This window comes from Callospermophilus lateralis, chromosome 2 (genome assembly GCF_048772815.1).
Source record: "Callospermophilus lateralis isolate mCalLat2 chromosome 2, mCalLat2.hap1, whole genome shotgun sequence".
Lineage (NCBI taxonomy): Eukaryota > Metazoa > Chordata > Mammalia > Rodentia > Sciuridae > Callospermophilus > Callospermophilus lateralis.
The window spans coordinates 208,842,969-208,911,517 of record NC_135306.1 but is presented as its reverse complement, the minus strand read 5'-3'; the positions used below and the strand labels follow the sequence as shown (position 1 = coordinate 208,911,517).

At 59.9% G+C, this 68,549-nt stretch overlaps 2 protein-coding genes across 4 annotated transcripts; one reads left to right on the top strand and one right to left on the bottom strand.

The window, feature by feature from the left end:
* Positions 1–13,299: 13,299 nt before the first annotated feature.
* On the bottom strand, positions 13,300–42,319 carry Nadsyn1 (NAD synthetase 1). 2 transcript variants are annotated; one of them, XM_076847760.2, is made up of 21 exons: positions 42,123–42,319; positions 40,977–41,037; positions 38,275–38,391; positions 37,101–37,154; positions 36,638–36,727; positions 33,809–33,860; positions 32,865–32,953; positions 32,604–32,721; positions 31,866–31,997; positions 29,251–29,325; positions 27,969–28,093; positions 27,457–27,505; positions 26,936–27,038; positions 26,399–26,567; positions 25,486–25,621; positions 23,797–23,903; positions 20,819–20,950; positions 20,076–20,145; positions 16,684–16,812; positions 15,964–16,140; positions 13,300–14,404 (listed from the first exon to the last, which is right to left on the bottom strand). In XM_076847760.2, exons 1-21 carry the CDS (start codon positions 42,205–42,207, stop codon positions 14,354–14,356), a joined length of 2,121 nt encoding a protein of 706 aa, XP_076703875.2. In that variant the 5' UTR covers positions 42,208–42,319; the 3' UTR covers positions 13,300–14,353. The 2 variants fall into 2 exon arrangements, with proteins under 2 accessions (XP_076703875.2, XP_076703876.2); XM_076847761.2 differs by lacking the exons at positions 40,977–41,037; positions 42,123–42,319 and adding an exon at positions 39,724–39,743.
* Positions 42,320–46,491: 4,172 nt separating this feature from the next.
* On the top strand, positions 46,492–60,648 carry Dhcr7 (7-dehydrocholesterol reductase). Of its 2 annotated transcripts, XM_076844862.2 has the most exons (9): positions 46,492–46,544; positions 49,926–50,041; positions 52,793–52,896; positions 53,483–53,705; positions 54,506–54,596; positions 55,317–55,530; positions 57,900–58,104; positions 58,382–58,513; positions 59,296–60,648. In XM_076844862.2, the coding sequence occupies exons 3-9, from the start codon at positions 52,799–52,801 to the stop codon at positions 59,758–59,760; spliced, it is 1,428 nt and encodes a 475-aa protein (XP_076700977.1). In that variant the 5' UTR covers positions 46,492–46,544; positions 49,926–50,041; positions 52,793–52,798; the 3' UTR covers positions 59,761–60,648. The 2 variants fall into 2 exon arrangements, with proteins under 2 accessions (XP_076700977.1, XP_076700978.1); XM_076844863.2 differs by lacking the exons at positions 46,492–46,544; positions 49,926–50,041 and adding an exon at positions 50,311–50,505.
* The last annotated feature ends 7,901 nt before the right edge of the window (positions 60,649–68,549 follow it).

Sequence of the window (68,549 nt, the reverse complement as noted above, 5' to 3'; positions counted from 1 at the left end):
CCCCCGAGCCAGCGCGCCTCCCCAGTGGTGCCCCATGAGCTCACGCTGCCATCTCTGTCCCCGGGGACTGTGTGGCTGGCAGCCTCTCCCAGGGGATGCCCCTGCCCTTCACCAAGGACAGGACTGTTCCTCCTCTGAGGCACCTGCTCCCTTTCCCCTGCAGGCTCCCCTTCAGGATGGATAAGCAGTCACCTCCCTCACCACCTGTGGTCTCTGGCCTCCCCTGGTCCTGCGGGTTAAGTCACTCCATCTGGATTGGCATCTCTCCTGCTCCGTCCCAACACAGGGGGGATGTCCAACCCAACCCGGTGCACATCTGGGCAGCTCCTCCGGGCCCTCCAACACCCCCTGCGGGGTCCAGAGCAGGTCCTCAGGTTCCTCAGGGAACACCTGTGACTGACACGAGCCACTCTGTCACCTGGACATCTTGCCTCTGAGTGTGCACAGGAAGCCACAGAGGCAGGGTCTTCATCTCATCGTCCATGATGACTTCTCCCACGACTGCGAGGCTCCGAGGACGCACCCAGGCAGCGCCTGTCCCCTCCCCGTGCCAGCACCCTCGCATCTTTCCATTATGTGGACGTCACAAATAAAAGGATGAACCAAGGGTCTCACCCATGTCCTGCGGGCGATGGAATTTGGGGCTCCACGACGTGGAGTGAGCTGGCTGCAAGATGAAGCCGAGAAAGAAAAGGCGGCCACAAAACCACGCGGCACAGAAAGCGGCTTTGGAAAGGGTCTGGGCCAGCCCTCCGCCCCTCGGGTCGAGCGTCCCTCTGGAGAGGGACGGAGCCGCATTCGCTTTATTATACGGGGACGCAGCAAAGCTCTCCCATGGAAGTTCTTGTGCCAAATAAGGTAGGAAGTGGGCTGTCCAGTGTCCAACAGGTTTCTACAAGATGGGTCTCCCCAGCCCAGAGAAGACGGAGGTCAGGGCATTGTGCAATCCTTCAAGTGGGAGGAGCCATGGACAGATTGCAAGGCCGACCTAAGTCTCCTTGACTCAAGGTCAAGTGGAGACGCTCAGATCGCCGGGTGGCTTCCCTCACAAGTGTCTTATCAGAGAGCAGGGAGAGAGGCCAACTCCAGGGCAGCAGCTGACCACCAGAGGTCACAGATCTAGTAAGTGGGAAGGCTGGTGACCCTTAGGAAGACCACCAAATCAATAAAGGACACACAGGTGACACTGGACAGGGGAAAACGTAATGATTAAACTGCCTCAGAGCACACAGCAGGCTCCTCCCACATGACAAGCTCAAGGGGAGGAAGCCCAGGCCAGGGTACAAGTGCCACAGGAAGGGGACAGCACCTCCTGCCTAGCCACACACCGGGCTGGCCTACAGAAGAGCCAGAGCCCAGGGCTGCAGGGCAGTGAAGAAGCTCCTGCCGACCTCGGGCGAGGGTCACGGACCCCTGGAGAGCATCCCAAGGCCACCAACGGTGCTTGGCAAATGCCCACAGCTGAGCCCGGGGCGGGTAGGCACACAGGGGTCTTCCCTGGGCCGTAGCCCCCTTGTGTTTGGGGAAGGGCCCTGGTGAGACGTGGAGGAGACGGGGCTCCTCCCTCGTCCCTGCACCCAGAGAACCACAGGCCTGGGTGTGCCCCTCTGCTGGGGCCGTCTCCTCGTCTGCCAGGTGGGCCCTTGTGGCTCTGAGGTGCCAGGCCTCCGTGCACAGCCTCAGTGCCCAGCACAGTGTCCAACACCTGCTCAACGCCATCGATTCCCCAGGAATTCAACGAGGCCACCACGCCTCTGACTGTTCGGAAATGGAGAATCTCAGCAAGGTTTCCACATGGCCATGTCCCCCCGCCAAGCCTGCAGAGGTGCTGGGTGCCCCCTGCCAATCAGGGCAGGGCGGGCTCCCGTGATGGTCAGAGGGGCCCACGAGGAGTCTCACGGCCCACCTTGGTGTGGGGATTGCTGTGTGTGGCACTGCCCAGCGTTTCTGTGCGGGCTCTGCTGGTGCCCAAGGCGGGGTGTGGCTCTGAGCCCTGTATTCCTCCTCCAGGCTGGAGAGCCAGGGCATCCATGGGCAGCTGGGCTGAGGTCCCAGGAGCAGAGCTGTCCCCTCTCCAGGCCACCTCTTCTGACAGTGTCCTCAGGAGGGCAGGGGGCAGTAACGAGCTGGGGACAGCTGGGGGCTGGGCTGCCATGCAGACGCCTGAGCTGCCTGGGCCGGGCTGCAGGTCCTCAGCCCCAGACCCTCGAGGAGAGCCCAGGCCCAAACCCAGATGTTCTGTCCCCAAGTTCCTCTGTCCCCTCACACACTGAGCAACTGGAGACTGGGGGCCTGGGTCAGGGGCACTGGGACAGGGGGAAGGAGGCGGGAGGGTCCAGTGTCCCAGCCCCGCATTGTGACTCACCAGCCTAGAGCTGATCCCGCGTCACCACAACGGCCAGCATCACTGTTATGGGCCGATCTGAAAGTCAGGTCAGGTGAGCCCGCCCTGCCCCGACAGCTCCCGCTGCGCGAACTGGCCCCTCCCGTGAGAGCCGCCTCACCTAGAAGCTGACCCCCACCCACCTGCACCCTGACCACAGTGTCTTTAAACTACGGAGCTGGGGCAGCTTCCTTCCTGAGTGGGCACAGGAGGTGCCAGTTCCGAGGACGTGGTGACATTTTGTGAAATGGTCTTAGGACTGTCCTTGCCCCTCCGGCCCCCGCTTTGTGGTTCTTCTGTTTAAATGGCCCCCCACCTGCGCTCAGCGCCTGGGTGGGAGGACTCTGCTTTCTGCTCCCTCGGGCCTGGCCAGAGTTCCTTTGTCTCTTCTTCAAAAACACCCCGAGTTTTATTGGGGATTTCAGAATCGCACCTTGACAACTCCGCTGGGCTGGGCTGGGCTGGGCGCAGGAGCGCTGCGCATCCTCCGTTCAGAACTAGCCACCTGCACTCAGCCGTCAGGCTGTGCTGTGTTAGGACCACCACTGTCACGCACAAGGACTGGCACCCCGAAGGTGACACCACCATCAGCTTTATTAGTGAGAAGGACTTATTACTAGGGCTATAGAGGCAGGGCAGAGCCAGCTGGGCACCCCCAAGGGCAAAGGAGAGAACAGCTCGGGGTACTGAGTCCTGGCTGGGCCCAGGGGCACATCCCGTGCCGTCAGTGTGCGGTGGGAGTCACAGAGTGCAGGGGACCGGCCAGAAGGCTGGGCTGAGGCCTCTGCTTATGGCCCTCGTCAGGGCAGGCCGTGGCATCCGGGGCACCCTGCCAAGCACCCAGGAGAATCCCCACCATCCTGGGACTCAAGGCACCACAGCCCCCAGGTTCTGTCCCCAAACCCAGGTCACTAAGGGATTTGGGGGTGCTGTGGGTGACTGGGGAATCTGAAGAAGGGGAAGTTTGTGACTTCAGGGTCAGACCCCGTTCCTGGGCCTTCCCAGCAGTGGCAGAGGCAGCATGCCCTCCGTGCCCGTGCCAGGCCCAGTGAGGACCCCGTGCTGCTCCCACCAAGCAGCCTCTGGGTGCCCCAGGAGGAGACACTGGAGCCTCCCCCCAGCCAGGACCCAGGGGAAGGCGGCTGAGGGGCAGAGCCAAGGAGCTTGGGTAAGCGCACCGGGCAGGGGCGCAGGCTGACAGCTGACCATCTGCCTCTGACCTGTGGCTGCGTGAAGAAAGGGAGCTGTGGTGGCAGGAACCGCGGGAGGAGGCCGCAGCCCGGGGTCGGGAGGACCCTGCCGGCTGAGCACTGTCGTCCCTTCAGCCTCATGCTTGCCTGGTGACACTGCTGTTAGGACACGTGAGAAATTGCTGCATGGACGTTGTGTGACATGAGCGCTCAGGCAGAATCAGCCTGAGTGATCCGTCTCCTGGTCCCTCTTTGGGGAGACCATGTCTTGAGACACCACATGTCATCGTTGGAGGGACGCAGCCCTGCACCGCCCACTGTCTCGAGGGTGCTCTGGGCACAGAGGGAGGGGAGCAGGCCTGGGCAGCAGGAACACGGCCCTCCCTGGGCACTCAGGGCCTGCGGCACAGAGCCGGGGTGGGGGACACTTCTGCTCCATGGTACCTCATCCAGGACAGCATGGGGCATGGCTGGGTACCCCGCTCTCTGTGGCAGCTTCCCTGGGAATCGCCAGGGCCGGTCCTCAAGGACTCACCCTGGGTCTGTGTCGGGGGATCGTGGGGGCACACTGCCACAGACGTGGTGGCTTAAGACTAGGAGAAGGCCAGCCTCCCAGTCCTGGAGCCAGAGTCGAGGTGCAGGCACGGTAGGGCTGGCTCTCTTCAGATCCTGGGGCCCTGTGCAGATCTCGGTGCCCTGGGGTGGCTCTGTGAGGGTCAGCTCCTGCACTTCTCTTATCACCACCCCAGTGGTGGGCTTCAGGGCCCACTTGGTGTCAGGGTCACCTCAGCACATCCTGACCACATCTGCAAAGACCCTATTTCCAAATAAGGACACACCCAGTGCCAGGTTTGGGCACAACACGTCTGCCCCGCAGGCCGTCCAGATCCTCTGCAGCACGCGGTTGTGAGCACGGGCCTCCCTGTGCCTGCACCCCCTTCACCCGTCACTTCAGCCTTGCGGTCTCCAGCTTGGCCATCTCGGGATACTCATTGTAAGTGCCACGTGTATGAGTGGGTGGCGGTGGGCAGGCGGGTCTCGGGTGGGGAGGCCATCCAGCCCACTCGCCAGTTACCTGCCAGCGTCCCCTCACTTGGACAGCAAAGCTGCAGGGGAGTGCCTTGTTCTGAGGGTCCCCTGCCAGGAGTGGGAGCAAGCTGGGCGGGGGAAGGGGCTCTGCGGTGGGCAGCGGTGGGCAGCGGTGACTCGCTGGCTCCAAGAGCAGCTGTTCTGAAAATCATCTGAGGCTGATCCTGGGTCCTGGCCCAGGGGGTTCCTCTGTAGAGTGACCCCATACTTCACAGCCCCAGTGGGGCCCTTTTATTGAAATGAACGGGTGCTTTCACTCATAATGATGCCGTGACGAGAGAAATGCCTAGGATGTCCCTGGCACACGGGGACGCAGGATCGCCTGCTCCTTCGCACACTGGGAGAAGCACGGGGGTGGGGACAGGAGGGAGGTAGGAACAGGAGGGCCCCGAGCTGGCGGGGTGGGCAGGCGGTCTCTGGGGTCTGCTCTGGGGGCCTTGTGGCCAGCAGGGACCTGAAGGTACAGAGAGCGCTGAGGGCTTCTGTCTGCAGCTCCCAGTCTCCTGGCACCTCAGGCCCTCCAGAGAGTTCTGCCCCAGACACAGCCTGCAATCTGGAGGCCTTGGTCAGCTCAGGCCACCGCGACAGCCTCACGGCCACTTCTCAGTTCTGGAGTCCTAGGCCAAGGCACCGACCCAGTATCCGGGGTCTTAACCCAGGACCTTCAGTCAGAACAGCCCCCAGCGATGGGGAGAGACAGTGGAAATGCAGAGCTTACTGTGGGCAGGGCCTGATGGCCACAGGGCTCACCAGAGGCCCCACACAGTCGTGGAAGTCGGGGAACGTGGGTGACGGGTCCGTGGGCACGTGGTTACTGGGCCCAGGGTGTTACCCAAGCCGGCTTCCCTCGGGGTGTCTGATAGGTGGGCTTAAAACAGGAGGTTGGGCTGTAGTCGTGGGGCTGACACTGTGGCACTGCACTGTCCATGTGGGGCATGAGGTCAGACGGGCCAGCGGAGGTGGCTGCACGTTGCTATCCCAGAGGGAGGTGGGCACCAGGGAGCTGGCGGAGAGGGCAGAGGCATCTGGCTCCCCCTGCTGAGGAACCGGGGGGAGGAGGAGGCACAGCTGGACAGTTCAGGGGTGACCGAGCCCTGCTTCCAGTGGGAAAGTCCAGCGGCCTTTAAACGTGGACACAGAGGCTGTGTGGAATGGCGAGAGTCTGCCTCCCCACAGAGGGCACCCTGAGTCCTCAAGGGGTGGAAGGGCAGGGGTCGCTCTGGGGCCCCCCTTGGCAGGACTCCCCTCTGGTGACCGATCACTTCCCAGAGGCCCCACCATCACCTGGGGTGACCCCGACACCAGCCTTCAGACCACACAGGGGCTCCAGGAGGGCCTCCGTCTTCCTGCCCACACCCGGAGCCCTCCTCCGCCTCCGCCCTCCTTGCCCTCTGGGCGGCTTGGGCACCCCGCTGCTGCCCTCTGCAGTTCTCTGTCTGGCCATCGTGTGTAGGACCACGGGGAAAGCCCCGGAAACACCATCTCTCCACGCGCTACGTGGTTTTCCTGCATCACAGCTACTTCAAATGACCCCACTTCCCCAAATCCATTGTTTTCCCTGAGATAACCCAGAATCAACTATTTGTCAACGACCTTTTCATCACAATGTCCCGTCTCCCCGTGTCCCTTCTGTTCTTAATTCTCGTCCTGGTGGAGCCCAAGTCAATAAGACTTTAAGGCTTCTTCTGAGCAAACGGCGTCTCCACGATTCGGTCAGCTCCACACGGGCGCGTGGCCCGCTGTGGCCCCCTGGCCTGTCTGTGGAGAGTCCCCGCGTGTGGAGTGACAGCCTGCTGGGGACCTCTGCCTGGGAGTGTAAGTTCTGCTCTTCTTTAACGCAGGCATTTGCAGGGAATGGCCCGGCCACCTGTCACTCACCTTTGCAGGTCAGCAAGGTCCTGGTCACTTCCGGGCCACAGTGGCCTCCCTGCCAGGACCCCGGGCCTGGTCTGCATTTTAACTCCTCAGAGCCCAGAGCTTGAAGCCACGTCTGCCCTCTCCACGCCTCTCCATGGACCAGACCCGTGTCCTCGCCGTCCTCTCCCCTGGGAAACACCCCCTGGTCCCTGCCGAGTGCTGGGCCCGTGGCCCCTTGGCCCTGGAGAGACTTCCCTGAGGTGCCTGGGCCCTCGCGGAGCTTAGGGGCTTCATCCTGTGTGCGCCTGCCTGCCCCACGCGGAGCTGCAAGCCCTGAGTGACGGGGTGGCCCATCCTCCAACGCGCTCCTGCCGCCAGCCTGTGGGGTGCTCCTTGTTGGTGTATGAGGACATGGCGGTTAGTGGCAGGCACATTGGCTGGTCCCTTTCCTCTTTTCTGAGCAGTTTATCATCTCTGGATCACTCTCATCTTGGGGAAGCAGCCGAGCAGCCACCTGGTGAGTACAGGTGCCAAGGCCTCTCACCCAGAGTGACGCAGAGGTCCCCGCCCAGGTGCATCTCCCCACCTTCAGGGAAGGGACAGACGCCAGAGGGCCAAGGGTGCCCTGGCTCAGTGGTGATGCTGGAAGCCCAGAGTCCTCAGCCACGACCCATAGGGACACCCCACTTGCCGTGACCAGACCGCCAGGGTCCCCGTCTTTGGTGCCCACGGGGGACTGGGACACTATTTGCTGAACAGCAGGGATTTCAGGAGATGGCGGTTCCTGTGCTCTCGTGTGAGTAGGATGGGGCGGGGTGGGGGTTGTTTGGTGACAGGCCCTTCTGACCCACAGGTCTGCGAGTCACCTCCAGCCTGCGCTTGGCAGGCCTGTGTCAGGGCAGAGGGGACGTGTTGGAGGGGCTGGTGGCCTAGGTTTGAGGTTCTCCTGGTCCTGACCCTGCTGCCAGGCCTTGGGCAAGGTGCCCAGGACACGTAGCCGGGGCCAGGGTGCAGAGCCTCGAGCTGCCCTGCGGCCGGCCTCCCAGCTGGAGGAGGAGCCCCAGGTTGAAGCTGGGCCCCCTGCCCAGGGTCTGCTCAGGGCTCTGGAGGAGGGAGCCTCTTCAGGGCACCAAGGGCCTGGGAAAGCCAGGGGGACACAGGGGTAGCTGAGACTTAACACGCGCCATGAGCATCTCCATATTTCAACTACGGCACAGCCCATCCGGACAGTTCTGTGCGTGCCTCCACCTGTCCTCCCTCCACCTGTCCTCCCTCCACCTGTCCTCCCTCCACCTGTCCTCCCTCCACCTGTCCTCCCTCCACCTGTCCTTCCTCCACCTGTCCTCCGTCCCAGCCGAGTCCTGGTGGAGGAGATACTGGGGCAACATCCACCAATGTCCACCCAGAGGCCTGTGCTTGGTTCACACATGCAGGCACTCAACAGGGTGCAGGGTTGCTTGGGTGGGGTGACCCTGCACGCCTCCTGTCCTGCAGAGCCCCATGTGTGGGAACACTCGGGAGGCTGGCTGGCATGAGGCTACGTGTGGCTCAGGGGTGCAGACCCTGACGCCTCCTCCCTGGAGGCCTGGGACAACCTGGTCACCAACCTCCTGAGTCTCATGGCTGCTACCTTGGGCTTGACCCTCCTTGGTGTCACCCTGGCTGGGACGGTCCCTGCAGCCAGCCCGTGTGAGCTGGACCACTTAAGGGACGAGAGGAGTAACTGCCTTGTGGCCCACTCGGGTTTGCGGGTGAGTGTCTTGGAATGTTCCAGACCGGTGATGTCCTGGAGAGTCTCAGCCTCGTCTGTGCCTTCTCCCGGGGTGGACTCTTAGCCCAGGGCAGGGGAGGAATAGCGGGCATCAGCAGATCTGCAGCAAAAGTGCTGCTTCTAGAACAGTCAGTGAGACATGGCCTCAGCTGGACAGAAAGCATTACCTCCAAAGCTGGGGTCAAGTTCCAAAAGGTTCAGCCGTCGTCTCAGGGGTGCACTTTCCCCAACGAGACCCCAGTGTTGGGAGCGAAGAATTGCTCAAGAAAGGCCAGAGCCCAGGGGGCCCTTAGGACCCTGGAGAGGTGGCCCTGGGTGGCATCTCCAGCACAGCAGGGCAAGGGCAGAAGGTGAGGCACAAAGGGGCATCCCGGCTCCTCCAGGGGCACGAGGGGCAGGGTGACAGTCAAAGTGAGGAACTCAGGAGGATGGCCCACAAAATTGGGACACACAGGAAGGGGAGGGGCCTGCTCCTGCAGCCAGAGGGAGGGCCAGGGGCAGGGGCAGCAGGGAGGGGCCAGCTCACGAGGACTGACTCTGGCTCCCTTGGGCCAGCTCCAGGCTACCTCCGCATGCACACGAGGCCTCTGCAGATGCTGGAGGAGGAGCCAGGTTCAGCCTGGCCCCTGCCCAGGGTCTTCTCAGGGCACCCCCTTCCCACCAGATCTTGTGTTCATTTCCTGTGTCTGCGGTAACAAGGGACCACAAACTGGGGGGCACAGAGTAACAGAAATCAACCTTCCTGACTCTGGAGGCTGGAAGTCCCAAGATCTAACTGCCGCCAGGATGTGCTCCCTCTGAGGCCCCAGGAGGCTCCGCCCTGCTCTCCCAGCTCCTGGGGCTGCGGGGGCTCCTTGGTGTGTGGCCACAGCACTCCAGCCTTCTCCGTTGTCCTACAACCGTCCCCGGTGCCTGTGTCCTCTTGTCTCCCAAGGACACCAGCTGTTGCTTTAGGGCTCTCCTTAAACCCACGAGGACCGCACCTTGAGATTCTTGATGAACTGCATCTGCAAAGACCCCATTTCCAGACGCGGTCACATTCAGAGACATGACTTGCCAGGTGGAGGGGACGCTGTTCAGCCCACCATGGTCATGGTCAGCTTAGACACCGTTCTCACACCTGTGGCCTCCCGCTCTACCTGGAGGCCATGGATCCAAGGAAGGTGACCCAGGAGTGAACTTTTCGGTTCCCCTCAGAGGTGCCTCCTGCAGTCAGCATGAGCATTAGCATCTCACTTGGACTGGTCACTGTGTCCCTTGCTGCCCCCAACAAAGCCAGGCAGGCCCCCAGGGCAGAGCAAGGTGGCTGTCCAGGGCTGCTGTCCTCACACACCACCACCAGAGCATGCGTGTCGGTGGAAACGAAGCCTCAACAGCAGAGACCCCTGGGAGGTGGGCACTGCTCGGCCTGGGGTGCCACCTGCCATCCACATCACTGTCCCCAGAGTGGCCCAGGACACTGGACTTGATGAGGACCAGGTGGGGCCAGGTGTGCAAGGGGAGGGGAGTGGTTGATATCCACCCTAGCCAAGAGCAAGTGGTCATCTTGGGCCTTCAGCCCTCTGGCCATTCCAAGTAGACAGGGGCTGGTGTGTCCAGCAGGGGCCCTGGGCATCTTGCGTTTCAGGGCATCCTGACCATGATGCTGCTCTTCACTGGGCTGGAGCTGGGTGTCTCTGTTCCCTCTGCGGTGCTGTGCTGGAACCAGGCCCACTCGGACACACCTGGGGGTGAGTCTGCAGCTGCCCAGACCTGGCCCTGTTACAGGACCCGTGGGGTGGATGATCTTGTGTGACCACCACAGCCACTGTCAGGATGGAGGAAGAATACGGCCCTGGGGCCCATGCAGACAGCGCTGACCACAGACCAGCTAGGCCACTCGGCTGGACGGGCACTGGGGCGGGGGCAGCACAGTCGGGGCGGAAGGACCAGGAGAGCAGCAGATGAGGTCCAGAGGTCCTGGGCCACCTGCGCCCAAGCTGGACGGCTGGGTTTGCCCCCCACCCACCTCCTTGGACAAAGCTGGGTGGGCCACCTTCCCGGCCCAGTGGCACTTGCTCTAAATACCTTGAGATTGCTGCCTCTCCTTTGCAAATCAGTGAAATACGCTCAACCCAGACTCTGTCTCAGAAAGAGATGGATCTGTTCGTCGGGGACATCTGAGATCTTGTTAAGGACAGGGGCTGTCACCTGCGCCTGCCAGGGCTTCGTGACCAAGCAGTGGCACAGTCAGCCGTCTGAGGGTTGCCTGTCACAGGAGGAACTAGGATTGAGAAAGAGACGCGGGGGACCGGGGCTCAGTGCTCACCACCCTGCCCTCCGGGTCCTCTCCAGGGTGCGCGGGTCCTCTCCAGGGTGCGGGCTTCCTGACTCAGAGGGACAACGTCTTCGCAGTCTGTCCCCATCTGCAGGGCAGGCTCCCAGCTGTGCTCCTGGGGAAACTCTTGGGGAAGACAGAGAGGAACAAAGGGAAAAGGGGAGGGAGGGAGGAAGGAGAGCCAGGGGTCCCGTGGCCTGAGGGTGGGCATTTAGGCCCACTGAAGACGCTCCCCAGAGGTGACCAAGGAGCTCTGGAGCACTCCCTCTTCCTCCAAGGAGCCTGTGGGTTCAGCGTGGTCCCCTGGTGTGTGTCGCCATGGTCCACAGCAAGTGCAGAGGTGACCACCCTCTCAGGCCTCTGCCTGGACCCCAGAGAGCCAAGCAGTCACCGTGATGACCACGAAGTGCCCCTGGGCCCCTCCTTCAAGGCCAGGTGGACCGCAGGACTCGGTGGGATGACCACGCAGACCCAGACGGTGGAGTCTTAGCACCGTGACCCCATCCTGGGCCTCGGGCAGAGCTCTCAGGGGACCTTAGGAACTGTCAGAGAAGCTTGCTTTGAAGTAAAAACATCTCTGACCGCGTATCTGCCTTCGGTCTCACCTTGCCGCTTTCCTTTTAAAGTCAACAGACACCAACGGAGAGAAAAGAATCTAGAGAAGTTGGAAAAGTTTTAAATGAGTACCAGAGAGGAAAACAGGGGTCACAGCAGGAAGCCCTGCAGAGCCTCCCTCCACACCTATCGGACAGGGCCACCCAGGCACTGGCCAATCGGCCTCTCCCTTTGTTCTTTTGCTGGCCACAGTCATGTCCCCCCAGGGCACGACCTCAGGCCTCCGCTGGGGATCTGAGAGCCATGAAATCAGTGCAGGGGATCAAGCACTGAGGACAGCGGGGCCTTCAGAGCCGTCCTTGCCCCCAGGCTCAACCTCTCCCTGGGGGAGCAGGGCTGGGCAGGGTCTGGTCAGGACCCACTGCACACCTGCCCCAGTGGGGCCGCGCTGTGAGGGCACCCCTGGGCCACGTGGGAACTGTCTGTCCTCCCTCCCTTCTTCCCTCTCCCCGTCTCCCAAGGCTGGGAAACACCATGGGCGGGGCCACCACAGCCCAAGCTGGGGGAGGAAGCCCCAGGAAAGCCCGGTGTGAGCTGGGATAGGGCAGGAAGGCTGGTGCAGACCCAGGTCAGAGTGGCCGCCATCCACCCCGCAGGTCTCCAGGGCCAAAATCAGCCCTGGTTGGGACAGAAGGGGACCCTGGCATGGGTGAGTTGATTTACCCTAAAATCTCAAATTCTTAGCTCTCCCTGTACCCCCTGGGCATGCAGACCAAGAGACTGGGGCCCCAGTATCCCCTTCAGGGCATGCCCCAATGGCCTGAAGACCCCCACCAGGCCCCACCCACTAAAGCTTTCTCTACCTCCCAGTAGTGCTGGGGCTGGGGCCGTGGACACATGGACCTGGGAGACACTCCAGCCACAGCACCACCCACCAGCGTCCTGGAAGATGGTGCCAACAGGCTCCTGGAGGAGTGCAAAAGTGAGGCTTCCCAGAAAAGGCACAGTGGGGGGGGGGAAGCTGGGGAGCACGTGCTGTAGGGGGGCCCCTGGGAGCCAGGCCAGTCCCTAGGGCACAGCGCTCAGGGGTGGGGCCCCTGGGTGCCAGTCCCGGTCCCCAGGGCACAGCGCTCAGGGGTGGGGCCCCTGGGAGCCAGGCCAGGCCCAGGGCACAGCGCTCAGGGGTGGGGCCCCTGGGAGCCAGGCCAGGCCCAGGGCACAGCGCTCAGGGGTGGGGCCCCTGGGAGCCAGGCCCAGGAAGCTGCTTGGTTCATGACTTGATGCAATACTGGGGCTGAGGTAGTAACTGCAGGAAATGGGCCCCACTAGGTCCCGGGGGGCAGCCTGGGGACTGTCTGTCCTCCATCCCACCTTCCCTCTCCCGGTCTCTCCTTCTCTCGGCTCAAGGCAGCTTCGGCGGCTCCCTCCGTGCTGATCCCAGGCTCAGAAACACAGAGAGGTCATGCCCACCCCAGCTGAGCTGGTTCTGACTGACCAGCACCTTCCACCTCAACTCCTGCTCACCCTCCCCAGCACCAGGTGTGCGTCCCCAGGCTGCCCCAGGGCCCTGTGCCTTCAGGTGCACCCAGGCAGGGCGTGGCCCACCCTGCAGCTAGAGAGCCGTTCCTGGGCGAGGCCCTGCTGAGATCCCCTGCTCTGCTGGTGGGACCACCTCACGCTGCCTCAGCCAGGGGGACGAGACCAGAGGGTCCAGCCTGCCGACTGGGCGAGGGCCAGCCCCAGTGGCCACGATCAGGAGGGGCTTCCTGGTTTAGAGGACAGCAGGGAGAAGAGCCGCACACAAGGACAGCAAGGAGGGCCACCCTGCAGGAGACCACGGGCCAGTGGGCAGGGTCCAGGGCCCTGCTCAGGGCCCCCTCCATTCCTTCCTGGTCAGCTCTCCCCTGCCTCTGGCCCTGGCTCCAGCGAGGGCTCCGAGTGCGGCCTGGACACCCTGCTCTCTGGACCGTGGAGCTGGGCTGGGGGATGGTGCAGACCCAAATCAGCTCCACTCGTCCCCAAGGCCTGGTCTACAGAGGTGGCCCAGCTTCACGCTGCCCGGCTGGGAGGCCCAGGCTCCTGGGGCCCAGCCCTGCAGATGTTAGACCACGACGCAAGAAAAGACCACGGACTCCAATTAAAATCAAATTAAAGCAAGCTTATTATTTCGACCGGCCGGGCTGCCTTGCCCATCAAAATCGTGGGAGCCAAGGACAGCGGCAAGGCTTCTTGGTGGCCCAGTTTTATAGCCCAAAAAATTACAAAAAGGGGGGGTTACAGATAACAACACTCTGAGGAGCGTAACACAAGTTTACATTTTTGCTGGCCCCGGCATCAGAATTTATGGAGATCTTAGAGACTCAGAGAGGGTCGTTATCCGGCCAGGGAAGGCCAGAATTTATGAGGCGTCACTAAGGTTTAGGAAAGGGTTGTTAAATGGTCAGGGAAAACCGGCCATGGGTGAGTTCAGGGCACGGCAGGCATTCCAATTAGCTTTACAACATCAACTAATGGCCAGGCCATACAGACATCCTGATATTTTTACAGAAAACAGAAATGAATCCTCCATAACTTGTGACAAGCTGGCTTCTGATCTAATGAGAGAACTAGGCTAGGTATATCACAGAGGGTCCTGGAACATAGGGTGTGGGGAGGAGGGAGCGGCTGCTCCACTCCACGCGTGGACTCAGGCACCCAGAGGGAGGCAGCCTGCAGGACGGGGACCAGGTGTGGACCAGGCAGCTGCCACTCAGCTCCGGTCGGCAAAGGTCAGCACACAGGAGGAGGCAGCGGCCTGGAGGCTCCTGCCCAGCGGAGACAGGGGCCGCCGGACAGGCCTCATCCCTGGACCTGCAGGACACGGGTAGGGAAGGTCGGCTCCCAGGTGCCCAGCAGGAAGCTCTGCAGGGAGCCCAGGCCAGGAAGGAAGGTGAGGGAGGGAGGAGGTCTCTTCCTCTCTCCGCTCAGGACCCTGCTCTGCCCATGCCAGCCCCAGAGAGGCCCCTCCTAACTGGCTCCATGGCTTTATTTCAGCTTCTTTTAGAGGAATCAGATTGAAAGTTCCCTCTGCCTTTAACACCATCAAGGCTGATCCAAGTGGTTCCAGGTGGGGAGTGTCCCTGTCCTTGGTCACAGTGATGCCAGCGTCACAGTGAGCTGCGGGGAGGAAGGCCTCCGGCAGGCGCTGACCGTCAGTCCAGGCTGTCGAGGTCCTTCGGTGCTCTCTTCTCCAGCTGCAGGACCTGGAGGGAGAGCCGTGAGAACAGTGTCCAAGCACCAGCTGCCCCAACACACCCACCGGCACCGAGTCGGCCAGCCATGTCCTGGCACTGAGAACGCAGGTCACCAAGGAACCCGCACGACCCCAGCACAGGGAGCACAGTGTCCGGGGTGGCTGAGCAGGTGGGCATTGGCTCTTGCAGGATGCAGGGCATGGACACCACCCAGTGACAGCGCCTGGGTGTGGGCAGCAGAGCCCTGCCCAAGCCCCTGCTCCACAGCCAGCCACCCCTGTCTCCTGCTGACTTCCACCAAACCCCCAGGTCACTCTGCCAGGAAGCGCGTCTCCACTGCACCCAGCTGGACACGGCATCTCTACCTGGCTACTGTGAAGTCCAGGGGCTTGTCTGGCCCCAACATGAGTGTCCTTCAGCCTGGGCACCACGGATGCCAGGGCCCAGCAATTCTCTGCTGGGAGGGGAGGCGTCCTGGGCACTGTAGGCCGTAAGCAGCGTCCCTGCAGGTCACCCACTAGATGCCAAAGCGGGGACGCCCACCTCAGTGATGACAACCCAAAGCGTCTCCGGACACTGGGGCCAACCATCCCTGGTGGGGATGGCCTGGCAGATGGTGGGTGCGTCCGTCTGCACACCAGCTGCTCAGAGACCCTGCGCCTCCTGCCAGGCTCTGGGCACGAAGGCTCCTTCTGGCTCATCAGGCTCTAGCTCAGCAGGGCACTTACAACTGACCACACATCCCTGTGTGGACGAAGTGGCCACTTTCGCCTCTCATCAGAGACGGGGCTGGGCACGGCGAACTTGCTTTCTGGGGCTCCTGCCTGGGGCCTGGCAAAAGGGGAGGAGAGGGACCACCCTTGTTTTAAGTGACTATCAGTCCTTCCTTCATTCTGTTACTAACTGGAAAAAGAGAGGGTACGTGGCCACAGGAAAGAAGGCAGACGGTATGGTGACCACCGCGGCTGTCCCCTGCACATGGTGCGGCCCCAGCCTAAGCGTCCGCCCATGGACAGCTGGGCAAGGCGGTGTGGCACGTGGACCCATGGAATGTCACCCAGCCTCAGGAAGGAAGTCCTTCCGGTGGGACCCGGCCAGCCTGCAGGATCCTTGTCCAGTGAAAGCAGCCATGTCCAGCACCGGGGGACCACAGGCTCTCCCTCACACACGGAGGTGGAAAAGTCAAACTCACGATCAGGCGGGCAGAGCGGGTTCCTGGCTGTAGGAGGAGCAGGAGGTGCCGACCACAGGACGTGGCCAGGCAGGAGAAGGGGCTCTGAAGCTCTGTCCTGTGGCACGGTGGCTGCCGCTAAGGTGCCACGTCTCACACGTGGGCCAGGGGCAGATGCAAAATGTGTTCACCGCCCAGGGCAGGAGCCGTGAGGGCTGCAGGCGGAACAGCTTGCTCTGGCCAGTCCAAAACGGGCATGTGTCCAGAACACCACGCGGTACCCACCAACGCGTGTACGATTTTTGTCAAAATAGATCACAAGCAAAGCACCCCCTTCACATCCTGCCTCCGTGCAGGACGGGCTCCGCGAATCCTGGGGAGGGGCCGCCGCACGCACCTGGTCCTCTATGCACCGGAACTGCCAGGGCCAGCGCGTGTTGTACAGGAAGGGCCGCAGGTCGAACCTGTTGTCGTCAGGGCTGTAGTTCTCTGCGTGGTAAGCGGGTGTGAGCGTGGTCATCTTGTGCCTGTTCATGGAGTACCTCGAGAAAAACCGCTTCACCTTGTCGGCCACCTGTGGGCACGCGATATGCAGGCGTCAAGGTGCGAAGGGGAAGAGCACCAGGCAGTGGCGCTATGTGGGACGAGGTGCGCACACAAGGCGGGTGGGCCACAGCCCCTCTCGGGGCCTTCCCTCAGGGCAGCCGCGGACACCAGGCAGGGCTGGCACTGGCTGAGGTGAACACGGCAGAGCAGCCACATTCTGCCCCAGGAGACCGGGGCAGCCAGAGTCACCCCACAGGGTCCCAGGCAGCCCTGTGGGACAGCACGCTTGTGGGCTTTGGCCCCAACAACTCAAAACAGCGCTGTGGGCAGGATCCGACCTGGAGCCCTGGTGCTGCGCTCACAGGAGGCTGGGCCACCTCCTCGGTCACTGGGGAGGCTGAGCCTCTCTTGGTGACGAGGCAGACAAAGGTAAGGACTGGGCCAGGAGCCTAGAGCACACAGCACAGGTGGTATCTGGGGGCAGGGCGCTCGCCTGCCCCAGGGGGCCGGAGGTGCCTCTGTTCGGGTGCTCCTTGGGTGGCTCCGTCTGTGACACCATGCGTGGCCTCACCTGCCGAGGTGTGCAGGTGTCTCTCCACATGTTGAGCAGCTTGCAGAACATGCTGTAGGGGCCCATCTTGGCAATCTTCCTGAGCCGCCCGAACACGGAGAGCTCCGCGTACGTCATCCCCATGTCCTCCTGCAGAGAGCAAAGGTCACTCCAGGCGATGGCCAGAGAGGGCAGAGAGGCCCACGGTTGAGGGCAGAGGCCCAGGGAGGTGAGGCTGCCTCAAGAGCCAGGAGTGGACACTGGCTTCATTTCCAGCTTCCATTGGCCAATCTAGAGGTGCAATTGGCTTTTAGGACCGCAGGACAGTGCTGGGGCCACCAAGGATGTGCCTATGTCCTGAGCACTGGTTCCTGTGAAGGGGACCTTGTTTGCAAAAAGGGTCTTTGCAGGTGAAACGAGGTCAAGAACCTGAGATGAAATGACCCTGGTGTCTGGTGGGTCCTAATCCCAAGACAGAGTCCTTATAAAGGGTCAGAGGAGACAAAGGAAAGAGGAGAGGCCATTCTGAGACAGAGGCAGGGACAGAGTGACAAGAGATGTGGCCACAAGCCAAGGGCACCCGGAGGCCCCAGAACTAGAAGAGGCAGGAAGAGGTCCCCCCAGGGCCTTTGTGGGGTCTCGGCCCGGCCCCACCTTGATGCCAGATGTGGCCTCTGGAATGGAGAGGACCCGTTCCTTGGTTCTGGGCCACCTGATCTGTGGTCATCTACTACGGACCCACCAGAGGCCAATCCGGAGACCATGCCACCCGAGGCACGGCATACCATGCAGGTGGATCCTGTCTTCTGCCCCACTGAGCTGCTGCCCTTGGTGGCCTTGGAGAAAAGGGAGCAGGCTCACGGGAGTCAGGGCCACATGGGAGGACACGGGATGCCTCCTGGTGCCCGGGCAGGGGAGCCGCCAGCCAGCTCAGTCAGGCCGCCAAAGTTAATGTCTGCTCCGGCCCCCAGTGCTGCCCTCCCTAGAGCCACCACCAGACACGCAGTGAGGCCAGCATTCTGGGACACAGCAGCGGCCCTCACCTCTGACTGGGCCTTCGGGCCCTCTGTGATGTGGACATGGCCTCTTGTTCCCATGGCCCGTTCAGCTTCAGCTACCCTGGCCTTCCTCAGGCCCCAGCCCCAGAGTCCCCTCATGTCCCCTCGTGTCCCCTCAGGGGCCTCTGACCCCTGCCACCACCACCTCCATCTCTCTCCATCTCACCTCCCTGGATGACTGGCCTGCAGCACCACAACCCCTGGGGCTGTCATGGAGACGTCCTCAGGGACTCAGCATTTTAAGAGCAGTGGCCACCTCTGCCGGTTTTCCTGGGTCTCCACCTTGCAGATGGCCTGTCATGAGGCTTCCTGGCCCCAGAACCACATGGCCAGATCCCCGATCAGTCCCCTCCCGTCTCTATCTCCACATGTCCTGAGGGTTCCGCCTCCCGGTAGAGCCCTGAGCAACAGGGGTACCAAGCGGCTCAGGAGGAAATGTGAACAGACTTCTAACGAGATTTTTATCACTAATGAAGACATTTCTGACAAAGTAAAGCCCAGCTCAGATGGCTTCCCAGGAACTCTACCCAAAAAAAGAAATTTTTTAAAAATGTATTTTGTTAGATATAGGTGGACCAATACCTTTATTTTATTTTTACGTGGTGCTGAGGATCAAACCCAGAGCCTCATGTGTGCCAGGTGAGTGTTCTACCACTGAGCCCCAGCCCTAGCTCTCTACCAAAATTTTACATGAGAATTACGACCAATTCTCACACCCTCTTCCAAAGGACGAAAGAGGGCGGGATACCTCCTGACTCTTTCTAGGAGGCCAGCATTTTCCTGATACCAAACTAGGCAAAGGTATCACATGAAAAGACAACTGGTGAGAATCCCCTGTGAGTAGGCAAAAAATCCTCAACACCACACCAGCAGACCCAATCTAGCAGCAGAGAAAAAAGATGATCTGCAAAGGGACTTATCCCCGGAATGCAAGGTCGGTTTAACATCCAAAATTGTAGAAAGAGTATTTGGCAAGATCCTACAGTCTTGTAAGAGGAGGAGGAGGAGGAGAAGGAGGAGGAGGAAAAAACAAGTTGAAGTAGAAGGGAACTTCCTCAGTACACACAGGGCACAGTCAAAAAGCCACAGCAAACCTCCTCCTCACTGGGGAAAGACTGAAAGTCCCCAGATCAGGGCCAGGAAAAGGACGTCCGCTCTCATCACACTACACGTTCTAGCCAGGGGTACTGGGCAAAAAAATGGAAAAAGGCAGCCAGGCTGGAGAGAAAGAAGACATCTGCTGCTTGCAGACAGTGTATCTTATAAGTGGGAACTCCTGAGGCGAATCCAACATGGTGTGGGATGCAGTCTCGACACTGAAGTCACATGACTTTCTACACAACAATCCAAAATGAACTTAACGGAACAATCCTACTTACAATCAAGGAGAATAATACACTTTGAAATAAGTAAATTTAACAAAAGACATGTAAACTAATACTGTGAAAACTATAAAACAGAGTTAAGTGAAAATGAAGACATCTCATGTTCATGGATCAGAAAATGTAATACTAAGGTGGTGGCATCCCCAGACCTGGTCTACAGGTTTTACAAATCCTTATCAAAATCTACACTATTATCATTATTATTTTTTTTGCAGAAATTGCCAAATGTATCTCAAAATTCATGTGAAAATTTTAAGAACCCACAGTAGCCAAAATTATCTTGAAAAAACAACAAAGTTGGAGGACTCACACTTCCTTATTTCAAATCTTACCACAAAGCAACAGTAGTCAAGATGGTGAGGAACTGGTGTAGACAGATGCAGAGACTGACGGAAATGAACTCCAAGTCCAGAAATAAACCCACACACTCACAATCAACTCATTTCAACAAGGACGCCAAGACAATTCCCAGGGGAAAAGAACAGTCTAATCAACAAGTAGAGCCAGGACGTGGGGTGGGCACAGGTGAAGGCAGACCTTCCTCACCCCACCCACCGAAGCCGCAGCCCTGCACTAGGGCCTCAGCCTCCCCGAAGAAGACGTGGGCAGGTCTGGTGACCAAGAGGCTGCAGGGTCTGGTGATGTCCTTCAGCAAGGGCCCAACAGCCACCGGTCAGCATGAGGTTGCTCTAAACCAGAGGTCCCACCCTCTGTGAGGGATCTGTGTCCCTCAGCCTGCCATGGTGGTCCCCTCTCTACCTACCTCGACACCCCTCTCCTGGGCCCCCCTCACAGTGAGAAAGCCACCAAAGTGTCAAAGGCCAGGGGGGGACTGACGCTGGGTCCCTGAGCTTAGGCCGGGACGTGGCAAGGGTGCACGGGCTCCTGGGCAGAGAGAGGCTGTGAAGGAGCCCGCCCTGCCACACAGGCCACGGGGCGTGGGAGAAGCCTGCCACGAGAGAGCCATTACCTCATCCGTCTGGGACACCTGTCCGTTGGCCAAGGGCTCCAGCTCCGCTGTGGCCGGTGCACACAGGATGCTGTGGCCAAGAACACGGGTTGGTCACCACAGTGTGGATGGGCTCCTGAGCCTTGGGAGGAAGCCCCAGGCCCCTGACCCGGCAGGTGGGCAGCAGGCAGAGCCACGCCAGGGTTTCCTTGGCAGAGGCGAGTGGACGTTGTTGGGGCTTTGTGAGCTGACCGTGATGGGCAGCACAGTCTCACCTGGGGCCGGGCAGACCTGAGGGGTCCTGTGTGCTGCAGGGCATTTAGGAGCCCCCTGGCCTGCACCCAGGAGCTGCTAGTAACACAGCCTTGGGACAACTAAAAATGCCTCAGCCACTGCCCGATGCCCCTGGGGACAAGACTGCCCCAAGGAGAAGGCGGCCTGGGCCTGGGGAGGACGCAGTGAGCCGGACAGCCTGGATGCCAGTCATCAGACGCCATAAGGGGCAGGTGCCTGCTAGGTGCCCGCATCAGTCCCCTGCCTTAGGTGGTGGGGGAAGACTGGAGAGGACAGGAGGGCAGAGCCAGCCTGTGTAGGAAGCAGTGGCTTGGTCGTGGGACCCCAGTGCCCGGCTGAAGGGCAGGACTCTTTCCCCAGGTGATAGGGAGCTACAGGTGTCTGGGTGGTGGTGCGGATGGCCCTGGGCTGGGCTGGCAAGACCCCAGTGGCTCAGGAGCAGCCACTGTGGCATGGTGGCGCACACTCACCCCTGCAGGGCGGGAAGCCGGAAGTGCTCCATGCAGAACTGGACGAAGGCCCTCAGGTCGGTCTTGCTGACCCCCCCTATGGGGTTGATGTCTGCGCTGGAGCAGTCGTACTTGGTGAGGTAGCCGAGGAGGCTTCAGGAGAGAGGGGGCAGGGAGACAGGGACGGACTGGCTGGGAGAACCCAAGGTCCCAGGGCACGCTGTCAGGCTGCAGATGCTACCAACTCTAGACATCCGAGGACTCGCTTCTTCCAGGAGCCTGGCGGGTTCTAGGCTCCTGGAGAAGGTGGCACAGCTGGGACAGACGGCCAAGAGGGCAGGGACTGCAGAGGCCTAGGGAGGCACTGGGCGCCAGGACGTCCTGGGGGCTGGGAAGCAGGTTTGGAAGTCGCCAGCATTGGCCTCTGCAGGCTGAGCCGGAGGGACCTGGCCTCGGGGTTCCTCAGCCTTCTTTGTCAGCGTCTGTCACTGTCACAGCCTCTGACGTGCCACTCACCAGAACCCGGAGCTTGTAGGCCTCTGCCCATCTTGCCCGTGGCCGCCCCTTGCCGCCTCTCCTCCACTCTGCCACCCCTGCTTAGCAGCGCCACCACCCAGCCTGGAGCGGTCCCCGCGGCACAGACGGCCACAGAGGAGACATCCTGCCTCCAGGTCTCAGGGCCCCACCTGCCATCACCTGCCTCAAGGCAGCGTCTTGTCCCCTCCCCAGTGTCACCCCTTGTTCTCCCCACCCTAGTGTGGTTCCAGTTCCTCCTCCTTCATGGGGAAAAGCCTCTCAGAGTGGAACCTCACACCCCTCAGTGCCGCCTGCCCCTGGCCTGGTCTCTGCTCTCCCGCCTCACGGCCCTCCTCCTGTCCACTGGCCTTTCCCGTTGGCAACTTGAAACAAGGAAACGTCCTCTCCTGTCCCCAGGCTGCCCAGTCACTTCTGCAGCTGCCCTCTCCTTCAAGTGTGACCCCTGGAAAGGCCTGTCTGGGAGTCACTGCACCCCCACCTCACCGTCCCCCAACCTGCCCAGCAGGTCCTTCAGTCTCCCACGCTTGGCTTTCTAGGGGGTAACGACAGCCTCTAATCCTGACATGGCCTCACCCCAGGGCTCTGTATGGGCCCCTCCGGGAGCTGTGTCTGCCCCTCCAGCAGGCCTTTCCAGTCCCGGGGGCCCCCGGCAGAGGGCTTTGGGGAGCCTCCCACGCGCCCTCCCCTCGGGCTCTCTCTGCAGACACTGTGCCACGTGCCACGTGCTGTTGTCTGTCTGCCTCCACCAGGGTGACACGGGGCAGGGTGACAAGGGGCAGGGCGACACGGGAGCTGCTTCTGTGTTTTGTTCACAACACCAAGGCGACCCACGACAGGGAACCACAGTGCGCGGTGAGCACAGCCAGGCCGCAGAGCCAGGAGCACAGTCAGAGGCAGGAGGAACAATTAGAATTAAACGCCCTTCAAGCTCAGCACTACAGAAATGTCCACCCGCGTCTGCCCTGGAGCGTGCAGGAGAGAGGGCTGTCGGGAGCGAGAAGGAGTGGGGTACAGCAAGTAAAAACAGGCCCAGCACACTCAGGAGTCCAAGGGCAGGCGGCACCGTGGGACCCTGTCATGGGACCCGACAGAGGAAGGTCTGCTCAGCGGGGGGCCCATGTGCCCGGAGGAGGACGGAGCAGCGGGAGCTGGACGGGGACGGACGGCCCACAAACACCCCGAGTGCGCCACCTTGTCTTCCCGACATTCACCCAGGACCTGTGAGTCCAGAGTGCGCCCCGCCCTGGGACGACACTTGATTCTTGGTAAATTGTTTAGTAACAAAAGAAAAAAGGAGGGCAGACAGCGTGTGGGGGGATGTCCAGCAACACACTTCACAGACGGCCGCTCTCGTCCTCTCTGGGGCAGCACGGTGCTCCCAGGACACCCCAGCCGTCAGCCCCCAGGAAACAGTGCCCTCCACACAGCACTGGGGCGACAGAGAGGCACCAACAGAACAGCACGAGGAGGGCAGGGTTTACCAGATACAGGGGACATAAATTAGGATCCAAAAGCTTAAAAAGTAGGACTTAAAAGACCTCTGCAGACCTGCAAGGGTGTAGGAAGATGTGACAGACTGTAGGTGAAGGGTGGGTGGGGAGGGGCGGGTGGAAGGGTATGTATGGGGGTGGGACCGGGGGACGGGGGGTGGGTGGACAGGGGGGTGGGTGGGTGGGTTGGAGGATGAAGGATGTGCAGAAGGATGGGTGAGTGGGTATGTGAGTGGGCAGGTGCTCAGATGAATGGACAAATGGATGCATGGATGGATGGATGGACGGACGAGTGGTCAGATGTATGCATAGAATGGGAGACAGGTGGGTCCACTGATGGATGGACAGGTTGATGCAAGAACTGACAGATGGGTAGATGACAAAGTTCTTGAGATTCCTCAGGTGATAAGAGAAGAGCTGAGAGGCCTGGAGCTCACCTCAGGGAAGAGGGAACCGCGGCTGGGAAGACGGCTCAGCTCCCCCGCTAAGCCTGAGACCAGCCTGGTTTATCTGGAAATGAGAGGGCGCCTCTGGACAATGTGAGGAAGGGACTATTTTTCAGTCCACATAACAAATGAGCCATTGAGTTGGAGGTGAAAACTAGAGGCAAAGAAGTGACATCGGTCACCGCTGAATACCTAGGAGCAGCAGGCCCCAGATCAGGGTGGGGCCCAGCCCCCGTGAGCACCGTGGAGGGAGGACACGGGCTGGGGCAGGGCAGGGCGGGCATGGGCCAGAGGGACAGCAACGCCCAGCCAGTCTGCACCCTCCAGGGTCCTGACGTTCTGGGACACCACGTTGCTGTGGGCACCAGACGTCCCCGAGCCATGGGGTAACACGGCTCCTCCCTGGGTGTTTATGGATATTGCGAGAACCAGCCGGGTGCTGGGGGAGGCTGCCTCTGGAGGCGTGTCACCCTGAGATCAGGGATGCCCAGGAGCCCACCGCTGCATGCCTGCCACAGCACCATACCTCTCATCCACGTTGGCAGATCCGAGCACGAGAAGCCCCCCACGGGCGCCCCGGGACCAGAGGCTCAGCTGAGCGAACAGGTAGGCGAGGACCATCCTGATCCGAGCCTGGGCACAGGAGGGAAGGAAGAGTCACCCAGCGAAACAGGGGACAGGGTGCTGCACCCTGACCCCATCCCGGCCCAGGAGCAGGTCCCGGCAAGGCCCCCAGGGGGAAAGCTGGCTCGGGGTGTCCTCCTGCAGGCAAGGCCCCTGAGGCGTCCCGTCAGGCCAGCCTGCAGAGCTCGTAGGGGCCTGCTCTCCAAAGACGGGGGACCTGGGCCTCCTCGTTCTTCACCACTTGCACTTCTGGAGGGGACAGGCCATCCACGCACAGGAGAGGGGACGGGGACATGACAGCCTGGAGCAGTGGCGCCTGGGGCCTCTTCTCCCTCCACTGATAAGCAGCACCCAACTCAAGGGCAGCAGCCCAAGAGGCAGGAGCAGGGCTGCTCTGATTGCCCCGGCACAGCCCTGCGCACCCAGGGCCCTCGCGCCCCTGCTCGCCCTGCGCACCCCGGGCCCTTGCGCCTCCTGCTCGCCCTGCGAACCCTGAGCCCTGAACCCCCGTGCACTCCTGCTCACCCCTGAGCACCCCGAGCCCTCGCGCACCTGCTCGCCCTGCGCACCCCGAGCCCTCGAGCCTCCTGCTCACCCTGAACACCCTGAGCCCCCGTGCACTCCTGCTCACCCCAGAGCACCCCGAGCCCTCGCGCCTCCTGCTCGCCCTGCGCACCCCGGGCCCTCGCGCCTCCTGCTCGCCCTGCGAACCCCGAGCCCTGAACCCCCGTGCACTCCTGCTCACCCCAGAGCACCCCGAGCCCTCGCGCCTCCTGCTCGCCCTGAGCCCCGAGCCCCCGTGCACTCCTGCTCTCCCTGCTCACCCCTGAGCACCCTGAGCCCCCATGCACTCCTGCTCACCCTGCGCACCCCAAGCCCTGGCACCTCCTGCTCGCCCCTGCACACCCCAAGCCCCTCACGCTCCTGTACTCTCCTGCTCTCCCCGAGCCCTCGCGCACCCCTAAGCAACCTTGAACACTCTCACACACAAGCCCACGCTCACACACTCCTGCACATACTTTTGCATTCCCGTACACAATCATGCCATGCTTGTGCTCATACAGTGACACACACATGCCCATGTTCACTCCCGGCACACCCTTAATTATGAGCATGCTTCTGCTCACACTCCTGCACACTCACAAGCACCATGGAAAACTCTCAAGCATGCACATGCCACCTATGCACACGCTTGCTCACACATGCCCACACACACCCCTCCATGTGCTCACACATGCAGGAACAGAGACTCCTACTCCGGCACATACACTAACACACATGCACACACACTGCACACACATGTTCATGTGCTTGTGTGTACACTCCACGCACAGCTACACACACGCGCACACTCACACCCATGCACACACAACATATTCAGGCATATCCGTGCACACCTGTGCGTACACGCACACTCTTATAACCCTGTGCCCTCTTAGATGAGCACGTGCTCAGCCTGCAGCCGCGTCCTCGTGCCTGTGTGGTCAGTGTCTCCAGCGAGGCACAAGGCTACTGACCCCAGCACCAGCAGTCCCCAGGGCTCCCTGTGCCCCACTCCCCTCTGGGGACAACAGCCCAGATGTGGAGTCACCTGCACATTCTGCAGGGCCAGGTTTTCCCTGCTGCTTCCTCCATGAACTGCAAATAGAGGACTTTTCCCCGTCACCAGGTGGAAGATGCCCAAGATGGCCTTCACAGCTGGGTCCATGTTGAGGCTGATGTGGTGGCTGGAAGGAGAAAGGACCGGCATGGGTGGCAGTGCACATACGCACACCTGTGAAAGACACTTTCCACTGGCCCTGGCCACCGTGCGTGACCCAGGGTATCTGGTGCATTCACAGCATCACGCGACGTCACTGTCATGCAGGTGCAGGGCTCCGGCACCTGGCAGCCCGACCCCGCCAGGGTCACCCCCGCTCCTCTCTGACTCTGGGCTCTGCCTGATGAGCGCCTTCCACACGGGCCACACGGAGGGAGGCTTCGGCAGCTTGAATCTGGGCTCCTGGCTCGCAGTGACTGGAAGGCGCACACACACACGGCGCGGGTCGACGTGTGCCCTTCGTGTGGCTGAGGGACACTCCCTTTCCCACCGCCCTCTGCCTCTTCCCTGTCTGCAGGTGGGGCTGGGCTGTTTCTGCCTCTCGGCGGGCGACCGTGGGAGCTGAGCCGTGGTCATTCCTGTTCCAGCCCCTGCTCAGGCCCCTGTCCTGTCTCCTTCACTACACCAGGGGTAGGACTGCCGGGGGGCAGCCTTTAGCGGGGCTCAGCAAATGGGGCGTGGCGGCTCCTCCTTTCTCCCTAGGAGTCAGCGTAAGTGGGCCATTCTGAACGGCCACGCAGAAGGGACGCTGTTGAGGACCAGGGAGGGCAGAGGACTGGCTCAAACCCAGGGCAGCCAAACCCCGTCAGCTCCTAGGCACACACGGAGGGACAGCGCAGCCTCGGGTGTCCACAGCTGGCTCCTGGCCACCGCTGCCTGCCTGTGCTCGCGCCACCGAGTCTACCTTCCGATCTGCTGGGCCAGCTCTCTGGCCCTGCTGCAGGTCTCCTGGGAGGAGTTCTCGCTGGCCATGTAGCAGGTGGTCAGCAGGCGTCCACAGAGCTCCCGGGGGTCCTGGGGGATGTAGCTGTTCTGGTTCAAGATGGCCTGGACATCGGCCAGCACTTCCTGATCTGAAAACCACCAAGTCAGAAAGAGCAGAAGTCGCTGTGAACGTCCAGCCAATCCTGGGCTATCCCCGGGTACGTGGGCAGCCAATCCCAGGCTATGCCCAGGGAAGCTCGATGGAATCCCAAGACATCCCCGGGCACCTGCACAGTCCCCAAAACGTGTTCCCCTCAGGGCCTCACTGTCACGGACGGCAACGGGCTTAGTCACGATGACTCTGCAGTCAGAGCCTCAGCAGCAACAAGCCCCAGGAAAGGACCTGAGCGGTCTTACTGTCCCGGGCTCTGACTTCTGCACCCGGCCACAAAGCCTCCTTCACCCACTGTGCCACAACCGCCCACCCCGGAGCTCCCGGGTCCAGGACATCACCTACTTCCGTCCCTCACGGCCTCGCAGACCTGGTAGCACATGGAGTAGACGAGGCAGGCAGTGGCCGCACTGTCCACGCCACCGCTCAGGGGCAGTAGAAACCCGGCCTGAAACGGGCCAGCCGGGCACAGGGTAAGCCAGCTCCCGACACAGCAGCATGCCCGAAGCGCAGCCCAGCCCTGCCCACCGACAGGCCTGACCGGCCGCAGAGGGCTCCGCCCGGTAGGAAAATGTCCACCACGTGCGGAAGGAGAGAAGGCGTTCGCGGGCCTGAGGCTGACTCTCCACAGGGCATCACAAACCAGCATGGCCACAAACTAGCACAACGTGGGCCTCGGAGCTCCGAACGCCCAGACAGTCCCGCCAGGCTCCCGTGGCCAAGCCGGCCGGGCCCACCTGGCATCCAGCCAGTGCAGACGGCTGCCCAGGCAGCACCTTTAGCTGCGTGCACAGAAAAGAATCCAAGCCTGTCCCAGACTGACGCAGGGCACCCAGCAGAATAAGCAGTGGACACGGGGCACCTACCTGGTGGCTTCGCCTCAAGAAATCCCAGAGCCAGCAGGCGGGTCCGAGGCTGCAGGGCAGAAAGAGCGCTGAGTCTGGGGCACCCGAGCAGCCCACCTGCGCAGGTTCCCTGGGGGAGATCTGCCCAGTGGGGCTGGCTCTCGCCAGGCCCCGGCCTCCACTGCAAATACCCGATGGGAATCAGGGCTTCTCAGGCCTGAAACAAGCCTGGGAGGCACGCATCACTAGTGTCCCCTTCTGAAATGAGGACACCGAGACTCAGAGGACGGCACCTTTGTGCCCAAGGGTGCAGCTCAGGGACACTGCTGGCCCAGGAGATGAGCTCAGGCTGTCCGGCTCCAGCATTCAGACCCTCGGCCCCAATGAGGCACAGAGTCCTGGAGCCCAGCGCCAACCCAGGCTCTGAAGACCCCCTGGGCGCACGCGGTGCCACCCCACCCCAGTGCAAATGGCGGCAGCTGCTGGGCGACGCAGCCACACGAGTGAGGGGATCCCTGCCGGGGGCTGCCCACCTTATCTCCTCCTCCGGCCTGTGGTATTTCCACTCCAGGGGCTCAGAGACGGGCTGCAGCAGGTCCTCGTGGCCCGAGAGGGCAAAGTCCACCTTCACTCTGGGATAGGGGCTCACCCTGCTGGCCTGTTGATGGACGTTCAGGACAAAGTGAGGTCCCCCGTCAGGAAGCCGGGGAACAAAGACCAAGCCCTCGGGGAGACTGGGAGGGCCGGAACCCGAGCAGCAGGCGGTGGCCAGTACTGGCCAGGGCCCGAGACATGGCAGCCGACCCTGCCGGTGGGAACGGGTCACCACACGAGCCCCTGGGGTCACTCCTGAGTATGTGACCCAAGGGGACAGACATGAGTGTCCCAACACCTGCATGTGGACGTCAGGCAACACTGTTCCTAATGGACACAGGCTAGTGCCCCAAGTGCCCTCAGTAGTAGAGGGTGAGCACCAGGGTCCCTGCCAGGGTGGAGCCATACGCAGCCACGAAAAGGAGTGCGGCTCAAACATGTGCCCTGCCGTAGGCGAGTGGAGCTCTGCTGGTGACGGCAGCAGGTGTGAGGCTACGCCTGGTCTGACCCCACCCTGTGACGTGTGCAGGGTAGCAGGTCCTTGCAGACAGAGGCTGGGGACGGGGCAGGGTGAACACTCAGGGGACAGCTGCTGCCCGGGGTGCTGGAGATGCTCTGGCATCGACCCCACGTTACGCGACCCCAGGAATACAGGGAGACCCCACTGGGCTGGGCTGGGCGGGGGACAGGTGTGGGCACTGCGCCTCGTAAAGCAGGTTCTAAACAGTGGCTGTGCCCACGTTGAGCTGCACGCTTCTGGGCTGCCTGCAGAGTCGCCCAGTCACAGTGACCGCTGGTTGGTGGCCTGTGGGTGATGGCATCTTAGGAATGTGGGGTTGGGCCCTTGGCCATAGGACTGGGGGGGCAGGGCGAGGGACCGTGCTCACCTTCAGGAGTCCTGGACACGCTGGCTCACCCCGGACCTCACCCTGGCTGTGCTGCTGCCTGTGCTGCCTGCCCTGGCTGCTGCCCCGGGTGGGGCCTTCTGGCTTCCCAGGCTGCTCCCATGTCTGTCCCGTGTCACAGCCCCCAGGGGCCAACCCTCAGCCTCTGCTGCCCTGACCTCACCGTGCTGCCTGCGCCCAGGGCCCCTCCGCAGCCCGAGCTCCCGCTGCATTTCCACACCCTGCAGCTGCCCGCATAGCTGCAGTGAGCCCGGCCACCTCCGGGGCCCCTTCCAGGACTGGGCAGGCTCCCCGCAGGGGCTCGCTGGGCGCTCACCGCCAGGTTTCGGGAGGAGATCTCTGCCCTGTAGCTCCGGATGTCTTCCAGGTCCAGGGTGGCCGTCAGCACCTCTGGGGAGATTCCAGAGAACCACGTTTCCTTCCGTTTCTTTCCCCTGCATGTAACGTGCCTCGGCCACTGTGCTGTGTGGAGTCACATCTACAGAGAGCCTGGGACCTGTGACTCCTGGGGCCCAGGGACAGGGTGAAAAGCATCCTTGCTGACCTAGACCCTTCCTCTGTTTCCACCAGAGCCTCTGCTTTCAGGCCTTGGCTAGTGATCCACCAATCCCAGCAAGAGACACAACTCTGCCAGTAAGCACATGCAGGGACTTCCAGGAAAGCGCCTTTCTTATGCAAAAGACACTCTGAACACGGCCAGGTGGAGATGAGATGGCTGGAGCTGCTGCTGCCATCCTATGCCCATGAGCAGAGGCAGCCTGAGAATGAAACCAACATGGGAAGGTGCAGTGGGGCCTGGCAGAGGTGGAGCAGAGCCCTGGCCACCCATGCGTGGGCCCTGACCTGGTGAGCCTGTGTCCAGGAGGTCACCTGCTCTAGCTCATTGTGGGGTCTGCTACTTGTGACATGGAGCAGAAAAGAGGTTTTAACTCACAGAAATCATTCCTTTCTTTATGAACAGACATCACAGTCACATGACATTCCTAGAATCTGTCACTTCAAACACAAGTATGGGACAGCAAGAACAGCCTCTGTTCCCCATTGGGTGACGTGGGACACTGTGGTCACCTGGCTGGCCCCTGGCTCCCTCTACCTTAAACAGTGGGCCCTACTCAAGCTGGAAGACACTCAAGAAGAGAAAGCAAACCAGGGGTCCCCATGCCCCAGGACTCTCTGCTATCCCCTAAAAGGACGGGGGTGGGGCTGGGGCTGGCCCGAGGCCCAGGGTTCCATCCCCAGCACCACAGAGAAGACCCCGAAGCACAGGGAGGCACAAGCCACAGAGAACCAAGGGCCACATGGTGCCTTTTTCATGAAAGGTGGACCCTTCCCACCCGAGCTTCCAGGGAGCTGGACACCTGAGACCAGAACTGAGGGGTGAGGGCCTGGCAGGACGGACAGGTCAGCTGCCCGCAGCGAGGGCGCTGGGCGGCTCTGAGAAGCTGGCTCGTGGCCCGGAGTCATGGAGGGCAGCCTGGAGGCTCAGCCTCTGTGTTCAGCCTGAGGACGGCTCTGCCCCGCCCCCCCCCATCACCGTGCCACAGGCTGGTCACTCTCTCCTGCCTGTCCCTGAAGCTGTGGACAAGGTCAGAGGTGGGAACTGTAGTAGCCGGGGGATTCCACGTGCTGGGAATCACCTCCTTGCTCAAGGCAGATGCCGAGGATTCTCTGGGGGGCCGGGAACTGCAGGGCCTCCAAGGGGCCAGCCAGGAGTGGGCTGCAAAGAAGCCTGTGCTCGGACATGTGGACAGGGTCTTGGCCAGGCCACCTGACTGGCAGGTAGTGCCGGCATTCCTGCAGTAGGAGGGGCCTGAACCCCATCTTTCCACCTATGCTGCGGTTAATGCCAACTGACCAGGCCTCCAGGACGCTGCCACTTGGAAAGCAGAACTCGGAGGACATGCCCAGAAGACCCCAAGGGTAGAGGAAGGCCCCGGGCACCAAGCAGAGACTGCCAAAGCTGGCCCAAGTGCTCCGGGCAGGAAACCCGCCAAACAAGAGGGATTCTTCTCGGGGTGACCTTCACAGGTTGCTGTGAGGTGCGTCCCCCTGGGAGCCCGAGGCGGCTACAGGAGGAGCCCGCTTGCTGCCCGGAGCGCAGAGGAAGTATGGCGGCCTGCATTGCCCACACCTCACGCCCGCCTGGGCGGTCCCGGGAGACTCCGCACACCAGCTGCCCAAGGCAGCACCAAAGACGCGCGGCGAGCCTGGACCCTCCCCTGACCCTGCAGGAAAGGAGCTGACATCCAACGTGACTCAACCACTGTCGCGGCCCCGCGAGGCTGTGGGCCTTCTCTGAGCCGTGACCGGCTGCAGCGAGGTCCAGCTGCCGTCTCTGCATGCCCTCGGGGTGGTAAGGGCACTCATGAGCACCCTGGGCACCTGGCCCTCACCGCTGCCATCTGTGAGCCCAGAGAGCCCCTGCCCCACCAGAGGGATGGGCTCCACTGCTCCCTGGAGCGCAGGGCACTGTGGGTGAGACTCATGTTAACACGCACCGTCCTGGAAAACCGCGCAGGACCCCTCTGTCTGTTCTAGGGGACAATGTCCTCAGCCAGACACAGGGCCCTTAGTCCCCAATATGGCCCCGGGCTCGACGCCTGTCATCCCTAAGAAGAGGTTTCCATTCACCTGCTGAGAGTCACTCCAAGGAGCCCCTCGCATCCCGCATGGCATGGCATCGCCCAGCCCCACATCTCCACGGAGCCTGCCCAGCGCCTGAGGCTCACCATTGGGTGAGCATGGCCTAGTTCAACCCCTGTGGCCTGTGGCATGGCCCCCAGCCATGCATGTGACTGGCAAGCTGTGCCCAGCTCACTCTTGGGTGCACAGTCCTCCCTCACCACCCACAGGTGGGCCACTGGGACAGGTGCCCCTGAACCAGGCACCAACCCGGGGGTGTGAGACCACCCTCTGCACCACGCTCATTACCACGTCGTCCAGCGAGAACTGGGACCCCTGGGCGAAGATGCCCCCGTTCATGGCGATCAGGGCACAGCCGTCGTAGTACAGCCGGTCGCCATCGCAGCCCTTCTGGTTGGCCAACAGGTAGATCCCGCCATTCTGGAGAGGCAGAGGGGAATGGTCAGCGGTGGTCATCGCCCTCACCTCTGCAGGCCCCACAGCCTGTCCCACCCATGTCACCCAGAGCTCCTCCCCACACAGCGCCTGTGGCAGGATGGCCCAGCGGCCGTAGTCCTCGTGGACCCCCCAGCCGCGGGCTGCGGGCAGCATGCCTCCACTCCCCACAGTGAGGTGCACAGACCCCAGTGCTCAGCTGGCAGAGCCCAGGTTCAAGCCCACGGCAAGAAACCTGTCGCAGGAGTGACAAGTGCCTTTGTCCCTTGCTGTGCTCAAGTGCCCACTACAGTGGCCGACACGAGGACGCTCCCTTGTGTATTCCCTGAAACCAAGGACAGATGACATGTCCCGGCTCCCACCAACCAGAGGTGTCGACAGAGCCTGATTCCCAGGGGACCATGAGGGCTAGCAAGGCCACTCAAGGGAGCCCCAGGACAACGGCAGCCTGTGCTCCCTGAGTACAGGCCATAATCATGGCCCCAAATTCCCACTATGCCTGGCCGGGCCCTGCCCTAGGCGCCAAGGCTGCAGAAGGCTCTGGGCTAGGGCTGGCCTTGGCAGTCCACCAGCAGCCCCTCCCAAGCCTACCTTGGTGGTGGCCATGGTCACCAGGTCCACCCTGGCGTGGGCTTTGCGCAGGACATGGTGGCTGCCCGAGGCGTTGGTGATGATCTCCACGCCATCCAGGCCCATGTCCACGTGTGGGCTGTGGCGGAAGCACAGAAGACCAGCTGGGCTCCTTCAACTGCCCCGCACCCTGCAGCTGTGACCCCAGGACATCTGCAAACCCCAGGTCCTCCTGCTAGTCCACGTGAGGTCGTGGACTGGACAGCAGAGGGCCCAGCTGACCTGTGTGGTGTCCAGAGCTCCTCGCAGATCTCGCTCCCAATGCAGGTGTCCTGGGTGGCCAGCACCGCGTCTCCAAATGGCACCGTCTCCTGCAGGTAGAGAGGGCAGACTCAGTGGTCCTCCTGGCTGGGCTGCGTACTGTCCCCAGCACTAGACGTCCCAGGAGACCTCTGCGAGGGCCACCACGCTGAGCCAAGCCCACCCTGGGTCGTCCTCAGGCTGAGGTCTGCCGGCCCAGGGCTCCTCCTCTGCCAAGCCCTAAGGGTCCCGAGTCACCCCAGGCACAGCCACAGCCGTGCTCTGAGCCGCTGTGGCCCAGGGGCAGGGCACTGCTCTGACTCACAGCCCTGAGCTCCGCTTCCACCCTCTGGACACTGTCACCAGCCAGTCTTTTCATCCCCTTCTCAAGGGGACTGCCCTGACCCCTTGTCTCTGTCCTTGCTCCTCAGCCACCACCTCTCGCACAGGCCCAAAGCAACCAGGCCAAGCAACCAGCGCAGAACAGATCCCCCTTCATGCCGGTCGCCTCAGGTGGGTGTCCAGCGGGGAAGCTGGCCAAGGACTGCCTCTGCCCTGCGACCACGGCAGCTCACCCGCCCCCTCCTCATCCAAGAGATGCAGCAGCAAGGGGACACCAGAGCCCCTTCCCTGGGGCCGCAGTGGAGATCTGACACAGTCCTCCCAGGGGTGAGCGTGCAGAGGCCAGGTCCTGCCTCGTGGAGGGAAGGAGAGCAGTGGTGGGGGTGGGGGTGGGGGTGGGGGGGTGGGGAGAAGCGACTCCCAAGACCCCACCGCGCTTGGCACCCAAGTCCCTCCTTGGTTTGCCTCTAACGCCAGCCACGGAGCCTCCTGTGACTCTGTCCGTAGCTCTTGCCCCACGCAGCCCGCCGTTAGCTGGCAGAGGTGAGTGTGGCTAGAAGGTGAGTGTCTAGGGCAGGACTCACCTGCTGAGTCAGGTCCTGCAGCATCCGAGGGAGGAAGTACTCCTCTGTGTGCCTGGAAGGGAACACTGCAGCTCTGAGGCCAGAAGGGACACGGACGGAGCACGGACTCCAGCCTGGACAGATGCACATGGCCCCCAGCCTGGGCGGAGTACAGGCTCCCAGCCCAGGTGTCCCAGGTGTCCACAGAGCCCGGCAGCCCTCCACGGCACTGTGACTCCTGTCTAAGGTAAACAGGATAGCAAGGAGCAAAGTGGACGGCCGCCTAGGCGCTCCTCTGGGGCAGCGGCTGTGCCTGTGGGCCTGAGCTCGGCAGCTCCATCCTGGGCACGTGGCTCTCTAGAGCAGCATTCCCAGCCACAGCCCGTGACGGGAAGCTCCCGTGCCGTTAGCCCGCACGCTGACCACGCCGTCAGCTCCCGGGCTGTTAACCCGCATGCTGACCCATGCTTTGGTGACATGGTGAATGACGCCGCACCTCCACAGAATGGGCAGGGGCCAGGGCAGTGGGCCGGGAGGCCCAGAAGGGCACCAAGGGTGGTGGTGGACACACAGTTTACACCCTAGCTTCAGGTGGGCTCACGAGATGCAGCAGACAGACGTGCCATCCCATAACAAGCACTCCTGCCCCACCTGCAGGTCCCGTGATGGCCACGTGGCTGCACCAAAAGTCTCCTCCCTTCCTTCTTGGTCCAAGCAGACACCCAGTGAGAACCTGGTCAGGAAGTGGACCTGCTCAGGGACCTCCCCACCCCCGCCCAGGGCCAGCTCCGTGGCCCCCTTTGCACGTGGCTCCAGGCTTCTCGCCCTGCTTTAGGGGGCTGGGACATCACAATCAAAAGTCACTGGTGATGCTGCCTCGGCTGGCCCGACGGCTCTGCTGGGGACGCCCTCCCTGCTGGGTGTGCTGTGGCATCCCCTGCTTGTCCTCCCAGAGGACCTCCCTGCGGAAGCCTTGGAGGGCACCTGAGCCAAGAAACCACTCCGGCCATGCTACGGTGAGCGTCCACGGCCCCGGGAGCCACAGGGCTCCTACGGTGCTGCAGTCATGGGATGCTGAGGCTGGGAGTCCATCCCGGAGCATCAAGACAACGAGCCGCTGCTGAGCCCTCAGCAGGCGGAAGCAGGGCCTGGTGACTTCCCCGTGAGGCTCTGCGGTGGCACCTTGAACCTGACGCACTCGGGCTGAAGCAGGCTGTGATGACCTGGCCACTTCACTGCCACCATCTGGCTGTTCCCAGAAGGTAAACCTCCTGCCTTTTCTAACTGCACCCCTGCCACAGGCAGAGTGAGATGGGCACTACTCTGGAGGGTGCCATGGGACAGCAGGGCACTCATGTGACAGAAAAGGAAAGGGAATGAGTGTGCCTGCTCCCAGGACAGGTGGGTCCCAACGGCAGCCTCAGGACAGCGGGCAGAAGTCGGCCTGAGACGGAGCCGGGCCAAAGAGTAGGAGAGGTGCCAGGGAACCTGCCGCACAGGAGAGTGTTAGGGATAAACAGCAGGAAGACCAAGGGATGAAGAGACAGCAGGTCAGACAGGGGAGAGACGGGGAGGCAGGCGGGGTGTGATGTGCTCAGGACTGAGGTCCCCGAGGAAGAGGACAAAAGCAAAAGAACAAGACCCTTGAGAGCAGAAACCAAGCAGACCTCCCTGAAGTGACGGCATGGAGCCAGACACTCAGTCCCCATCGCAAAGGAGAGCTGTCCCTGGACCTCAAGGACTGTGACACCCAGGACTCCTAGCAAACAGCCGGCCCCCACGGTAGCAAATCAGCTGGCCGGAGCCTCCCTCTAGCATTCCTTACACAGAAGGGCCAGCGCGTGGGGGCCTGGAGGTGGGCCCTCAGAGCAGGCCAAGGCACACGCCCGGGGGAGCAGGTGCCCTTTCGGAGCCCAGGTGTGTGCCCTAGCCCTGACCCACGGGTCCACCGGGGCCCTGGCTTGTTCTGGAACTTGGCATTGGCAGAGCTGCCCCGCACACTCTGTGAGGGAGATCCTCCTGAGGCCACCCGGTACACTGAGTGCAAGGTGGATGGCCAGTGGCCACGGGAGCCCCTCACATGAGGTCAAGCAGCCAGTGACCACCCATGCGAGACCCCTCTCCAGCACCAGCAAGCCAAAGGGCAGTCCTGGAGCAAGTCACAATCATGAAGAGAAGTTCTTTATAACCTAGAGCTCTTTTCCAGGACCTGCCCAGCAGTGACCGGGACACTGTTCTAGAAATGTGGCCCCCGGATGTCGGTGGGAGTGTGGAAAGGAGGGGGATCGGGCAGCCCCTGACCAGAAGACCAGGGTGACGAACAGAGCCAGCCGAGACCCACAGAACCCAGTAGGGCATCGGCAGCAAGGCACACTCGAAAGCCACACGCCTCGTGCGCAGGAACACCAGCCACTGGCATCACCACGTCAGCGCCCCCGCCCACCGCGGAGCACAGGGACCCTGTAACGAGGAGAGGGACCGGGCTCCTCGAGGGGCACGCTCACCCTCGGGGTCTGCAGGTCTGGGGCGCTCTGGCTGCCTCAGAAGTGAGCCCCTACCCAAGGCCAGGGAGGTGGGCAGCCACCGTCAGAGCACCAGATGGCCCTCCCCGGGAGGGAGAAGGATCATTCAGGATGTCAGCGGGCTGACCGAAGACCTGACGCTGCCCACTCAAGGCGCAGTGTCACCTGATGTGACTGCTCACCACTGACCCCCCTGGCTGCGCTGTGATCAGCAGACTGAAAGGCCACGCTGAGGTGACGGGCAGCCAGCTCCCGTGTCCATGACCTGGACCAGGACCACGGAGGTGAAGACCTTTATTCACATCCAACCAGCGGCCACCAAACTCACCGGCTCCTGGACCACGGGGTGAACCAGCGCAGCTCCCGGTAGTTGGCCTCGTTGGCCAGGGCCATCTTGGGTCTGATGAGCAGGATCCGCCTAGAGATAGGAATGGGCTCACTCAGCGCTCCGAGCCACCGCCACAGAGAACTGGGCACCGCCACGCAGAGCCAGCCCGAGACTGCAGCCCAGACAAATCCTGTCCCTGCAAGGCAGGCCCTGACAGCCCCACCCACCCAACAGGCAGCCCTGGGGGGCTGGGGCTTGGCAGGTGCCCCCTGCTGGACATGGACCAGGGGTGTGAGGAGACACCCCCCAGCCCAGTGTCCAGGTAGCACACAGGCCCCAGGGCCCACCCTCTGGGGTGCATTGGCCCCACTGGGGACACCTCCAGGGGAGTCTCCGGCACGGGTCCACCAGCTCCAGCCCGAAGCAGGCAGCGGCCCAGGCCACCCTCCCCGGGGCTACCCACCTGTTGAGAAAGATGACTCTGCAGTTGTAGCGGACATTGCGGTGCATCACGGGCCTGCAGAGGAAGAGGCCATGTGTCTATCCTCTTAGGAAAGCCACATGTGGAGGGCGGGCCACACAGACCCCAAGCCACTCTAGCTTGGAAAGCTGCAGTTTGCCACGAGCTGCTCCACTGTGAGTGCCGGTGCCAGTCGGTGTGACTCTAGACCCTGTTTGCACAGGTACACACCCACCGCCCCCAGCACGACCTCAGGCACCATGACTTACTTGTGCTGATGGAAAGTGGCCACCCGTGGGCTCACGGAGTTCAACAGAAGCACATGAACTCAGGTGTATCAAGCTCCTACCGCAAAGCCAGGCCCAGAGCTCCTGGGGCACACCAGGCGGCAGCGAAGCAAGCCCCTCTCCTGGGCCCTCGGCAGGAGGCCCCTGACCCGGGCCCTTGGCAGGAGGGGCACCCGAAACTGGACAGGACAGCACTCTGATCCACTGGCCCATCACCTCCCACAGGCCTTGCGCAGGAAAGCCAAGCAGCAACAGACCTCTGTTTCTCTGTCCCTGGGACTTAACTTGTGACCAGGACCGAGGCCATTTCAAGCTGATCGCTGAAGACGCTCTGAAACTGCGAGCCCTGACACTCTGCCCAACAGGCCCCTCAAAACCCACATGGGACCACTCAGAGACGCTGCCTTTGCTCGGGGCTCTGTGTCCCGTGACCTGCAGCCCCTCAGCCCTATCTTGGCCTTTCTGTGACCCGTGACACCAGGGCAGCATGACCTGGGGCTTGGGTGCTACCCAATTAGCAATCGAGAGGGAGTGGAATAAAGCAGCCAGTGGATGCTGGTGGCAGGAGCAAGAACCCCCAGGCGAGGGAGGCAAGTCCCAAGGCTCCTCCAGGCCTGCGGGACCACCAGGCTTCTGTGACCCTTTGTCACAGCAGCAGTGAAAGCTAATACAGGCCGCTGTGCTGGTGCTCCTCAGGCGGGAAGGGGCTGGGCACAGACCCACCCACCTGCTGCTGAGGAGAACCCCTGAGCAGACGTCACCTGAGGGGTCACGAGGCAGCAGACACACCTCAGGTGTGGACGCCGCAGCCCTGCCGCAGTGGTGGGGCGGGTCCTGGGAGCTGCCCTTTCTCTGGGCCTGCCCTCCTACACACTCACACGGGCACTTACATCCCCACGTCACAGATGATGTCCTGGGTGACCGGAGACGCCAGGAGGGCCGCCAGCACTTGGAGCGAATGCAGGAGGGTGTCCGACTCGTAGTAGTGGTCCCAACACCCGTAGCCACTGCAGGGAGGGGCAGGGGTGGCGTCAGCAGTGGAGGCCCAGGCCAGCTCTCCAAGCCCCCAGGCACGTCCACCTCACAGCCACCAGGCACGTCACGGGAGATTCCTGGTTACTATGAGGAGCGCCGGCCCTTTAGTGGCCCAGGTCACCTGACCTTCAAGGAAAGAACCCAAAGAAACAAAGGTGGACCCGCCAAAAACATCTGCCAAGGAAGACCGTGGACAACCACTCGGCCGCCTGCTGTGGGCTGGACGGTGGCCCCCAACGTCTCTCACGTCCTAACCTCGGGGCCTGTGCCTGCAGCCTTGCTTCAGAGAAAGAGTCTCTGCAGACACAGTAGAGTCAAGGTGTTCAGATGCGGTCATTTTGGACTTTCTGGGTCTCCTTAAATGACCAGTGTCCTTATAGAGGTGGACAAGAGCGAGACCAGAGAAGGGGAAGGCCATGCAAAGGGAGGCAGAGACAGTGAAGTGGCCACAGGCCAAAGGATGCAGAGCCCCGGGGGCTGAAGCGGCGCGAGGACCCTCCAGGACCCTTCAGAGAGAGCGAGAACTCTGTTGCACCTCGAGTTTGGCCTCCTGGGCTCCTACGCTGCCAGGGAATGCATTTCTGTCATTTCAAAACACTCCATTTGTGGCACTTGGTCACGGCAGCCCAGGACACTAACGCCGTGCTCCATGGTGCCACAGACTGTGAGGAGTGCTTCCAAGTACCTTCTGACAGTAAAACGTTGGCTATCCGAACGAATCCCCAACTCCTTTGCCTTTCTGCCCTGCGGCAGCCTGGAAGCCGACCGGGCACGTGCCACAGAAACCCACATCTGGCGCCTGCTGCGTTTAACGCAGGGAGAGCCCCTCCTGCCCCTGCCTGGGCTCAGGTGAGAGCGGCACTCAGGAGAAGCCACGAGGGCCCGGCCCCAGGATGCCTTCTCTCCCACAGCGTCCCTTCAGCTCCCAGGCCAGTGGGTGACAACACGGAATGTCTAATGCCAAGTGGCCAGCCACCGGTGACTGCACCCCTTCAGCTGGCCAGCAGCTGGAGGAGCCCTGTATGACAGCGGCTGGTCAGTAAGTGCCTGGGACCCAGATGGCCAATGACCTTCCATCGGCAAGGCCAGCTCAGAGAAAATAGCCACCCTTCCAGGTGAGAGCCCGAGGTCCAGAATCAGCTGTCCACCTTCTGTTCCCGGATGTCCCACACAGGAGCTGGACCCCAGGCCAATAAGAACAAGAGTGGGGCTTGCTGAAGTGACCGGGCTCCTCTCCTGCCCAAGTCACCTTCCTCTGTCAACAAGGCAAATGTTGAAGGGAAGCCTGCTCAGAATGCTGTCACCTGTGAAGCCAGCAGGGCTGCCAATCCCTGACACAACACAGCACCCGGGGTCTTGGTCAGAATCCTCCCTGGCAACGGTCAGGCCGGAGGACGGGGCTGCACTGCACCTGGCAGGGGAAGGAGCAACAGGCACACGGGCCAAGTCAGGAGCTCAGGAGCAGAAGCCACGTGGCCTCGGGTGACTGGGAGTCTTCAGAATTAAAAGGGGGGGGGGGGTGTAAGTTCCCTGGGGTGGGCTGGGAGAAGCAGGGCCACGTGAAGTCATCGAAACCTTAACCTAATTAACAAAATGAACTTGGAAGGACAGAAAGCTGCCTTAGAACCACCCAACAGCACCTGAGAGAGGACAGTGCCTGCTTCCTCTAGGTCCAGAAACCAGAGCCAATGACGGAAAGGGACCAGGGCATGGACGGCCTTCCAGATTCCACAGGGGCCCCGAGGACAAGTGAGGCCAGCACCGCGCAGAGGCACGGGTCCAGGTCAGAAAGAACCGCAGCTGGCGAGGGGCTCACAAGCCAGTGACCGTCTCATTATTTTTTAACTAGACACCAGAAAAGAATCAAGGATCCATTTTCTTGATTCTTGCAAAAAGGTGGCGACGAGGACACAGCCTTTGAGCTTGCTCACGGGAAGCCCCTGAGGTCAGCAACAGAATCCCTGTGGCCAACGTGCAAACCAAGACCCGTGGTGTCTTAGTCACCATGGCTGCCACAGCACAGCATCCAGACTGGGTGACTGACACACAGCAGAAACCAGCTGCACACTGTGCAAGCTCCGCCCGCCATCCTGGAGAGGGCTGCTCTGGACTTGCAGGTGGCTCACATGGTGCGGGGGAAACAGGCTCCCTCAGGCCTCTTTTATAAGGGCGGCGATCCCACTGACCATGGCCAATGTGTGTCCCAAGGTTGAGACACCATGGCCCCGGGCATCAGGTTCCAACATGTGAATACTGGTGGGGGAACACGGACACTGAGACCACAGCACAGGGGTGCACCCCAGTTTTAAAGTCAGCTCCACCTGGTAAAGCTGGGTTCCGCTAATGACTCCATGCAGGACCACGCAGGAGTCCGGAATCACCAGCGTTCCTGGGCTTCTCTCATTCAGGTGTCCAGCGGCATCAACCCCATCCACAAGCAGGTTCCTGCAGCCTCCTAAGTGGGCTTGGCATTGCGGCCCTGGTTGGTGCCACTGCTTCCTGCCCTCTCAGCGGGAAAGACCACTGGCTGCCCGCCGGGCTGTGGGTGTGTTCTCACCAGATTTCCAGCTCAGGTCCAAGCCTGTATCTTGCTCCTCTGTTTTTAGCAATTTCAATACCTGTATGTACAGAGAAGGGGGCAATTTCACTCCTACCACCCGTCCACAGGCAGAAAAAGCCTGCTGCTGCGGTAGGTGTGGCTGAAAGATCACTCCTCTGTGATGTCCTGACCCCTCGTGGCCGTTCTCCTGTAAATAGCAAGGCCGCAGAGGCCAGCACACACCTGCACACGCACAGGAAATGAGAAACAGGGAGGGCCTGCAGGCTGACCCTTGGCCCCACGGAGGAGGAGGAGGTCACACCCTGTAAGCTCATGGACAAGTGGGTGCCAAGACCAGCTGCAAGAAGAGGCTGGTGACCGAGGTGGTGCCAGCATCGGGCTTCAGGAGCAGCTGCCCATGTGAAGTCATGGGAGGAGGGAAGGAGAGGACAGTGGAGCAGAGACCACTCTGTACACCTAAGATGGCCTCACTCACCCCATTGAGATCTGCTCTGAGGAAGTGAAAGGAGGTTGACACATGGATTTAAAAAAAAAAAAAAAGCCAGTAATATGTTATCACTTGAAGCACTGGAGTGACCACACCTGTAGGTCTGCCTTCATCAGCCCCAGTTTGGGCACAGGTCATCAAGGGTAGGCTTACACGAATGCAGTTATACAGGGACCACTCGAAACCCACTCTTCTCTGAGCTGACAGCTCTCCCCTCACTCTACTTCCCTCTCAGGAAGGCTCTTCCCAATGCCCACCCACCAGGAAGGTCCTCGGGGACCAGAGACCCTCCCATCTCTGGTGTCTGCACAGCATCCTGGCCAGTGGCCACATACCCCTCCAACCTGGAGGATGGGCAGCTCTGCCCAGCCTGGCCACCGGGACCCGAGAGAGACATCTGAAGGCAGGTGCACCCTCGATCTTCCCCACCTCCACCTCTGGGGCAGACTTCTCTCAACTTGTGCCTCAACGTGTCCCCCCCTCCCCACAAACCAGGAGGATCTGGGCACTTGACACTGATGAGTTCACCATCCACTGTCCTATCTGTCCCCACTTCCACGGCTGCGAGTTTCTCCAGGGCAAAGCAGTGCGCACGACGGGACGAGACCCGCGCGGCTGGACTGTTCTTTCCTGTCTCCCGCCGCCCCCAGACTCACTCTTTAAAATTCTTTGCAAATTGCCCTCGAAGTCCAGGGCCCACTGGTTGAGGGCGCAGGTGGCTACGGTCACCTTCCGGCCCATCGTGGCCGCAGTCACTCAGGAGGGAGGCCGGCCGGAGGGCGGCAGGTCCCACTGTCCTCCAAGCTGGACAGCCAGCGCCGGCGCCTGCCCTTCCGGACCGCCGCCCTCTGACCTCGCCGCGATCCGCCGCGGACCGCCCCTCAAACCAATCACGGGTCCGAACTGAAGAACCGCTGCGGAAGACCACGCCCCTGCCCGGGTCGGCGAATCACGGGCCAGAGACCTGCGGAGTCGCCGCGGCAGGCTCCGCCCACAGCGGAGCTCGGATGCGCCTGCGCAGCACAAGATCCTCCCCGTGCGCTGTTTAGCCACGTTAGGTAACGTGAGAAGTTCCAAATATACTACACTATAAATTATAGCACCCGCTCCGTGCCAGAAATAATGCTTTATCAATGCTGCCGGGAGCCTGGGCGAGGCTCTCACCGCGCCTCCCCGCCTCCCTGTACCCACAGCACTCCGAAGACCGTGTCTGTCCCTCTGGATCCCGCTCTCCTCCCTAACCAAGCGTTAGGTGACCCTACGCAAGGAAGATCTCTGCCTTGCTTCTCTGAAACTGTACACAAACTACACTTTAACGTGATTCTGTAATTGGTTTCTCCCCGTTAGGTTAGATACATCCTTTTGACCATTTTTCTGCAGTTGGGTAATCCATCGTAGGAATAAAGCCCAGTGTGTCCACTCAGTAATGAATGGGCATCTACTTTGCAGCACTTTGCTGACATGGGAGCATGCCCATAGCTGCTGTTTCCGCCACAGCGGTCTCCTCTGCAGACACGGGCCAGTTTCTCCAGCGCTTTGCTGAGTGGCAGGGTGTGAACATGTTCACCTTTATGAACCACACTACACCTCTTCTCCAGGGGCCTGTACCGAGTCCTACTGGCAGTCTTCCGTTTCATTTTGTGTCGGTGCACCCAGGGCCGGAATGCCTTTTTCCCCTGTGAATAACTAATTGCCTCCGTCATCGCTGGGATCCTCAGTCCCTCCCTCCTGTGTTCCAAAGCTACTTCTGTCCCATGTTTACTTATTTCACATTTTTTTAAATCACTTTTTGCACTTTTAAAGTAATGCTTGTTCTTGACAATTTGGAGAATCCAGAAAAGCACAGGAATGTTGTATGTGTTCATTTAGTCCCAACTTCCTTTCCTTGGGATAGTTTTCTTCCCTCAAATCAAAGGGACTGCTTCCTTTGCTCCTTCAGATTTCTGCTCAGTATCTGCAGACAACATGGCTAACCCAGGGCTCGCTGCCTCAGAAAATGAGGGGGTTTTAATACCAAGCCATTGATGGATGGGCCCTAACCACCTGCCAGGCATTGACTATAAGGGCAGCTCACAATGGTAAACCGTGTGTCTTTTGCTGCTCAGAGCATCTCCCAAGGACCTGGGAGTGGTTCTCAATAATGTAACCATCAACAGAATAAGATCTCAGTGTCTGAGACTCCAAGGGAGGACAGGATCCTAACTTTATTGTTGCTGGTCAGCGAGCACAGCTGGCCTCCCCTCTTCTATACAAATCAACCCTTTGTCCTTTCTACTTCTCTGGGAGGCCCTATGCTCCCCCTTAGTTACTTGCTTTTAGTTGACTTTAAAAATCACCAGTGCTGGAGGTCACAGAGCTGGGCAATGATTAGCCTCCCGCTTTTTTTGCTGTAGATAACACCTCTGACATGGGATTACAATGATGGTTGCCGGGGTGACTTTTCAGGGACTTGAAGGCTGTTTTGGTGAAATCACTGGCTCTTCACTTCAGCCTGTCTGATAGCTGAATTTTGGCAGCAGGAGGCCAAGAAGTCTATCCTCAGATCATACCAATACTGCCATTTTCTGGGTGTGCATCCCATAAAGAGTCTAGAAAATTGATTATGTGTGTGCAAAACACTGATTACACCTCCAATCATCTTACCTACTTTTTAAATCACTCTTCATCCTCAGATCCTATCCTCAGGGACTGGGGGTTGGGAAATGGATCTCCTGTCTCCATACTTGGCTACTTTGCAAACAAACTCTCACAAAAACTGATTGTTTTATTGATTGGCAGCTGGGTGCTGGTAGCACAGGCCTGGTTCAGTAACAGTTTCAAGGAAGGAGAGGGACATGTCACTTGAAAAAAGGAGCCAGTTGGAAAGGATTCCCACTGGCCAAATATAAAACAATAGAGTACAGGATCATAACTCAATGAGTTAAAAAAAAAAAAAAAGCCTACTAGTTCTTAGAGATGGAATTAAATTAAAACTTCCCACTGAAAAATAATTCAACATTCAATGTTGAAGGCATGTTGAAATTAGAGGATCAACACTTTGCACCAAGAAGTAAATGATGCAGCCAGAGTCCTCATTAAATCCTAGCGACTGGGTGAAAGGTTGGTTGGGAACAGCATATTTGCAGCCTCAAATTATCACTTCACTGATTTACTTATTAACCATGAAAGGAAAAATGAAGGTTTCTGATAGAAACCACCCAAGAATCATGGCCAAATTTATCTTCCACAATGGATGAAAGCAACCTCTTCATATTGATGGGCCAGAGACCCCACATCATCTAAGTGGCATATTATTCTGCCAAAAAAAAAATGCATAACCTGAATATATGGCTTGGTTCTCTGATTGTATCTGGGGATTTCAAAAAGAGCTATAAAGGAATTATTAGGACAATTGAGGGAAATGGCAGAGGAATCATTATTGCATTAATAATGATAATTGCATGTAAATGATGTTCAGTTTCCAGGGTGTGGTCATTTCATTTTGGTAACATAGGAAAACGTCTTTGTCCTTAGCAAATGGATAGTGAAGGAGGAGGTATTATAAGGTTTATGTTTTCTTTCCTAACAAAGTGAAACCTGCCGTACCACATGTTTACTGTAACTTAAACTTCACGTGTATAATGGAGTCATTTTAGGTTAGGGAACCCTGTGGGCAGATGGAGCCATTTTTAAATTCCCTAACAGGTATGTAATCACAACTGTCGCTCTTTTCCATGCCCTCCCCAATTGTGAATTAGCGAATCTCTTAGACTGTACCCCCAAACTCTTCCTATCAGAGCCACAGGCAGTGCTTCCTTGGGGGTAAAACTGGCAGCCCGCCCGCCCACGTGTGCTTGCTCTGGGATTCCCTTAGGGGGCGCCCTCTTCAGCACAAGGACAACTGTGCCTTGCTAATCCAGTTTTAGCAAGTGCTTGATTTCCCACAGTCGGTCCCTATTTCTAAGAGTATCATGGTGTCTTCAGCTAACTAATATTTCAAGGGGGAAATAGAAAACACGCACAAAGAATTAAGTGAGATGAACGAAGTGTGGCAAACTTCGCAGCTCCGGCACCCGGGCACAGGGGGTTCACCGTCTGTCCCAACTTGTATTCATGCTACGGAGGGGAACAAGCCGAGCTCGGTGAAGGACCCGACATACCCCACTTCCAATAGGTCTGTCGCCTAGCTGCCGACCCCTCCGGGGGTTGTCCCGCCTTGGCAAGGCTGGCCTGCATCCAGGGACTGGTGGCGGCAGGAGCACATGGCATGGCCATCCCAGACCATCAGGGCAATTCTAGGAGCTTCTTCGCCGCAGTTTCCGCCGGGGTCGACCACAAGGTTCAGCTCGCTCCTAGCGGGGGCGCCTGTGTGGTCCCTAATAAGCACCCACTCTAAGCTCCGTCTCCTCGTGACAGCCCGCCAGTCCACCCGGAGACCCCTAAGTAAAGCTGCTGCCCTGCCCCCCTGGATTCTTACACGGCGGGACTTTCCGGTGCCATTTCTCACCTCTGGACACCGGTGTACTGGTCATTTCATTTTGGTAACACAGGAAAATGTCCCCTCCGCTCCCCCAGAAGGTGGGCTCAAGAGCGGGAATTGGGCCCGTTTTGCTCTCTGCTGGTCACGCCGAGCTCGAAAGCGTGGAGCATCCTTGCAGAGAAGCCACCGAGGCACCGGGAGACGCACGCCGCCCAGCCGACCCGCGGCCACGAGGCCTCCCGGCTCCGTCCCGCTAGTCCCCGCCCCTTTCTGCGACCCAGCCCCGGCGGGCCAGGTGGCCGCCCCCCGCTCGCAGCCCCGCGGAGCCATTGCCAGCCGGCGGGGCCGGAGCCTGGGCGGGGCGAAGGCGGGCGGCCCGGGCCGTCAATCTCGCGCCCGTAGCCGCCAAGTGGCCCGAGCGGTGGGCCGGGAGTCAGCTCAGGTGCCTCGCCCAATCGCGGAGCTCGGGGACGCCGGCCGCACAAGCACCGCCTCTGATTGGTCGCCTATCGCAATATGTCGCCTGGGGGCGGGGGGCTGCGGAGTCGTCCGGCGCGCGGGCGGGATTGGCTGGAGGCCTGCCGCGCCGGCGTCTTCGGGTGCCCAGGAGAGCGCGCAGGTGAGCGGGTCGTCGGCCCTGGTGGGTGCGCTGTTGGGAGCGGGATGCCCCCTGGGGTGTGCAGATGGACTAGCGCTCTGGTGAGGTGGGGCGGTGGCGAGGGGCCCGCGCAGCTGGAGCGAAGGTCCAGCTCGCAGGTGGGCAGCTGCCGGTGCTCAGGTGAGGAGGGGCAGGTGTGGGGCTGCCCCTTGGCCCACCCTGTGACCCTAGGTGATGACCCTCTCCTGCTAGGACCTGGTGAACCTCCTTTCAGCTGAATTGTGAATACTGCTATTTATTCTCTCAAGAAATATGTGGGTTGTGTGGCCGGAGTGAGGAATTTGGGAAGCTTGGGGGCAGAAAGGCCAGGGGTGGCTTGGACAGCCCCAAGCCCCGGGAGACCACCAGGTGGGTGGCAGTGGCAGTGCTGAGGATGGGCACTAGTTCCACCTGCAGGACTTCTTTTCTCCTAACAATTGGGATGGTTTGTAGAGTGGGAATAGCCAGGAATAGCCAGTGTCTGACTCTTGGGATCGCTTCCGACACAACCCTTCCCTGCATTTGCTGCAGGTAGGAGATCTACAACCCCCACACCGGGAGCCACACACAGGCGTGCCCCAGTGGAACCCGGTGGCAAAAGGATTTGGGAAAGAAAGGAGAGAGAGTGGATGTGTGTTAGGTGATAAATCACTGGTGGGAAAATATGCACCAAAGTTTAATGATGCCTGGGGGATGGATTGGAAGGAAAGAGAGGTTTTTCTTTTTTTTTTTTCCTTCTTCTATGTTTGACTTATACTCTTACCCGGTGAGTGTATATCGTGTGACTTGTGAGAAGCAGAAACCTTGTGACTTCCATCAAAACAGGAGTTCACCCTTGAGAATCAGGGAGCAGGGCCTGTGGGCACTTCCTCCACAGAGCGCTCACGCCCATGTCTGAGACCTCAGAGGCTGTCCGTCCCGTGCAGGGACCCAGCCTCTCTAGGTGAGTGCAGAGCCTGAAGGGACGGCTCAAGGGGAGCACCCTGACACTGGGCAGGTGTGGCTTGAGAATCCCATGTGCGACCCACGGAGGATCACCAGCCCCTTCCGGTGGATGAGTGGGAAGAGGTACAGGCAAACCCAAGGATCACCCCCAAACCTGCCTCGCCACGCCTTGGTATGGAGACAGGGTGCCCATGACCTCACTGACTCCTTAGAGACACAAGTGTTCCCAGATTTGTGGTAGGAGAGAGGGAGAGCAGAGCCAGACGCTGAGCCTCCCACGCCGTTTCAGGCCTTGGTGTGCGACTCTCCCAGTAGCTGTGCCAGTGGTACTCTCTGTACCTTGCCCTCTGTCCCCACACACAGGGGCGTGTCCTTCTTCACCCGTGCCGAGGGCCCTGTGTGAGGCCTCATTTCTGGTCTGCTCTCCTGTTGGTCGTTATTAGTTGTTCCCCGCGGCCCTCTGAATACCTCCCAGGGTGAGTACCTGTACACGCGGGGCCAGTGGCCTCACACAGGAGGGGTCCTACCCCTCGCCCACCCGGGTCGCGTCTTTCTCTTTCATCTTGAAACCCGACTTGGGGCATGCCTGTGTCTGCCGCTCCGAGACTAGTGCACTGCTAAATTGGACCTCTTGTTCTTCCCATGATGCTTCAACCAAAGAACCGTGTTCCCGCATGGCAGGTCCCCAGAGCGGTGCCCAGAGCAGGCCTTGGGACCTTCTCTCACCCTCAGATGTTACTCCACCCCCACGCCCTGCCCCCATGTGTCACAGCAGGCAGAGGCCCCTAGACCCAGCTGGGCTGCAGTCCCCAGGGTCTGTTAGCAGGAGCAGTTCCACCCTCCTTGGCACTGGGTGAGGGCTAAATGAGTAGTGACAGACAGGTGGTGTCACCAACAGAGCTCTGGTTTCAGCACCTGGCCATCCTCCATCTAGAGGTGGAGTCTGACTCTCCTCTCCCTGAGTGACAGTGAGCCTGTGGCCAATCGGATTTGGCGGGAGTGATGTCACAGGTCCTCCCAGCCACTCAGAAAAGGCAGCCTCCTTCTGCCTTACTTCCTTGTAAACGCAGGGCCTGAGGTCACCTTGCTGTGGGGAACCCCGTCGGCCTGCACTGGAGACCCCTGGAAGCTAAGTGCTGCCTGCACATGGCTGGCTACAGGGGCCTCCGCCAAGGCCTCCTGCTCAGACTCCTGACCTGCAGAAACCATGAGCAGATGAAGAAGACCTGTGGTTTTCTGTGGCACTGGGGCCTGAACCAGGGGTGCCCTACCCTGACTGGCATCTCTAGCTCTCTGTATTATCCATTTGAGACAGGGTTTGCTAAGTTTGCTGAGGCTGGCCTCAACTAGAGGTCCTCCTGCCTTAGCCTCCAGCATCACTGGGATGACCAGTGTGTGCCCTTGCACTTCACAAAGATTTGTTGTTTGAAGCCACTGAGCTCAGGGCTGATGTGCTTTGCAGTTGATACCAGAATGCTCTGTGCTGGCACCCCGGGTCTTTGGAGCCGGCTGATTTTGTAGCTGCTTCTGCCAGTCTCACCTGGAGGGGCTGCCCCCAACCCTGGCTGCTGCTGATGGTGAGGGTGAAGGCTGACTCTCAGGTGGACACTCGGGAGTCCAGTGTGGCCCTGAGCCCCTGGCACCCATGATCCCATTCTCACTTACTTTGCAGAAGAGGGAGCTGAGGCTTGGCAGACCTCGATAAGGGTTGAGTCCCCCACCTCGAGGTGTTCGGGGGGACATGTTAGCCACGGGAGCTGAGCACACTGAGAGCTGTGGGGGGGTCTGGGATTCCTAAAGAAAGTTGCAGGCAAGGGGTGCAGGCGGGGAGAGGAAAGGGAGCTCCCGTGAGCCCCGCTTCAGGCTGAACCTGTACAGAAAAAGAAAAAGCCCTCCTCCCTCCCGCGCTGAGGACCCCCAGCGGGCCGAACCCGTTCTGCCTTCAGAACCCACCCACAAGCAGCAGCAGGAACCTCTGGACCTTCCCTCTGCCCCAGGACTAGCCGTTTCTCGTGGCCCTGCCCCTGTGTCCAGCCAGCCGCAGCTCTATATGATTTGCTTCCTGTCCCCAGAATCTGTGACGGATGCCCTGGACCCTTGGGTCTGGTGGGCATTTTCCTGACTGCTGCTTGGCTGTGTCACAGGTGGCTTCAGGAATTTGTCCCAGGAATGGCCCTTGGCCTTTGGCCAGCCTCTGAGATGGAGCCGTGAGTCCTTTATTCCAGAGGACCCGAGTCTCCACGGTTTGGTTGAACACGCTGGACGCTAAACCCCCTTTATCCACCACAGATCCCCAGGAGCCCTTCCGAGTCTGAACCCCTGGCTGAGTGCCCCTCTGTGTTCCAGCGTGGTACTGAGTGCTGTCCTCGACCCTGCCTGTCACCTCCCTGCCTTCTGACATCTCTGTCTTCCCTGCAGGGCTTCACTCGGCTGCTGAAGGATCAAGCAGGTCTTGAAACCACGGAGCCTGAGCCGGTAAAGGCCAGTCCAAGAAGGAAACCTTCAATCTGAAGCCGCTGGGCCAGAGGCGGAAGGTAGCGGGCGGCTCCCGGTGCCCTCGAGCGAGCGTGGGAATAGGCAGGGGCCTTGCGGCTTTGAAAACGCGAGAACCAACTGGGAGACCCGCTGAGGGCTCTCAGCTGCTGCCTGGGCGTCTCAGGAGTCCCCTCGGCCCCTCCACCCTCCCCTCCCAGCAAGGCTGGTGCCCAAGTGCCTAGGACAGCAGGTGACCGGGTGCTGAACTCTGAGCCAGCTGAACGTGTCTCCCTGGTTTTGTTTTAATCCAGGGAGACTTGCTTTTCCTTCTTGGTAACATCGTCCCTTGGCTTCTCACCTGGCTCTCAAGTTGAGGGTCTCTTTCCCTGGTGACTCTCTGGCATGTTAGATAATCAGACGTAGTGCAGTGCCAGGCTTTGTCTCCAGGAAGACGCCAGCCCCTTCCGTGGACCCTTCCACGAGGCACAGGTGCTGGGGGCACTTGGGCTTCACGTGGATTGGCGTGAGTACTGGAGATCAGAGGTGGGCACTGACTTGGTGGGCTTTGGCTGGGAATGGGGCAGGACTGTCCATCAAAGCTGTTCTCCTGCGAGCTGAAGACGCCTTCCAACGTGGACGTTTTATTTATGTGTTTGTTGGTACTGGGGTTGAACCTCTCAGCCACATCCCCAGCCCTTTTTATTTGTTATTTATTTTTCTCAAACTTGGGATCTTCCTGCCTCAGCCTCCCAAGTCACTAGGGTTACAGGTGTGCGCCACTGTGCCTGCACCATGGAAGTTTTTAGATGAATGTAAAGTTTTAGAAAGTAATTCATGGGGGCTGGGGATGTGGCTCAAGCGGTAGCGCGCTCGCCTGGCATGCGTGCGGCCCGGGTTCGATCCTCAGCACCACATACAGACAAAGATGTTGTGTCCGCCAAATACTAAAAAATAAATATTAAAATTAAAAAAAAAAAAAGAAAGTAATTTATGGTCACTCTGGAGAAAGAAATCAGTGTTAAAAGCTTTAACAGAGAGAAGAGACAGCCCTGTGTGGCATCCCACATGCCCACTCACTTGTCCCAGCAAGCACTTTGCATTCTCTTTCCTGTTTTTGTGTTGTTTGTACCTGCTCATGCGGTGGGGCGGGTAATTTGCTTCAGCCCCTCCCAGCTTCACAGATTTCCTTGGACACATCCAGTAGTTAATTAGGCTACATTGCTGTGGTGGAACTAATATCATTTATTGTTGAGCCAAGTAATGTTCTGCTTTAGAATGTTTTCTGTTGCTATAACTAAATACCACAGGCAGAGTAATTTATAAAGAATAAAGGTTTATCGAGCTTATATTCCTATAAGCTGGGAAGTTCAAGATTGGGTAACTGTCAGGTGAGGGCCTTCTTACTGGTGGGGATTCTGCAGAGTCCAGAGGTGGCACAAGGAATCTATCACATGTGAGACAGAGCTCCTATCCAAGGTCTTTCCTCTTCTTTTAAAGCCACAGTTCCATCAGATTAGGCCCTTACTCTTGTTGCCCCATGTAGCTTTGCTCCTCTGTGAAAGGTCTTGCCTCTAAATCTCATGGTAGTTTCCACCTTCTTAGTAGCTCACAATGAGAATTAAATTTCAGCGTGAGATTCCATGTGACTCAAACTGCAGCATGCACTATATTATGGTTTGGTCTCTTTTTCTTCCATTGTATGGCTTTCTATTTTTCCTGGGGTTGGTGATTGCCTCATTTTGTGCACTTGCTAAGTTTTTTATGCATCTACCATTAATTTTTTTTCCTGAACGTTCTAATGTAACTGTCATTACTGGCACTAATTTTTCTACACACCCAAACACAGCAGAATCGATGGTTTTCATTTCCTTCTTTCTGAGCCATTTGTCTTACACGTGTGGGTGGTTTCTGCGCTCCTGCTGTGTAGCTGTTGTCCTGGGTTGCCCTTCCACTGAGCGGTTCTCTAGATCCCCAGGCTCTGGATAACCTCGGATAGAATTCTAGATGGAGAGAAAATTTCCCTTGGAATTTTAGAGCGTCTCATGGTTGTTTTCTGCGATCTGTTTTGCTGTTGAGGTCCAAGGCTCCGTGGTTCTTGGTTGTCTGAGTGCTTTTTTTTTTTTTTTTGATACCAGGGGTTGAACTCCAGGGCACTTAACCACTGAGCCACATCCCTAGCCGCCCCACCCCTCGCCTTTTTTTAAGAATATTTTTTCAGTTGTTGATAGACCTTTATTTTTATTTATTTATATGTGGTGCTGAGAATCTAACTCGGTGCCTCACATATGCCAGGCAAACGCGCTACCACTGAGCCCCCGCCCCCCCAGCCCGTTTTTGTATTTTATTTAGAGATAGGGACTTGCTAAGTTGCTTAAGGCCTCACTAAGTTGTTGAGGCTGGCTTTGAACTCATGATCCTCCTGCCTCAGCCTCCCAAGCTGCTAGGATTACAGGCGTGCACTACCGTGCCCAATTTCTTTCCGAGCACTTTTAAGATGTGTTGGAATCGGGGGCAGTGGTACCTGGAGCAACAGTTTCTGTCTGTAGGACACTGCGCTGTGCTCTCTGGCTCCTGGCGGGGAGATGGACAGGCACCGATGCCTGCCCGGGGAGGCTGCCTCGTAGCGGGAGACAGGAGGCCTGGGGGAGGGCTTTGAGCCCGGATGCAGCCTGTCCCACCTGGAACCTGCTGTCAGGAAGGAGGTGTGGAAGGGGCCAAGCACGGGTGGCCCGCGAGCCCTGGCCGTGCTCCTGGCAGAGCGGGGTCTGCCCTCAGGGACCGCCTGAGCAGGACGTCTTTCTTCCCTGCAGGACCCGATGGCTGCAAAATCCCAGCCCAGCGCTCCCCGACCCGGGAGTCCTGGCCGCGTCACCAACGGCAAGGCAGCGTCTCAAGGCCAGTGGGGCCGCGCCTGGTGAGGTCTCCCCCGTCCCCTCAGACGTTTCCCCCTGGGGCTGTGGCGCCCCCGTGGGGACCCTTTGCCTGAGACGCTTCGCCCTCAGCCCAGGGGTGAAGTAAGGGCTGGAGCAGGGCAGGAGGCCCATTCCCGTGACCACGACGCTTGGCACCGTGGGGGCTTGCGACTGATGCTCTGGGGGTTGGGATATCTGCATGTGGGTAACGAGGTGCGTACTGCATGGCCCCTCGTACCCATGACCGCGGCTGACTTGGCACAGTACTTGTAACCCCTGCACTGTGAGCCGACTGGCCACGTGAGCCAGGTGTGGCCCTTTTCACTTGGCACCATGCGTGCCCTCTGAGTTCCAGCTTCTGGTCACTTTGGGCTTGGATGGGGATGTCAACCCGTGGACAGGGCAGGTCTCGGGGGCCACGAAGGGCGCTGGGCTCTGAGGTGCCCTCGGCCCTGCCATCTCCGAGGAGCGCGCCCCAGTGGCGGGAGGGCTGCAGAGCTGGAACCTTGTCACCAGCGGCTGGCTGGCTCGGGCAGGGCGCACACGGCGGCCCAGGGAGGCGTCCTGCTGACCGCCGGCCTCCCGCAGGGAGGTGGACTGGTTCTCCCTGGCCAGCGTTGTGTTCCTGCTGCTCTTCGCGCCCTTCATCGTGTACTACTTCATCATGGCGTGCGACCAGTACAGCTGCTCGCTGACCGCGCCCCTGCTGGACATCGCCGCCGGCCGTGCTAGCCTGGCAGACATCTGGGCCAAGACCCCGCCGGTGACCACGAGAGCCGCCCTGCTCTACACCTCGTGGGTGGCCTTCCAGGTCAGGCCCTGCCTGGGGTCGGTGCAGGGGCATGCTCTCCTGCCTCTGACTGGGATGTGGGGTCCTGAGTCGGGGGACGATCACATTCCCGGGACGCTGCAGGGCGTGGTGGAGACGCGGGGCAGGGGCGTCTGTTGGCTCAGGAGTGTGCCAGCCAGCGGTGACATGCAGAGCACACAGCAAGGCCAGTGGAGGGCCGGCCAGACCACAGGAGGGACTGTCCCAGCCCCCAGTGGACGCTGCAGAGCAGGAGGCACTGCTGGCAAGGCCAGGCCAGCGTTTCCCAACACGTCCCCTGGGTCCTGCTCAAGGATGTCCTTGGCTCTGTTGTGATGGCGCTGGCCTCCAATCCAGGAGGCCTCCAGGAAGGGTGGCTTCCCAGGGCCACGTCCTCAGCCCTTTTTGTTTTTTATTGAGACAGGGTCTTGCTAAGTTTCTTAGGGTCTTGCTAAGTTGCTGAGACTGGCCTTGAACTTGCGATCCTCCTGCCTCAGCCTCCTGAGCCTCTGTTTATCTCAGGTTTTAAATGGCCCCATGAGGGGACTAGGAAGGACCAGAGTGTCCCCGGGTAACTGGGCTGTCAGGGTGTCTGTGGCGCATTCCAGGGTGGGTGCTGGTTCGGGAACCTCTCCGTGGCCTGCAGCTGGAGCTCCCGGGAGCCGAGGGCTCTTCTGGAGTAGACGCTGTTGTGTGGGGCACCGCCCCGGGCCCCAGGTCCTGCTCTGCCAGTGACGCAGCCAGTGGACCACCCCATCCTGCTGTGGGCTGCTGGTCACTGGGCTGGGCGCTGTGTCTCCCAGGTGCTTCTGTACACGATGCTTCCCGACTTCTGCCACAGGTTCCTGCCGGGCTACGTGGGAGGAGTGCAAGAAGGGGCTGTGACCCCAGCAGGTACCCCGTCCACCTGCCCACACCCTGGGCCCTGCCCGGGCCAGTGGCATCCAGGCGCTGGCTGCCCTGTGCCTCCATGTCCCGGGCTGGCCCTCCCAAGCCAAATCTGTCCCAAAGACCACTCATGAGGAGAATGATTTTAGCTGGGAACTTTCCACAGCACCGGGCTTCCGGGCAGGAGAGGGCAGCCAGTTGTCCCCCATGTGAGGCTGAGATCACTTCCTCAGTCGGGAGGGGCTCCTGGCCCCCACTGTCTGCCCAGTCCCATGGCAGATGGATGGAGCGGCCTCTGAACTCAGACCCTGAACGTCCTGCAAACCCACCTCAGTCCGGCTTCAGGCTGCACATGGGCATGTGGTCTGGACGTCCTCCCTGTCTCTGCGCACAGAGCTCCCTGCCTGGGGGAGGCTGGCGGGCTTCGGGCACTCACAAGGGGAGCCTGTTGCCCCTCCTGACAAACCCCAGGCCCACGCCTCAGCTGTGGCCAGTTAAGGAGAATCGGCCAAGGGAGGAGGGCTGGCCTCCCTCCCTTCTGCAGTCTGAGGGTGCGACTGGCCATTCGGCTGGTGAACCTGGAAGTAGCTTCCTCTGGGATGGCACCCAGGTTCCCTGGACAGGGGACCCAGGGAGCAAGTCGGGCCTCGACCAGGCAGGGACAGGCAGCCAAGGGACCTGGTGCAGGTCAGGAAAGGCTCCGACGTGCCTCGCCCTCCCCCGCAGGCGCCGTGAACAAGTACCAGGTCAACGGCCTGCAGGCCTGGCTCATAACGCATCTCCTCTGGTTTGCCAACTCTCACCTCCTGTCCTGGTTCTCCCCCACCATCATCTTTGACAACTGGATACCGCTGCTCTGGTGCGCCAACCTCCTGGGCTACACTGTCTCCACGTTCGCCATGATCAAGGGTTACTTCTTCCCCACGAATGCCGAGGACTGGTATGTCCCTAGGAGCCGGTCGGACCCACAGTGGGCGGGGAATGCCTCCACCCTGCCTGCTCCCACTGCCCGGGGGGAGGGGATGGCGCCCCAGGACTGGGACTCCTGGTGGGAGGTGGTGGCCGGAGTCCTGTGGCTCTGGGGAATGTCCTTCCTGGCTGAGTCATCACTTATAGGGTCGTCAGGGAGCAGGACACCAGAGACCACTTCTCTGGGAGCAAGGACAGACTGTTGCCCATGTCTTTGGACTGCCTGGGGACACCTGAAGTGTTCTTGGGGAAGTCTTGTCTCTGGAGCTTGAGGTGGCTGCTTCCCTGCCTGTTGCATCCGTTCCTAGGGAAGCCGTGGGCTGGCTTCTCATCGCCCACCCATCCATCTGTGCATCCATCATCCACCCTTCTCTCCACTCACTCACCCATCTATTCATTCATTCATGTGTTAACCCATCCATCCATCCACCCATCCATCCATCCATGCATCCATTCATCCATCCATCCATCTATCCATCTACCCATCCATCCATCTACCCATCCATCCATCTACCCACCCAACCATCCATCCATCCACCCATCTATCCATCCATCCATCCACCCACCCATCTATCCATCCATCCATCCACCCACCCAACCATTCATCCATCCACCCATCTATCCATCCATCCATCCACCCACCCAACCATCCATCCATCCACCCATCTATCCATCCATCCATCCATCCACCCACCCAACCATCCATCCATCCACCCATCTATCCATGCCTCCATCCACCCACCCATCCATCCATCCATTCATCCATCCATCCATCTATCCATCTACCCATCCATCCATCTACCCATCCATCCATCTACCCACCCAACCATCCATCCATCCATCCATCCACCCACCCAACCATCCATCCATCCACCCATCCATCCATTCATCTACCCATCCATCCATCCATCCACCCATCTATCCATCCATCCATCCACCCACCCATCCATCCATCTACTCATTCACCCATCTACCCATTTCATGCATCCACCCACCCATCCATCTACCCATCCATCCATCTACCCATCCATCCATCCACCCACCCATCCATCCATCCATCCACCCGTCTATCCATCCATCCATCCACCCACCCATCCATCCATCCATCTATCCATCTACCCATCCATCCATCTACCCATCCATCCATCTACCCATCCATCCATCTACCCACCCAACCATCCATCCATCCACCCATCTATCCATCCATCCATCCACCCACCCAACCATCCATCCATCCACCCATCTATCCATCCATCCATCCACCCACCCAACCATCCATCCATCCACCTATCTATCCATCCATCCATCCACCCACCCATCCATCCATCTACTCATTCACCCATCTACCCATTTCATGCATCCACCCACCCATCCATCATCCACCCATCTACACATACATCCATCTACCCACTGCATCCATCTACTCATCCATCTATTCACCTATCCATCCATCCATCTATCTGCCTTCCTATATGTCCACCTACCCATTTATCCAACTTTTCATCAATAGATGTTTGGTGGGTGCTTCTTGTAGACACTCTAAATAGCGGGGCTCACAATTTAGTCTGGGGATCCAGCAAAACAATGTGTATTCCATTAATTGTTACATTTAGGCTCTTGGAAATATCTCTGGATGATGGTGATTTATCTTTTTGTTAGTTTTTGGTGATCTGTTTTATAAGGTGTGTTATCACTGGCCTCCCGCGGTCCCAGAGGTCATCATGTGCTTTATAGTCATCACCTGCTGTAACAGCCCAACTGAGGGAACTGGACGTGAAAACTTGGTGTTCTCATTAATCCCTGTTTGTGCGCAGCAGGGTCTGCGTGTGGGTGGTGTTGCTGATTCTCTGCCCCCTGCCTGAGGCTGGGCTGTGGGTCAGGGACCCAGGTCACACATGGCTGTGGATCTTGTGCAGCCAGGGAGACCCCTTGGGACCCAGGCTCTGGCTCTCCTTGTCTAGGTCACAGTTTACACTGTCACTTTCCCTGGGGCCCCAGGTCTGCTTTGTGCTGTGTGCCGTGTGCAGAGTGAAGTCTTGGCTGGGCTGGTGTGCAGCTCCCCGGTGCCTGCATCAGGGCATGGTGGTGAGGGCAAGGAGGACCCAGGAGCTCCGGCTGGGGACGTCTCTGCTGGGCCACTGCTCATGGAGTGATAGCAAAAGAGGGTGCCAGGCTTGGGCAGGAACCTCAGTGTCCCAAGGCTCCGTGTGGCTCCAGGTGGACCATGCCAGGGTGTCACTTAGGCCACTCATTAACCCACCACCACACGCACCCCCCACAGCAGCGAGGCGCGGTTGGTGCGTGAGGCCTGTGGCGAGCACGTCCTTCATCTGTTTCCAGCAAGTTCACAGGCAACTTCTTCTACAACTACATGATGGGCATCGAGTTTAACCCCCGCATCGGGAAGTGGTTTGACTTCAAGCTGTTCTTCAACGGACGCCCCGGGATTGTGGCCTGGACCCTCATCAACCTGTCCTTTGCAGCTAAGCAGCAGGAACTCTACGGCCAGGTGACCAACTCCATGGTCCTGGTCAACGTCCTGCAGGTGAGGCCCCCAGGGACGAGGGCCAGAGCTCTGACCCCGAGGGTCTTGGCAGCCCAGAAGCCAGAGTCCCCTCCCAGGGCGTTGCCGGGAGCCCTTCCTTCTGACCACCGTGGCCTCTCCTCGTCCCCTCCTGGTTTCAGACCCTGTGACAGGGACTCTCCCCCCACCCCAGCATAGCAGGAAGAGCCGGCAGTGCTGTTGCGGGTTCTCCGCGGCCACCCAGGCCACCTGCTCTGGCGTCAGGGTGGCGGCGGGCCAACGCGCTCCTGTCCTGCAGGCCTTGTACGTGCTCGACTTCTTCTGGAACGAGACCTGGTACCTGAAGACCATCGACATCTGCCACGACCACTTCGGCTGGTACCTGGGCTGGGGCGACTGCGTCTGGCTGCCGTACCTGTACACGCTGCAGGTGAGGAGTGGCGGCGGTGGCCAGCCTCTCGGGACTCGGGGACTACCCCCAGGGCCCTGTGCAGCCCCCAGGCACCCAGGGCCGACCCTGTGCACACACTGCACCAAGTGCCGGGGTGTCTGTCCCTGGGGGGGCCACTGAAGTTGTCCCCGCTCCTAGGAAGAAGGGAAGGCGCTGTGTTATATGGCTCCCCGACTTATGATGGGGTCCTGTCCTGAGCAGCCCGCCCTGCGTGGAGAATACCAGAGTCAAAAGTGCACTCTGAGGCAGTGGGGGATGCACGAGGCCAGCAGCCACGCCACAGTCCCGGGCCTGCCCCAGGGCTATGCGGGAGTGAGGAGCCACAGCGTGGATCGTCCTCTGGGACAGCTGGGGAGGTGGTGTCAAAGCCGGTCACAGGGCGGTGACGGCAGGTGGCTGGGTGGCCCGCCGCCCGTGCCAGGGCCCCGAGGAAATCGCTGCTCCTGGCAGAGGGTGGGGTGAGGGTAAAGGCCCTGGCATCGGGTGACTGCAGGTCTGCCAGGGCCTGGCAGCCCACCAGGACCTGCTCCTCCACTTGGCTGGCCGCGGGCTCGCTGAGTCTGGGACTGGCTCCATTTCCAGGTACTAAACTGTGGGAGCGCAGCCCTCCTCGGGGACTGAGCCTTGATTAGTGGCTTGAGGCCAGCACAGCCCTCTGGGTAGGTGCTGTGTCCAAGTCAGTGCAGGACCAGGGCCATCCGGAGGCCTGCTCCTGCCCATGTCTGGGAGGCGCTGCTCACCCATCCCTCTGGCCCCCGCAGGGCCTGTACCTGGTCTACCACCCCGTGCAGCTGTCCACCCACCATGCCGTGGCTGTCCTGCTGCTGGGCTTGCTGGGCTACTACATTTTCCGGATGGCCAACCATCAGAAGGACCTGTTCCGCCGGACAGATGGACGCTGCCTCATCTGGGGCCGGAAGCCCAAGGCCATCGAGTGCGTGTACACGTCGGCAGATGGGCAGAAGCACCGCAGCAAGCTGCTGGTGTCGGGCTTCTGGGGCGTGGCCCGCCACTTCAACTACACGGGAGACCTGATGGGCAGCCTGGCCTACTGCCTGGCCTGTGGCGGCGGCCACCTGCTGCCCTACTTCTACATCATCTACATGACCATCCTGCTCACCCACCGCTGCCTCCGGGACGAGCACCGCTGTGCCAGCAAGTACGGCCGGGACTGGCAGCGCTACACCGCCGCCGTGCCCTACCGCCTACTGCCCGGGGTCTTCTAGGGGCCCAGGAGCTCTGGGGCCGGGACGAGCGCTGAGCCCAGCTGGCGTCCCAGCTCCCTCCGGGAGCCCAGCACCCTCACCCTGAGACAGAGTGCCTGGCATTGTGCCAGGGGGTTCTGGGTTCACTGCTGCCTCCTGCCAGCAGGCCGCTGGTGCCCTCTGGTCTGCCCCCAGGGCAGGAGGGACGGCCCTTTGTAACTGTTGACGTGGGAGCCCAGGCTGCCGCTCTGCCCAGACGAACTCGCAGCTGAAGCCCTTCAGGCCATCTTGTCCCCGAGGCGAGGACAGCTCTGATGCCTGCGAGAGAAAAGTGGAACCAGGAGCTGCACAGAGCAGGCTGCCCACACCCACCTCACGTCCACTCTGTGGCCATGGGCAGGCCCTGGGTACAGCCCTCCTTCGCCGCCTGCACACTGGTAACTGGTCAGCGGAAGGCACCTGCACACTGGTAACTGGTCAGCAGAGGGCCCGAGGGACGCCGCAGAGCCAGGGCGTCTGGTTGGTTTCCTTTTGCTCCTGCTGCACAGCCGTCAGGGGTGTGGCATGGGGACCCCAGGGGTACTGCCTGTGTGTAGGACCAGCCAGCCAGCCCAGCTGTGGCCTTTCTGAAATAAGGCCGTGGGCTCCCCGTGCCCGGCTCCGGGGAGGTCACCCACCAGCCTCGACTGCCTGCCTGTGGAAGGTGTGTCCAGCTTGCTGCTGACCCTGTGTGGACTCTGGCTCAGAGAGCGCCATCCCAGGCCTCGCCGTGCCTTTGAGGAGTCCCTGCTCGGGCGGGGCTCCCTTCCAGGGCTTTCCTTACCAGCACTGTCCCCAAACTCAGGGTTTTCTAAAAGCTCTCTTTAGACCTGATTCCACAGCACAGCTGCTCCTTCTTTATATTAAATGTCCCCGGTTCAAATAAGTCACAGTGTGCTTTCTGTCCCTGGGTGGCCTCTCCCATTCTAGGACTGTTTCGGGGTACAGACCCAGCAGAGGTACCCAGCAGGGACTCGGTGAGCCGAGTGCCTCCACGTGGTGCTCGGCTGGAGGTGGGGCGTCTGCTGCCGTCACCAGTGGAGAAACCACACTTGGCACTCGACGCAGCAGGTGGACAGATGTGGGAGGCCGACTAGCGCGTGACTGTGTCTGTCTCCCCTTCTGATCAGTGTGGCGTCATCACTCTGTGGTCTGTTTGCCTAGGAAACCCGGACAGTAGCCCCCATCTTCCTACATCCCCACGGTGGAGCTGCGCTCACCTGTTCCTCTGTGGCATTACCCCTTGCCCTTTGGGGATAGAATGTTCCATGGAAACACCTTTGTGTGTCCCCTTCTCCTGCTCTGTCTTTGGACATGGCCTTCCTAGATGTCAACCTGCCGACAGCAGACATCATAAGGCTAGACTCAGCCCCTGGAACCTGACCCCTTGCCTCATTTGAATGGCTTCTCCTGGGTAAAAGGGGTCAGCGCGTCCAGGCTCGCGCTCGCTCTCTTTCTGTGGACCCTGAAGGTCAGAGGAGCCGTCACAGCTACCCCCAAAGAAAAAGGCATTTCTGTCTCTCGTGTGGCCATTTCACGCAGCCCAGTTAGCCCAGTTCCCCCGGAGTGACCCCTGAGTGTTTTAGTCGCGAGCAACCTGGCAATTGGCGTCCCTTGGCGGGTGAGAGGTCTGCGTGTTTAAGTCGCCGGAAACCCGACAGACAGAATCCAGAGAAGGCCGGGCCGCCTGCTCCTGGAGAGCCGGAGGTGAGGCGCACGGAAGCCTGTGCCCACTCCCCAGGGCAGCCTGGCCTGTTTAGGGATTCAACTGGTTGGACAGAGACAGCTGCTCCAGGGTGGAACTGTGGGGCCTGCCCAGGCTGGCTCAAGCAGGGGTTCCTGGCGCTCCACCCGCCTGTCTGAGAACCAGGCCTCCCACCCTTCCCACACACTGAACGAAGCCTTTTCGAGGAGGCTGAGGTATGACTGTGGGCTCAGGTCCTGGACCCTGCTGCCCACGCTTGAATTCTGACCCTGCCCTTTAAAGGCTGTGTGGTCTTGAGCAGGTGACCAAGCCTCTCTGCGCCTCAGCTTCCTCACTGGGAAAGTGGGGTGAGCTATCGTCTTGCTGCCTTGCTGTGAGGGGGATTTCCCAGACTCGTCTGCGGGAGCTCTGGGCTCAGGTGCTAGAGGTGCCTCTTGTCCACCGGCCAAGGCTCTCTCTTTCCTGTGCCCAGCGCTCGCAGTGTGCCCAGGGAACACAAGGGCACACGCTGCTCCCCTCAGCCACCAGGCCTCGCCCTGCTCGTGGGGCCGCGTCCTCCCTGGGCCAGGACAGGTGTGCCAGCCCCTGCTGTTGGCTGGGTACAGACGACACACACTGTCGGAAAGGTCACAGCCTGGGCTTCTCGGAAAGTGGCCTGGCTTGTGGCCCCCGGGGGACACTGCTCCTGGCAGGGGGTGCTGTCCTTTATGCCCCACCAGGCACCAGACAGGTCGGACCAGTGTGGGAACCTGCAGGGAGCGGCCGTCCCATGAGGAGGGGGAGGCAGACAGGCCTGTCCTCCCTACAGCCTCGTGACACAGGCCACAGGCTACCCCTGGCCCAGCAGCAGGCTGGCATGCCCCTCCAACCTGCTGTCACCACCTCTGGGGACGCAGGTGGTCCAGTAGTACTTGTTCACCTCCGTCCCCAGAGGCGGCGGGCAGGTCGCACCCACAGCACCGAGCCTGGGGTCTGAAGCAAGTGGCCCCAATGTGGGTGGCGGAGGCCGAGTGTCGAGAAGAGGGTCTTGGTTTCTGTCCTGCTGAGGGACGAGGAAGGGAGACCCAAGGCCGAGACAGGGGTGTGGCACAGGCTGTGACCATGGTTGGGAGCGATGCTTGGCGGTTTCAGCGCTGCCGAGAGAAGTGTTCTCCCCACAGGAAGTAAGTAGGTCAGGTGCCACCACCCACTAGCTAGCTGGCCGTCGCCCAGCAGTGGGCATCGAGAGGACGCCCCACATCCTGTCCACATCGTTGGGCTCGTTCCCCGGGTTCTGCCTCCTCCACCCAGACAGCCCCGTTGGGAAACAATGAGCGGGCGTCAGCCTGGCTGGTCACACACGAGACACTCGTCATCATGCCCCGAGCAACGCTGACTAACCACCGTCCAAGAGACGCCCTGCCGGGCTGGGCACTGAGCCGTCCCAGAGGAGCCGCGCAATTGCCCAGGTCCTGTGCAAATACCATGCCTTTTTCTATAAGGAAAAAGAGCGCCGTGGACTCAGTAACCGGGGGACGGCTGTACAGTTTCTGTCATTTAGAAATAAAATTAAAAAAAACCGGGCTGAGGCTGGGGCTCGGTGGTGGAGCCTGGCACGTGTGGGGCCCTGGGCTCGAGCCTCAGCACCACATAAAGATGAATGAAGGTATCGTGTCCACCTACAACTAAATATATTTAAAAAAAAATACTAATGACCAGTGAAGGTCTGAAAACTGTGCACTTTCTCCTGCGACCACAAGGCCAGACACCAACAGTGCACGGTCCCAGCTCAGGCGGCCAACCAGTGACCCTGGACAGACCTGCACAGGTCTACCTGCCCCTCCCAGGATGGGGGTGGACCTGGAGGTTGGCCCAGGGAGCGTGGCCTGGGCATGCAGGGACACTGCAGGAGACCCTCATCCAGAGGGGACAGCAGGAGCAGCGTTGCCACGGCTGGGCCTCTCCCGGGCACAGGGCCAGAACGTGCTTGGGTTTTCTGCGGATTCTCTTTCACTAGCGAGTTTTAAAAGCTGTGAATGCACAGTGCCTGCACTCTCGGAGGTTTATCCTGGGGAAATGAGAACTCTGACCCAGCAGGGGACTTGCCAGAACCTTCTCGGCAGCTCTCCAAGAGCCGGAGGCGGCCTGGGAGCGTTCCCGTGGCTGACTCCTACTCGGCGCCCTCGCCACGTGGAATTCTGTTACCATGTGGGGAAGTGCGTGCACTTGTATAATTGTGCAGACTACCTCAAAATAAAATTCAAAGAAACGTAATGCGTCACAGTGCCCCCCACTGTCGCCCCCACCAGGTTCAGAGCAGCGCCCGCCCTGCCTGGAGCCAGCCCTGGTCACCATCCGGGGATGTACACAGGTCCAGGTCTCCAGGAGGATCTGTGCTGTGGAAACAGGGATGACAGCCACCTGCTCAGCTGCCTGCGGCTTTGTCACTCTCCGAGAAATGACCTGTCACTCCACGTCAGCAACGGCCCTGGTTTTGAGAGCTTGGTGGGATTCTTTTAGGTAGATTCACTTAACAAGTCCCCTTCTGCTTTTCAAAACTTAGTCACAGTTTTGAAAAGCAGAAGGGAACTTGTTAAGTGACCACTGTGAAACACCAACATGAGGCCCTTGAACTTTTTGCTGGTGGTGGATCCAGCAGCCCCCTGGGTCTCAGTGCGCTCTGAGCAAACAGGTAATCGGAAAGTAAAGATTTTTATACCATTTACTAAAACATCAAAGTCCACAGTAAAACCTTACCATTGTAGGAGACTTGCTTACACTGGAGACCGTACTTGGTCTTGTTTAAGACAGGATGACCACATCTAGGAACCTGGAGACTCGGGGGTCCCCACATCACAGCAAACGGAAGAAGGATCTTTTCAATAAACCAACGAGAAATTTTAAATACCAAAATGTTTGGGTCAAATATAGGCTCAAATGGAGAAATGAGTTTTGATTCTCGACTCACATCATATAAAATTGAGGTGGATTGCTAATCTACATGGGAAAAGCAAGCAGAATCTTTTTTAAAAAAGCAAAGGAATGATTTGGGTCAGATAAGGTTACCATGAGTGATAAGAGGACTCGTCGCAAACAGAAATTGGCTTCTGATGAAATCAAGGACTTCACGCAAAAAGAAAACGTGCAGGGGGTGAGGGGACGGTGCTGGCATGGGCCCTCCCAACTGCAGGGTCTCAGCCCAGAGCGCAGAAGGGACCTCATGACCCGGACGGAGGTGACCGCCAGGGAATCCTTGTTGGAGGAGGTAGCCTTGAACGAGATGACCCCTGAGCACATGGGATGGGCTGGACGTGACTGGCCATTGGGAAATTAGAGCCACCAGGAGCTCTGCAGCTGCGCCAGAGTGACAGGGGACCTCGGGCCTCTCTGGGTGAAGAGAGAGGGTGCTCTGCCCTGGCTCCTGAGGGTATAAGTGGTAACCCTGAGAGGGTTGTTGGGCTCACTGCGGGGTCCCCTCTCTGTCCCAAGAACACCATCAACAGAGCCGGAGGTTCCATCTGATGGTCGCCATGGCCAGAGCTGGCACAGCCACCCCTGGCACAGCCGTCCTGCAGGAGTGTGCCCAGCTGCTGACCGCTCAGCCTCAGGCTCTGCCACTGTCACCAATCCTGGGGGTTGAGGATCGTGGCTGGAACCGCCTCATGCCACTCTCCCACCATGTGCCTTTAGACTGCCCATCACCTGGGCCTTGAACGGGCTCCTGGTTTGCGGGGGACACATCCCCATTGCGGAGCTCTGCCGTCCATGGGTCATCCTTCTCTGGAGATTTTCTCTAACTGTCCTCCAGGTGGGCAGCCTCTTGGGGGAACCGCATGGCCATGCCTCAAGGCCGAGCCCCCTTGTCGCTGGCCAGCAGCCCGACGTCAGGGCACGTCCCCAGGGTGAGACAATCACGCCCCTCCAGACACAGCACAAGAGCGTACAGGGCCAGAAATAGGAGGAAATGGACGCGACCTAAACGTCCACCACAGAAGAACGAATGTGGTACAGCGGGACGGAGGTCACACAGCGAGAAGGGACCAATGGGGCTGGACAGCGGCCCAGCAGCATCGTTGACCCCCAGATGGAGCCAAGGAAGCCTGACCGTGGGGCCAGCGCTGTGGGGTTCCATGGTCATCCCGTTGCCACAGAAGAAGCAGAGGGTGGGGTGTTCTCCAGGGCCTGGAGCCAGGCGGGACATTGTCATGGAAGGATGCAGAGGGCCAGCCTTGGGGGACCAGAAACAGCAAGCCCTGTCTCTCCTGGTCACTCAGGGGTGAGAGGCCACCCGAGATGCACACCCGCCTTCCAGGCCAGCACCTCCCCTGAGGAAGGAGGAGGACCGAGCAGGGCAGAGCAGCAGGCCACACCCAGGCTGGGCCCCAGGGAGGTGGACCATGGGGGGGCCGCAGGGGGGACTGCAGGCTGGAGCGAGGGACAGCAGCAACAGCAGGGCCACTAGGCCAGCCCGAGGCAGTGGCTTTTGCAGAGATGTTCAGGGGTGGAGGAGGTGACGGTGCCAGAGTCCCCAGGCAGACGGACAGAGGGGAGCCGCGTGGCCTTGGTGGCAGGTGCGACCATGCTGGCTGCCCTTGGCCCCACTGTGTGGCCCACAGACCTTGGTGGAGGTGAGAGGAGTGTTGAGAGCCAGACTGCGGCATTCATTAGCCCAATGTCTCCCTCTATGGCATCGTGGGCAAATACCCGGTATTCTACTCCTTTGATACCTAGTTTTGTTAAACCCTCCTCCTATGGGGCAATTCCTTTTAAAATGTCCTGTTTGTTCACAGTTGTAGCATGTTCTTGGCCTGGCATCTAAAGCCTGTTTTACTGCAGCTGCCACGACTTGCTCTTGTTCATTAGTGTCTCTACATAATTTAATATATGTGTTTAAATCTCCATGTTTCCATGGTCTAATGACTTCTCTGTACCAACAATTCACTTGGTCATAAGCCAGTTGTTTTATTAATGGCATTGCTTGTTCTGTATTCCCAAAAACTCTGGTAGCTGTTTGAATAAGCCTATCTACAAATTCAGCGTAAGATTCATTAGCTCCTTGTATTACCTTAGATAATTGACCTTGTAAACCTCCATGTCCTTGTAAAGTCTTCCATGCCCTAATCGCCTCTACAGCAATTTGTATGTATATGCCAGGATCATATGCAATTTGTTGCTGCTGACCCTCATAAGGTCCCTTTCCTAACAACATATCTAGATTTCTCTGAGGATAACCAGCTGCTGCATTTTGCCTAGCCGTCTCCTTGCAAAATTCCTCATTGGCAACCGTCCATAACAGGTATTGTCCTCCATTTAGCACAGCTTTACACATATTAGCCCAATCTGCTGGCGTCATGTTCAAGTTGTTAATGGATTCGACCAAGCTACAGTGAAGGGTGCTTGAGGACCATAGGTTGTTACAGCCTCTTTTAGCTGTGGCAGAGGAGAGATGTTGGTGGAGGTGAGAGGAGAGACTGTGGTGGAGGTGAGAGGAGAGACCTTGGTGCTCTCGGCTTCGTCCGGCGGGGCCGTCCTACTTTGTACTGGAGTGAATTCTAATGGTCCTGGGACGCGGCACCTGCACCCCTGGGTGCCTACAGCAGCCAGAGGGCCGGCTTCTCCCAGGTCCCAGGATGGCGTCAGCAGCAGGCTTGGGGGCTGCCTTCGCAGGGGCTTATGGAGAAGGGTCAGGAAGCCAGGGTGGCAAAGCTGGCTGTTCCATCGCGGCCCCCTGGTCAGCGCCCTCGTGTGCAGAGGCCTTCTAGGGTCCTGTGGAAGCCCAGGTTCCAGAGGGGCTGACCTGTCCTGAAGGGGGCGAGTGGCCTTCTCCCTGCTGACTGCCCGCCCACTCCCAGCTGGCCAGCGTTGCAGCCACAGTGCGGTCGGTACCGCGCCCCGTCCCCCTTGCCCCTGCCCAGCCTGCCTGTGTGCCCGGCCTGCCCGCCTCTGGGACACTCTGCACTCTCAGGTCGCTGTGGGTCATCTCTCCTCCCTGTTCAGGGCGAGGGCCGCGCTGCCCAGCGGCTGGAGCTCGTCGAGTCAGCTTTCCCACCCCCCCAGACCAAGGCTGCGGGGATTTCCACGTCCTGTGGCAGGACAGAGCCCTGGGGGCCACACGCTCCTAGACAGTGAGGTCAATCCAGGACAAACAGAAACAGAGTGTCCAGCCCGAAGGGCAGCACTCAGGCCTGGTGTCACGGCAAAGCCCTGAGGTCACGGCTGTGTCACAGCACACAGCGATTGTTGTGCGTAGGCATGCCAGGGCCACCAGGGCAGGAGCCTGGTGCCAGTGGCCTTGCTGGGCAGGGCAGGAAGGTGGGTGGCCTCCTTGGGGATGGCCTGGGCTTTGAGCCGTCAGGTTCTTGAGGGTTTCTTACGGGGTAACTCGGATCCACGGGCGGCCGGCTCCTTGGCGGAGAGACGCGGGGCTGTGAGGGCTCAGGCGCTGCCTGGATCTTGGTTCAGTCGCTGCTGCCCAGAGTCCTCACTGCTTAAAGTCCTGGGAATGCTTTTTCTAATAGGAAGGAACATGTCCCCGCACAAGACCAGCCACTGCTGATAAACGGAATCAAGCTGACGGGTGATCCAGCCCCACCGAGGAATGCAGAGGTCAGAGGAGAGATCATGGCGGAGGTGAGAGCAGAGACCTTGGTGGAGGTGAGAGCAAGACCATGGTGGAGGTGAGAGGAGAGACCTTGGTGGAGGTGAGAGCAAGACCATGGTGGAGGTGAGAGGAGAGACCATGGTGGAGGTGAGAGGAGAGACCTTGGTGGAGGTGAGAGGAGAGACCTTGGTGGAGGTGAGAGGAGAGACCATGGCGGAGGTGAGAGCAGAGACCATGGCGGAGGTGAGAGCAGAGACCATGGTGGAGGCGAGAGGAGAGACATTGGTGGAGGTGAGAGGAGAGACCTTGGTGGAGGTGAGAGGAGAGACCATGGCAGAGGTGAGAGGAGAGACCTTGGCGGAGGTGAGAGGAGAGACCTTGGTGGAGGTGAGAGCAGAGACCATGGCGGAGGTGAGAGGAGAGACCATGGCGGAGGTGAGAGGAGAGACCTTGGTGGAGATGAGAGCAAGACCATGGCGGAGGTGA

What these genes read in the sequence shown, in the direction of transcription:
- Nadsyn1 (XM_076847760.2), bottom strand. Translation starts at nt 42,207, where the DNA reads ATGGGCCGGAAGGTGACCGTAGCCACCTGCGCCCTCAACCAGTGGGCC. An exon ending in TCTTGAGGCGAAGCCACCAG is followed by an intron (nt 27,039 to 27,456) that starts GTAGGTGCCCCG and finishes GGCCCGTTTCAG; the next exon opens with GCCGGGTTTCTACTGCCCCT. An exon ending in CGAGGCCGTGAGGGACGGAA is followed by an intron (nt 26,568 to 26,935) that starts GTAGGTGATGTC and finishes GGTGGTTTTCAG; the next exon opens with ATCAGGAAGTGCTGGCCGAT.
- Dhcr7 (XM_076844862.2), top strand. Translation starts at nt 52,799, where the DNA reads ATGGCTGCAAAATCCCAGCCCAGCGCTCCCCGACCCGGGAGTCCTGGC. An exon ending in GGCCAGTGGGGCCGCGCCTG is followed by an intron (nt 52,897 to 53,482) that starts GTGAGGTCTCCC and finishes GGCCTCCCGCAG; the next exon opens with GGAGGTGGACTGGTTCTCCC. An exon ending in CGTACCTGTACACGCTGCAG is followed by an intron (nt 58,514 to 59,295) that starts GTGAGGAGTGGC and finishes TGGCCCCCGCAG; the next exon opens with GGCCTGTACCTGGTCTACCA.